The sequence below is a fragment of the Oryctolagus cuniculus genome, chromosome 8 (assembly GCF_051225735.1).
Source record: "Oryctolagus cuniculus isolate XC-2025 breed Fujian yellow rabbit chromosome 8, ASM5122573v1, whole genome shotgun sequence".
Classification (NCBI taxonomy): Eukaryota; Metazoa; Chordata; class Mammalia; order Lagomorpha; family Leporidae; genus Oryctolagus; species Oryctolagus cuniculus.
In genome coordinates, this window is record NC_142874.1 from 53,982,100 (window position 1) to 54,048,439 (window position 66,340).

Below are 66,340 nucleotides of genomic sequence, written 5' to 3' on the forward strand. Positions count from 1 at the left end.
CTCCTCACAACATGGCGAAGAGAGGACCCGGATTCGGTTTGCCTGATAGGACTTGTAAGAGCCTGTGGCAACTCTAGCAAGTAGAGCAGAGTGTGTGCCGCGGGACACCGAAGACAGGCGCGTATCAACGCTAAAAAATAAAAAGAAAGGGGGATCTGTGGGGAGCAATCCGGACTAGACTAAGTTACTCGAATTAAGACTTATTCTATGCATCTGCTCTCCCACAATATGGCGTTGGGAGAGAAGTAAATAGCTTCCGCACAGCTGCCTCCAGTTCAACCAATTAACTGTAGGACTTGCTCCTGATTGGAGAGCAGCGTACTCGGCGTGTGGGCAGCCGAGTTGGGATTGGCGGAGGAGGACTATAAAGGAGGAGAGAGACGGCATGCACCGGGGAACATCTATGGGGAACATCTAGCTGAAGGAACACCCGTGCAGCCCCCGAGAGACCCGGCCGGCGGTGTGCCGCTCCCCTGCGGAAGTGGGGAATGCGGCCAGGGGGAACTGCCCTTCCACGGAGGTGGAAGGGATAGTAGCCAACCCGGGAAGAACCAGCAGCAAACCCGGGGAGGGCCGAGCAGACGAAAGAACAGCGCAGGGTCCTGTGTCGTTCCTCCACGAAGAGGGGGAGCGACAAAAATGCCAGGCAGTCCCAACGTAGGAGCACACAGTTAACCAGATACAATAATGGTACCAGGCTGCACGTGCTGTGTTTCATCAGGTGGTAGTCTAGATCTTAGGTGATAAATAGTATAATAGTTCAAGGACAGAAATAGTCCTCTGAGGGGCTTAGTGGCTAAGATGCCCACGAACCTCATCAGAGTACTTGGGTTCAGTTCCAGCTCTGGCTCCTGACTGTAACTTTCTGCTAATGCAGATCCTGGGATGACTCAAGTAACTGGGTTCCTGTCACCCACATGGGAGACCTGGTTTGAGTTCCTGGATCCTGGCTTTGCCCTGGCCAAACCTTGGCCATTGCAGGCATTGGGGAATGAAACAGCAGGTGGGAGCTCTTTCTCCATTTCTCTCTCTCTCTCTCTCTCCCTGTCAAATCAATAAAATAAAAGTTCTTTCAGCAGGAACATCATTCCTACGTATATAGGGAAAGACCTTATTGAAATGACAGGAGTCAAGAAAGACAGGTAAAATTTTTAATAAGTATTAATAATTATAAAAGAATTTCTTGCATGGGCCAATTATCCTAGTATGTTTTGGACAGAAGAGTACGTTTTATTTAGTTCTGCACACCTAAAGTACAAAATCTAACCAACCAACAACAAAAGATTAATACACAGAGCTGGTAAAGAGAAAATTCTAGTTAAGTATAGTGGAATCACCAAAGATCTGGTATAGAGGCAAGAAAGATGAGTACCTTTTGGCATAGATGGATTTAGCATTTTATATAGAAGAATGAGAAAAATAAGTTAAAGTTAGGGCCGGTGCCATGGCTCACTTGGTTAATCCTCTGCCTGCGGCACTGGCATCCCATATAGGCACCAGGTTCTAGTCCCGGTTGCTCCTCTTCCAGTCCAGCTCTCTGCTGTGGCCTGGGAGGGCAGTGGAGGATGGCCCAAGTGCTTGGGCCCTGCACCCGCATGGGAGACCAGGAGGAAGCACCTGGCTCCTGGCTCTGGATCGGCATAGCGTGCCGGCCGTAGTGGCCATTTGCAGGGGTGAACCAATGGAAGGAAGACCTTTCTCTCTGTCTCTCTCTCACTAACTCTGTCAAATAAGAAAGAAAGAAAGAAAGAAAGAAAGAGAGAGAGAGTCAGATTATGGAGGTTCATGCATTGCTGAGAAGTTCCTTCCTTAGACACTGAAGAGCCCCTGAATGCTGTTGAGAAGGGGAGTACCATTGTGAAAGTTATATTGTGGAAAGCTTAATCTAGCAAAAGCAATAACCCAGGTATTACATGAATTACAGAAGAATCTGAGTTAATGAATCAAAAGCAGGCTATTTTACCGCGTGTGGAAGGGAATATTCAAGACCATTCTCCCCCTGTGCTGCAGAATGCAGCTGCTGGCTGCAGGGAGGGAGACGCTCTTGGCATCTCCCTATGAGGGCTGGGAAGCCGATGCACCTGCAGAGAAAGAAATTGGCATCTCTTCTGCAGAGGGAATCATGGCAGCCATGAATGAACATTTTGCTTCCAGAATGAGCCATCTTGTAATTGGACAAGGTCACCTACAAGGAGAAATCCAGGAGACATGATCTTCCCGCTACAATTTCAAAATAAAAAACAACAGGAAACCGGCTGTACCTATGTGTGTCTAGACTGAATTAAAACAAATAAGCATAAAGCAAACGGCCTCAGTATCATTCCATATCATAGAGTCTTTCAAATTCCAGTTCTAATTCTACCTGTACAAAAATATAATCATGCCTGCTTGTAATTACTTATGCATACATGAATACTAGTAAGTTAAACTTGCTCATCTATTTGCAAAGACAGTGTGATACATAGTAGCTTAGGAGTTGCTTCTTTCTCTGTGATTTTAAATGTGCAATGAGTTTCTTTCTAAAACACATATTTGCAGATGTCACTTTAAACACTATTTTCTGAGATTATATTTTTCATAGAAAACAGATGTCTGCAATTATCCCTTTTTTGACCTCTGAGACTTATCAAAGTCAAATAGGTAATCATCCAATCAGACGGGCTATCATTATCAGAAGAAAAGTAATTATAATCTGAATATGTTTGAACATGATTATTATAAGCTTTAAACTGTTACACTTTTGATTGGGGCAGAATTGGAAGACATTATCACTTCATAATTCAAATGATGTAACTTCACTTGTTTTTGTCATTTAGAATCTGGAGAGCTAAATTTATTTAACAATATAATTCTTTAAACATGAACAAATTATGCAATAATCTCTTTAAAACCATGAGAATGCTTCTCAAAATCTTGACAGTGAAATTAGGGGAGCTTTTTTTTTAAACTGGAGTAAATCCGAGCTCGGCGCTGAGCCCCACCAGAGCGGGAAGCTGTGGGCAGACATGTTCATTTGACAGACATTTTGTGATCTGCTTTGAAGAGACCAGCTGCCTTCCTGCCTACCTGTTGAGACCTGCACATTGCTGACCCAAAACCAAAGAACTAGGCCAACTACAGAAATGATGAGAAAGGAAAAGAAAAGAAAATGCGTATAAAAAAAATGTATCTTTCCAAAGATGTGTAAACAGAGAAGTGAAGTCGACTGAAAACCAGAACAAAGGGGCGGGTGTTTGGCCCACCGGTGAAGACAGTGGCTGAGACGTGCACCTCACATCTGAGGGCCTGGGTCCTGCGCCTGGCTCCAGCTCCTGTCTCTAGATTCCTTCCAATGCACACCAGCGGAGGCAGTGGTGATGGCTCAAGTAACTGGGCTCCTGCCACTCACCTGGGAGACCGGGCATGAGCTCCCGGCTCCTGGCTTCAACTCCATCCAGCAGCTCTGAGGGCCTTTGTGGAGTGAACCAGTGGAGGGGAGCTCTGTGTGTGTGTGTGTGTGTGTGTGTGTGTTCCTGTGTTTCTCTGACTTTCAAATAAGTACATTTTCTCAACAAATTTTACAGAAACTAGAACTGGGAACTTAAATTCCCGGGGTAGGGGTGGGGGTGGGGGTGGGGGTGGGGGTGGGGAGTGTTGAAAGGCAAATTCCCACTAGATATTGAGTAAAAACATCATTTCCTTCTGAAAATCTTTTTATAAAAAATCTGATTACACAAGCCCTCCATCCAGATGTCTGATTAGGGGTCTGCTTGACTGGGCAAGGTGTCCTATTTTTCTCCATTTTTTCCCAAGGCCGGTTTCTCACTGCACGAGCAAGCCAGCGTTCCCTCTGCAGGGGAAGGCAGTCAGGAGAGAGCAGGCGCTCCCGGGCTGCTGCTGGGCCTGAGTCCACACTGAACCAGCAAATGCACATCCAGGAGGGCCAGCAGCTCTGAAGTGTGGGGTGTCTGCGCTCCCTGAACACGGCACGGGCTGACGGTCAGAAACAGCAAGAGAAAGGAGTCTTCACGGAATTCGAAGCGCAGTGGATGGCTATTTTTCTCGTAGGCACAGCATTTCTTAGAACAATAGTTTAAGAGGTGCCAGTCAACTTATTGTTGTAGATCAGCAGAACGGAGAGCCAGAGCCTCTCTCTCTCCCCAGCCCCAATTAGAGCAGATCTTTGGTAAAAGCTAAGCTTGCACTTAACACCACTTCCCTTATTAAAAACACCACCTTTCCTCCTGGTTCATCTCCTTGACTTGATTTCTCTCTCTCCCCTGCTTGCTCTGAGTCTGTATCCCGATGCCTCCACTCAGCAGGATCTATAAGTGCCTCCCAGGGACAAGCATTTGCAGGTGCAGCAATGAGCAACGCAGACAAATACCTCTGCCCGCCTAGGGCTTGCATTCTAGCTAAACTCTTGCCAAGCCTGGATGTTTAAATGCTCACTGACGGAGACATTGAGGAGTTACGGTGTGCCCCTTTATCACCGAGGGAACCAGCATGTCCAGGGGTTTAGGGCCAGTTAAACTCTCCGGAGATGTGGGCTGCCCCAAAGGGTGCAAACAGTGATGTCAGATGTGACTCCCCCCAGAGAAGTCAGAAATTTGCAGGCAAAGCCATAGGAGGGTTGACTGGGTGCTGCCTCCTGGGACTTCACCACATAGGCAGGTGCCCATTCACCCCACCCTCCCACAGCTGGGCTGCACAGAAACCTCCACTTTGCAGAGACCATGTGCTCAACACTGTCTTAGCCCCTCCCTGGCAAAGATCCCGTTTCATCAACATGACTCACAGTTTATGACCCCCAATCACTTAGCACAGAGCTTGGCACGGCGTGAACCCTCAGAAACAGCTAAACAAATGGATGGCAGTCAACTTCACTTGCTTACACCTTGGATGCTCTGTTCAGTCCAGGTGGAAAGCCCCTTCTTGGTGTGCAGCCTGCTGGTCACAGATTCTCAGCCCAATTCATCTCACACAATGTCAAATTGGACATTTCCACATTTCCAACTTGATTCTGACTCTAAATTCCATCTAACCCAGGCGTTTAGATTATGGCTCTTCTTCCCAATGGAGGTGTTTTGCTTTGATTTGTTTTGGGCTTTTTAGCTGTTCAGTCCATTGTACCACCGGATGGTGCATCTGTGTGCTGGTTCTAGTAGAGTTGGTGGCATCCAGCTGTCTCTTCCTTGTCTTCTCTCCCTCAAATCTACTTTTTTTTTTTTTTTTGACAGGCAGAGTTAGACAGTGAGAGAGAGAGACAGAGAGAAAGGTCTTCCTTCCGTTGGTTCACCCCCACAAATGGCTGCTACGGACAGCACAGCGCCGATCCAAAGCCAGGAGCCAGGTGCTTATCCTGGTCTCCCATGTGGGTGCAGGGCCCAAGGACTTGGGCCATCCTCCACTGCCCTCCTGGGTCACAGCAGAGAGCTGGACTGGAAGAGGGGCAACCGGGACAGAATCCAGTGCCCCGACCGGGACTAGAACCCGGGGTGCCAGCGCCGCAGGTGGAGGATTAGCCTAGTGAGCCTCAGTGCCGGCCCCCTCAAATCTACTTTTAAGGAAATAAGGCCCCCAGTTTGCAGTAGGTGGTTGCACCAGACCCTGCACATTGCTGCCTGGGAGGCTTGTGGTCACATCACCTCTCAGCTTTTCAGAATCTCTTTCTCCTCAGTTTTGCCAGGGGCTCCTGTCTAACACTCAAGACCCACCCAGCTTACAAGGGAAGCCACTGTCATCTCTGAGCGGGACGGGGTGGGGGGCATCAGCTGGCTGCTAACACTTTTTCCACCAAGCCTTCTTTGATCAAGACAAATGATCTTTTCTCCCTTATATTACTTACTGTAATCATTTTACATAGAAATGAATTCAACATTCTCTTTGTACTGTCAATTCTCTTTTTATATAGTTAGAGATGTCCACGTGTACACTTAAATTAGATGGACAGCAGCACAGCACATTGGTTAGGGCATGGTTTGAGGCCCAAGCAGGCCAAGGTTTAATCCTGGGTCTTCCCCTTGGTGAGACTATGGTTTGTGGCAGGTTACTCTTTGAATTTTAGCCTTGCTGTCTGATAAACAAGGAAATTATATCCATCTATACAAAGAAACCTCAAAACATTCATAGAAAATGGAACTAAAAGATGATTATTTTCATGCAAAAAATTTGTTTAAATCATATATACCAGAGTCTTCAAAAAGTTAATGGAAATTGTATTCTATGAAAAAATTGTTCATGGATTTCAAAATTTTTTGCATCAAAATAAATGTGTCTCCTTTTAATTTCTTTTCTTTATTTGAAAGAAAAGAAGGGCTGCCCTCTCCTCGGCACCATAGCCGCCCTCAGACCCCTGGTGAAGCCCAAGATCGTCAAAAAGAGGACCAAGAAGTTCATCCTCCACCAGTCGGACCGCTATGTCAAGATTAAGCGTAACTGGCGGAAACCCAGAGGCATTGACAACAGGGTGCGGAGAAGATTCAAGGGCCAGATCTTGATGCCCAACATTGGCTACGGGAGCAACAAGAAGACCAAGCACATGCTGCCCAGCGGCTTCCGGAAGTTCCTGGTCCACAACGTCAAGGAGCTGGAGGTGCTGCTGATGTGCAACAAATCCTACTGTGCAGAGATTGCTCACAACGTCTCCTCCAAGAACCGCAAAGCCATTGTGGAGAGAGCGGCCCAGCTGGCCATCAGGGTCACCAACCCCAACGCCAGGCTGCGCAGTGAAGAAAATGAGTAGGCGGCTCGGGTGTGCATTTTATTTGTGTTTAAATAAAACCTTGAAAACCGGAAAAAAAAAAAAAAAAGAAAGAAAGAAAGAAAAGAAAAGAAAAGAAAAGAAAGGAAGAAAGAGAAGAAGAAAGAAAGAGAAAAAGAAAGAAAGAGGAAGGGAGGAAGGGAGGGAGGGAGGAAAGAAGAAGAAAAGGAGCTCCCCAAATGCCCGCAGTGGCTGCGTCCGGACCAGACTGAACCAGGAATTGTTAACAGAAAGCAGGGCTGCCATCTGGGTGCTAGGAACCCAATCACTTGAGCCCTCACTGCTGCCTTCCCAGGGTCTGTATCAATAGGAAGCTGGAGTCAGGAGCTGGAGCCAGGAAGCATGCTCAACTGAGGATAATTTTAGACCCTCCAGAGACACTTGACAACGACTGGTGATATTTTTGGTTGTAGCAACTGGGGAAGCAGGTGCTGCTGGCACCTAGTGGGCAGAAGCCAGGGATGCTGCTAAACACCCCATGACGCGTAGGGCAGGAGCCCTGCAACAAAGAATGACCTTGCTCCAAATGTCAGGACTGGGAAACCCTGGGTTACAGTGAGGATTCCGAGGTTGGGCGAGGTGAAGTGTTACTACGAGGGGTGGTTCTTGGACCACGCTGAGCCTCAGAATCACCTGGAGGGCTTGTTCACACACACCGCTGGGCCTCTTCCCAGAGCTTCTACTTCAGCAGCTCTGGGATAGGGTCCAGGGATTTGCATTTCTAACGATTTCCAAGGGGAGGCTGATGTTACCGCTTCCGTGACTTTGAGGCTCCTTGGCCTAAGTCATCACAATCATTCAATGCATACTATCCCATAATTATCATTTTATCAGATCTTTTAGGTCAGAGACAGGACGTTACACCTCATATCCCCTGCATCACTGCAATAGGCACTCAATAAAAGAAGCGGATGGCTGATGGACATGTGAGCAACACTGAGGGGTGAGCACCACTCGTTAAGGCACCTGTGTGACCAGATGAGGAACTGGTCTAGTTAGGAATACGTTCTCATCAGTCATTGCTGCATAACACATCACCCCCACACACAAGCTTAGAGGCTCAGGAAACAACCACCTTCCTAAATACATTTCGTGACTTTATGGGTCTTGGATTCGGCGGGGCTCGGCTTGCTGATCCGTTCCCCAGGACGTGGATGGAAGCCACCGCAGAGGCTCAGCTGGCAGAAGGGCTGATCCCTTCCCGTCAGTACCTTGCAGGCTGCTGGGACTGCCCACTGAGGCTCCTCCATGTCGCCTCTCCAGGACAGTGGCTTCAGGGGACTCAGCGTCTGGAATGGCAGCCTGGGCTCTGTGAAAGAATGTTCTTGTTGGCCGGCACCGCGGTTCACTAGGCTAATCCTCCGCCAGCGGAGCCGGCACCCTGGGTTCTAGTCCCGGTCAGGGCACCGGTTCTGTCCTGGTTGCTCCTCTTCCAGTCCAGCTCTTTGCTCTGGCCTGGGAAGGCAGTGGAGGGTGGCCCAAGTGCTTGGGCCCTACACCCGCATGGAAGACCAGGAGGAAGCACCTGGCTCCTGGCTTCGGATGGGCGCAGCGCAGGCCGTAGCAGCCATTTGGGGGGTGAACCAACAGAAGGAAGACCTTTCTCTCTCTCTCTCTCTCTAACTCTGCGTGTCAAAAAAGGAAGGAAGGAAGGAAGGAAGGAAGGAAGGAAGGAAGGAAGGAAGGAAGGAAGGAAGGAAGGAAACGAACGTTCTTGTTAGCAACAGGAAGGCCACGTGGCTGTGATGCAGCCGCAGCAGTCTGTTTTGCTACTTCTGCCTCCGCTGTATCAGTTGAAAGGATCACAAGCTTCTCCCTCCCGATCCCCAGACTCATAGCTGGGAGACTGGGATTCCCCACTTCAATGAGAGGAGGATCAAAGAATTTGTTAGCCCGTTCCTAAACTATCACACCGTGTTTGGTTGCAGCCCTGCTTCTAGTGAAGGGAGTAGACACAGGGAGCAAACGACCCTGGGACTTTATCATCTCACTCTGTTATTCTGTTCTGAACTTCGGATGTTGAATCCTTTTCCCCAATATATCATTGCCAGCCAGGCAGCTCCTCCACCGATGTCTTCATCTCGCGGCTGCAAGTTGGAATAAGTGTCCATATACCTGCCACAATTGCCTTGTGCAGTGAAACCACAATGAAATGCCCTTCCATACTGCAGGTTCATTACACGGCATGAAAAATCACATCCCCCAAGGACACGGCCCAGATGGATTTCTCTCTCCCTTTGCAATCTACAGCGTGTGTGATACAGGTGTGCTTCCTGCCCTACCTACAGCCCGGCAAGAGGGGCCTGCACAGCCAGCTTCCAACAGGGTTCCCTGTCGCCTCTGAGAGAAGCCCCGGCCCTCGGATAGGTACCTTCCCTCCTGTCTCCAGTGCTGTGCTCCCTCTCGATTCTGTGCTCCTTACCTGACTCCACAACGTCAGCAGGGGCTAAATGATGACCTCAGCTCAGCAGCCGCGATTACTGTGGGCTATGTTGTGAGTGAGTCTCCAAAAGGGAAAGTGAAGTCACAAAATCACGCATTCCACGCTCTTCCAGGAGAACCAAGAAGCTCTCGGAAAGCTTTCATTTTTTTAAAATGTCATTATAATGTTAAAGCTTTGTTTCCATCACTTCTATCATCATTTCTTTTTAAAGATTTATTTATTTATTTGATAGGCAGAGTTACAGAGAAACAGAGGCAGACAGAGACAAAGGGAGGTCTTCCATCTGCTGGTTCACTTCCCAGATGGTCGCAATGACCAGAGCTGTGCCAATCCAAAGCCAAGAGCCAGGAGCTTCTTCCCAGACTCCCACACGGGATCAGGGACCCAAGGACTTGGGCCATCTTCTACTGCTTTCCCAGGCCATAGCAGAGAGCTGGAGTGGAAATGGAACAGCCTGGGCTTGAACTGGCACCCATATGGGATGCCGGTTTCACCTGCTACGCCTCAGCACCGGCCCCTATCATCATTTCTTAGCAGAGGTCCAAGTGGCTTGGTAGGGGTAAGGGGGGAAAAAGATCATAATGATTCATGTGTCCTAGTGGGAATTTGATGTGGTGGAAATACTAAAGGAATATTAAATTGGAGGCGCTCATGACATCATTCTGTGTTCTATTTGAAGGCAGACACAGGTATAGACAGTAAATTGGCAGTAGGAATGCCAATGGTCATTCAGGGGCTCACGGGCCTCCACCAGAGCCCTTTGGTCACTGCTAACATCAGGTGACAGAAGGTTCTCCTCTCCCTGGTGTCCTTGGGGCCTCTATTTTAGTGAATCCTTTACCTTGCCCCTCCGCAGTCAATTCTGCCCTGAGAGTCTCTCCCTTCAGGCTACAGCTCAAACAAACCACACACTCAGCTGCTCCAAGGCCTCTTGTTTCCAACAAGCCTTACCTATAACCTCTCCCAGGGCCAACTTCACACTTGATCTTAGCCAAAAGGCCGAGAAGCGATCCCCCAGGGCCAACTTAGCAGCGCTCCCTGCCCCAGCCCCAGAGCTGAGCAGCTCCGGAGGCCAGTGTGTTAGTCAGGAAACAGAAACCAGAGAAGCTGACACACAAGGACTTTGAATGGGGGACAAATGACACCAGAGATGGAGGAGCTGGGGGCAGTGAGGAATACAGACACTGAGAAGGCAGGAAGCTGGCACTTGGGCAGGACAGGGCAAATAGAGGAGGGGATTTGCAAAGCTCAAGGACAAGGCACAATGCCATCACGGGGAGGCTAGAGCCACAGTGGACCTGCCTGCCAACCAAGAGGGTGGGAGATGTGACGCAGCTGGGGCGGGGAGGGGAAGCCGTGACTGTTTCTTCCTCCCTAACCCATCACCCCAGCCTTTCATCAGTGTCTCCCATGATGCTTTTCTGGTCTTGGCAAGTCAATGCACAGGTCAGACCCCTTTGATTCAGAACAGGGCAGAGAGAAGGCAAGGAACAGATTTGGGGGTTGGCGTCGTGGGGTAATGGATTAAGCCACTGCCTGTGACATTGGCATCCTGTTAGGATGCCGGTTCAAGTCCCAGCTGCTCCACTTCCAGTCCAACTCCTTGCTAATGTGTCTGGGAAAGCACCTGAGGATGGCTCTATTGCTTGGGCCCCTGCATCCACATAGGACACCTGGAAGAAGCCCCTGGCTCCTGGCTTTGGCCCAGCCCTGGCTGTTGCGGTTATTTGAGGATTGAATCAATAGATGGATGATCTTGGTGTCTCTCTCTCTCTCTCTCTCTCTCTCTCTCTCTCCCCCCTTCTCTCTGTAACTCTTCCTTTCAAAGAAGTTACTAAATCTTAGGGAAAAAAAAAACAGATTTGAAGAAAACAGAGCTGGGGTGTGCACAGCCAGGGACCCCATGAAGCTGTTGTCATTCTGATCTCTGTGGCCTCTCCAGGATCCTATGCACAGAGATCCTCCAGCCCAAGGTCATTGTCAGCTGCACAAAGGCCTCAGCCACTGGTGACCATTCTGACAACAGCGATGCGAACTTGTCCAGTGAGAGCCCTTGTCACAGCACCCTGCCCTGGCCAAATCTCCAGCCGCCCGCCAGGGATTTCTCTCCCTGCTTACTTATCTCCTGGCACCTTCCAGCTCACTGGGCCACCCCCTGCCTCTCCAGAGTCTTTTCCAGTTTCACTTGGTCACAGAGCCATTTTTATAAGCTGACCTGGAGCTCCAGTGGGTATGGCCTATATTTAGAATCAAAGAATCTTGTTTGCCACCATGGAGACATTCTTGCCTTCTCTCTCCTCCAGAAGAAGGTATTATTTTGTTCTCATGTAGGGCTCCATTCAATGCAGGAAGGCAGTTTAGACTTCATCTCCTTGCATGAGAGTAGAAATGAAAGCTATGTTAGGGCATGAGTTTGGCCTAGCAGTTAAGATACCCACATTCTACATTGGAGTGTCTGGATTCAGTTCCTAGCCTTGATGCCCGACTCTTGCTCCCTGTTAATGCGGCCCTTGGGAGGCAGCAGGTTACAGCTCCCGCAGCTGGCTCCCTGCCACCCATTTGGGAGACCTGGACTGAGTTTCTGACTTGCAGCTTCAGTCCAAGGGAGAGGGTCATTGCAAGCATTTGGGGAGTGAGCCAGCGTATGGAGTGTTAGTGCTCTCTGTGTTATAAATTAGAAAGAAAGAAAGAAAGAAAGAAAGAAAGAAAGAAAGAAAGAAAGAAAGAATGAAAGAAAGAAAGAAAGAAAGAAAGAAAGAAAGAAAGAAAGAAAGAAAGAGAAAGGGAGAAAGGGAGAAAGGGAGAAAGGGAGAAAGGGAGAAAGGGAGAAAGGGAGAGAGAAGAGAAGAGAAGAGAAGAGAAGAGAAGAGAAGAGAAGAGAAGAGAAGAGAAGAGAAGAGAAGAGAAGAGAAGAGAAGAGAAGAGAAGAAAGAAAGGAAAGAAGGAAGGAAGGAAGGAAGGAAGGAAGGAAGGAAGGAAGGAAGGAAGGAAGGAAGGAAGGAAATACAACCAGCCCCAGACAGACAGAGACTTTTGCAATCTCTTCAGTCCTAATTAATAGTTTTTCTCCAAGATTTCTTCTCTTTTCTCTCTCTACCTCTCTCCTTTCCTTCCTGTTTTTGCTTTCCTGGACACAGAAAAACTTGGGGCAGCAAAACATTTCTGCATAAAACTTAATAACAAATGACACCTGGAAAAATTCAGCTCTCTACTTAACCAAATAAGGATTTCAGCAAAATAAAGGTTTGGCTCTATTTTATCTAGATTTTTGCCAAAGTCTAGCACCCTCATCATAAACATATTCTAATACATCAGTGGAACAAAGCTGAACTCAGGACCCACGCGTGTGTTAGGGACACATGTTTATTCCCCCCTACCACTCCCCAATTCACATTTTAGAATTCTAAGGCCTCCTATGATGGTATTAGGAGCTAGGGTCTTTGGTGGATAGCGGGCTATGAGGGTACAGCCCTCATAAATGGGATCCGTGTCCTTATGAAGAGAGACCCCCACAGAGCTCTCTTGCCTTCTCTGCTGTAACAAAGAGGCAGCATCTGTTCACGCACCAGAAAGGGGACCTCAGCAGAACCCCACTGCCTTGTACATTGAGCCTCTAGAGCCACAAGGAATCAGTTGTGGTTTATGAGCCATTGAATCTCGGGTATTTTTCAAATGTATTCATTTATTTATATTTATTTGAAAGAGTGAAAGAGAGAGATCTTCCATCCCCAAATGCCTGCCACAGGCAGCTCCATCTGGGTCTCCCATGTTGGTGGCAGGGACCTAAGCCGCTGAGACATCATCTGCTGCCTTGCAGAGGGTACCTCAACAGGAAGCTGGGTGAGAAGCAAAGGTGGGACTCGATCCCGGGCACTCAGTGCACCAGAACCCATCCCCCATCTCTGGCATCTCCCTTACAGCAGCAGGAGCTGAGGGACTCACTCCACTTGCTGTCTTCCTGACAACACCATCATGCTCTCACATGTTCCCCACTACACGGATTTTCTCCACCTGCTCTTTCTCTCTTTGCCCAAAGGGACCTGCAATCGACTCAGAGACAGAACTTCAGAGGTAAGTGTTCTAGGTCTACCTGGCAGGGAGTGGGTGCCTTGAGACCAGGTGGGCTGGGGAGATGGCCTTGGACAAAGCAGGGACGCCACAGCCACAGGCAGCAGAGGGGTAGGAGGAGAGCTCTGGTGGTACCTGCCTGGCTGACTCAATTTTTACAAAAAGCCTTGAAAAAGAGGCTTTTCTAGAGTGATCAAGGCCTTGGGGAAGAGAGAGAAGAGTTTACATGTGCATAAGAATCTTTCCTCTTGAAGCTAAGTATTCCACTTGACCAATGGCTGCATCTTCATTATACACTGGACTTCACAACCCTGGGGGGCAGGTGCAGGCCACAGACCATGGTGCTCTGACAAATAAGCATTTACACTCCTAGCTACAAGACAACAGATGCAGATATATTTTTCTTAAAGATTTAGTTATTGGGGCCAGCACTGTGGTGTAGCAGGTAAAGTCGCCATCTGCTGTGCTGGCATCCCATATGGGCGCTGGTTTAAGTCCTGGCTGCCCCACTTCCGGTCCAGCTCTCTGCTATTGCCTGGGAAAGCAGTAGAAGATGGCCCAAGTCCTTGGGCCCCTGCACCTGTGTGGGAGACCTGGAAGAAGCTCCTGGCTCCTGGCTTTGGATTGGCTCAGCTCTGGTCATTGCAGCCATCTGGGGAGTGAACAAGTGAATGAAAGATCTCTGTCTGTCTCTCTGTCTCTGTCTCTCTCTCTTCCTCTCTGTAACTCTGCTTTACAAATAAAACAAACAAAAAAAGAGATTTATTTATTTATTTGAAAGTCAGAGTTACAGAGAGAGACAGAGGGAGACAGAAATCTTCCATCTGCTGGTTCATTCCCTGGCCAGTGGCCAGTGCTGGGCCACACTGAAGCCAGGAGCTGGGAGCTTCATCCAGTCTCCCACATGGGTAGCAGGGGTCCAAACACTTGGGCCACCTTCCACTGCTGTTCAGGCCATTAGCAGGGAGCTGGGAGCTAGACAGGAAGTGGAGCAGCCAGAACATGAACTTGCACTGATAAGGGATGTCAGTGGCACAAGTGGCGACTTTACCCACTACACCACAACACCAACCCCCAGAGGCAGACTTAGACCAAGTGAAATACCCTCTCTTCGGGTTTCAGTTTCCTTGACTCGGAGACCCATTTCTGGGAACTACAGCTGTTATGATCACAACAAAGAAAACGAAAACATGATTTTTAAGCCTATCCGAGTTAACACCTCCTTTTTATACCAAGTGTTTTATAATGTCCTTTAATATCCTAAAATTAATAAGCATAGCTTATCCTTGTATTTCAAGAAAGAAATCAAGGGCATGCTCAAACAGATATAAAAGAGAGACACAATACTGTTTATAATAAAATAATATCATTTCAATATGTAAATGTCCAGGCAAGACTACAATAAAAGTCGGCATCAAACTGAGAGGCTTTGCACACGGGGAAGGGCCCTGCAAACCCCAGAGTTACAAATGCAGCCCACACAGGTGAATCTTTTGCCACTGGGGAGGCGATTTTCCCAAATGATGAACAGTTCCTGACAACACTTTGAATGAAATAGAGTGTAACCTCCTTGATTTACACGGGCCTACAAAATTCAGTGTATATTAAAACAATGCACAAAGACCTCATGGAAACTTCAGAAACTGGGGGTGGGTGTTCGCCCTACTGGTTAAGACACCGGCATCCCTCCCCGCCCAGAGTACCTGGGTTCTATCTATGGCTCCGGCTCCTGATTCCCGTTTCCTGCCAATGCTCACCCTGTGAAGCAGCAGTGATAGCTCAAGTACTTAGGTTCCCGTCACCCACATGGGAGACCAGGCTGCGTTTCCTGTTCCCGGCTTTAATCTAGCCCAGCCCTGGCTGTTACAGGCAGTTGAATATATCAGTGGATGAGAGCATGCTCTCTCTCTCAATCTTTACTATCTCCAAAACAAATGCATAAATAAAATGTTTATACAGCTCTCTGCTGTGGCCAGGGAGTGCAGTGGAGGATGGCCCAAGTGCTTGGGCCCTGCACCCCATGGGAGACCAGGATAAGTACCTGGCTCCTGCCATCGAATCAGCGCAGGGCGCCGGCTGCAACACGCTGGCTGCGGCGGCCATTGGAGGGTGAACCAACGGCAAAGGAAGACCTTTCTCTCTGTCTCTCTCTCTCACTGTCCACTCTGCCTGTCAATAAATAAATAAATAAATAAATAAAATTAAAATAAAATGTTTATAAGAAACTGAACTACACTCAGTTCCAATGACATTAGTCAGGTCTTCTGCCTTAAGTAATGTCCAGAAGAGCACCCCAAATTCATGTGGCTCACAAAATAAAGCTTTTGCTGTTTTTGTCCTCCAACCCCTAAGTGGCAATAGCACCCCCTTATCCTTGTAACACCCAACCCCTCCAAAACGGAAGTCCATCCAAGTTCCCAAAATTCCCTCAAGGTCATTGATAACCAAGCTCTAAATTTTTGATCAGCTAGCCTTTTCTTTTCCTAAGTGCTAGGAACCATTCCAAGAGCTTTATAGGCATGAAGGAACAAGTACAATAATTGTTTGCTTATCACACACGAGGAAACTGCTGTACCAACAGCTTGGGTAAGGTCACAGAAAAAGGTCCCGGGCAAGGGGGCAGGGCAAGTAGTCCTGGACCCACACTAACCATGACCTGGCCCTTCCTTTGCCTGCTTCTTCATTTGTGATGTTTTATACGTGTTTCCTACTGGCAGCTCGGAGCCCTGACAACATGAAAAAGACCTCCAGAAAATCAGAGAGAAGTCTGTTTACTTATTCCGCTCTGTTTCTCTTCTTAAGCACCAGGTCAGCGGCCCACACCACAGGCCCCCAAAGTGGCCTCAGAGCTCAGCTGTCTGCTCACCTGTTTGACCCCGTCTCAGCTTGCTTTGCACCCAGGGGTTGCCGACCCCTTTCACCCACTCTTGCAATATGATAACTAAGCCGCGGGGAAAGAGGCATAATTTACTGCCTGCCCCCTGCTTTTCCAATTATCCCATTTGAGCCTTGCTAATCTTCTCCTCACCTCTCCTCACCTCTCGGAGTGCTTCCGTTTGCTCTGTCAGACCACTGAGTCTGGCGATCATAACCTGCTTTTAGTCCCCATGTCATCACAAACAAAGGCCAGCCCGCCAAACGGGTGTCACAGAAGCCATCCGCCCACCTCTCCCATCTGCAATGCAGAGTCCCTTCCTCCTTCCCTGGCTTTAACTCAGCATCAGCAAATTCAGGTTGGGCTCCTGTGCAAGTTGGTCGTGGGCTCTGTCACACTGATGCCCTGAATGAAGTTATGGAAGGAGGCAAGGTCCCATTTTCCTTGGTGGGGTAAAAATCATTGCCAAGGAAATCAACCCAAAGACACAAAGTCTTTGAAAATCTGCTGCTCTGGACCTCTGCCACGGAGGACAGCCAGCTGTATTCGACATTCTAAAGAAACACCACTGTATCCCAACAGGATGCCCATGCACTTGACTGCAACTGGCATGCGCCTGAATAGTCACTCGGAGGGGATTTTCCAGTCAACACCTGGACACCGTTCTCTCAAGGCTCTCCGTCCCCCTGTTTCCTCTGCTCCTATCCAAGTAGCCACTGGTTCAACACTCAACCTCTGAAGCAAAAGCACAGCATACAAGACCCATGGGGCAGATTCTTGGAGCTTACAGTTTTAATCCAACAAGCCAAAGAAGGAGAGTCTTCGATATTTGATTACCGGAAACCCTGAGGGTAAATCTGGCCTCCCAAAGAATATATTTGATCTTAAGCAAGTCACAGTCAGAATCCATGATGTCTTCTTTGGTCATCAACAGACACTGGTGCCCATTAAAAGGTACTCTGGGGGCTGACGCAGTGGTGCAGTGGATAAAGCCACTTCCTGCAGTGCCAGCATCCCATATGGGTGCCGGTTCGAGTCCTGGCTGCTCCTCTTCCAAACCAGCGCTCTACTATGGCCTGGGAAAGCAGGAGAAGAAGGCCCAAGTCCTTGGGCCCCTGCAACTGCATGGGAGACCTGGAAGAAACTCCTGGCTCCTGGCTTCAGATCTGCCCAGCTCCAGCCATTGTGGCTATTTGAGGGAGTGAACCAGTGAATGGAAGACCTCTCTCTTTCTCTGCCTCTGTCTCTCTGTAACTCTGCCTTTCGAATAAGTAAATACTTTAAAAAAAAAAAAAAAAAAAAGGTACTCTGGCATTAGGCTGCCATGAAGTCTAGAAGAGATGTTGGTAAAGCTACAAAACAATTTTTATGCAAAGGAAAACAATAAATAGATTTTATTAATTGAATCAGGAAATAAAATATTTTCATTCATCTTTCAGATGTTACAAGCTCAACCTCTCAGCGATTAAATTACTCTTTAATAAGAAAATCTGGTATTTCTGGGTCACCTCTTATGTTTGGATGCCTTTCTTTTTCTGCCTGATAGACTCTTGACAATAGCACCCAGCCATGTGATTTCACATGTCACCAAGCCTCTTGCCTTCCCAAGCACTGGTTATACATTTTCTCTTTTATTGAAAAAAAAAAGTATTGATTTTTATTTGAAATGCAGACACAGAGAAGCAAACAGAGATCTTCCATCTACTAGCCCACTCCTAAAATGCCTGCCACAGCCAGTTTGGATGAGGCTGAAGACAAGAGATTGGATCTCCCACACGGGTGGCAGGGACCACGACTACTGGAGTTGTCACCTACTGCTTGAGCTTCCCACGGTGTTCAGTAGCAAGAGGCTCAAGTCAGAAGTGGAGGTGTGCTTGAATCAGGCACTCTGAAGCGGAACGTGGGTGCCCCACATGGTGTCTTAACTGCTGCGCCAAACGCTCTCTTCATGATTACACATTTTCTAACTACCCATGGGCCAGCACCACCAGCTCATCCCTCAACATGTCCAAGTGACATATCCAAACCTGAACTCACCTCCCCCAGGCACAATCCACCTCACCTTCCATTCTTCCCACTGCCCTAGTCCCTTCATCCCAATCCTGGATGGAGAGGACTCTGTAGTCGACTTTATGACACCGTATTTAAGTACATGATGTATCAACACCAGACTCTAATTTCTTAAGATTAGGTCCTGTGTTTGATTCATTTTCATATCCATCACATCATTTGGCCTGTGTACATGGAGTACCTACCAAGTAGTATTTCATGAATGTAGAGGACACCCAGCCTTCAGTGTTCTGGCAGGGAAATCAGGGGGCACCCAGAGACTGGGGAAGAACTGTAGCATTATTATGGCAAAGACCAAGGCATGGGGAAATGATCGCTGTCCTCACCAAATGCCTTACAGAGCGCTAGTCATCCCTTGTGTTAATAATACCCAGCTGACTGACTAATGCACTTGGCTTTTGGAAAGCTGTTGGAAGGAGTGGGGGTGATGGCATTTTATTTACACTAGCACCATATTCCCAAAGGTAGGAGCCAGAGCAAAGGGACATGTTAACTATACCTCCTGCTTCGAGTCATTTGCAACAGATTCCAAGTGTCTGCTCTGGCTGAGCTGCCACAGGCATATATAAAGTCATAAAGTCTACAAACTTTGGATAACACTGGAGAGGTCATCACCCTGTTAACACAGCTTTGCATGTTCCTTCTATTCAAAGAGACTTTTAAAAGTTTGTGGAAAACAGAATTAAAAGATAAGCTTATTTCAAGACAAATTTTGAAATCTATGTATTTGAGGGGGTCTTCAAAAGTTCATAAAAATATGTATTATAAAAAAACACATGGATTTCAGAAGTTTTTGCATCAGTCTAAAATTATGTTTTAATTCCATTTCTTCCATGAATTTTTGAAGTACCCTCTACTAGCATTATGATCTTCCTAAGAATAGAGATCTATCTACCTTATTATTTAACTCATTCATCTTTATAACTAGGATGCCTCACACATTGGTGTTCAAAAAATACGTGTTAAACGTCAAGTTCAACTGAATTTAGAGCTTAATGTAGATGAAGTTGAAAAAATACTCATGTAAGGATATACAATTATAAGAAAAACCATTAATCAGCTGTTTTTTAATTTTGTGGAAAACGGACCTAGAATTAATCATCTTTTTTAGGGGCCAGTGCTATGGTGTAGCATGTTAAGCTGCCGCCTGCAGTGCTACATCCCATATGGGTGCTGGTTCAAGTCCCAGTTGTGCCACTTCCTATCCAGCTCCCTGCTAATGTGCCAGGGAAAGCAGTGGAAGATGGTCCTGCATCCACGGGGGAGACCCAGAGGAAGCTCCTGGCTCCTGGCTTCAGATTGGCTCAGCCCCGGCCACCACTGTGGCCACTGGGGAGTGAACCAGCAGATGGAGGACATTTCTCTCCCCCGGCCCCGTAACTCTGTCTTCCAAATAAATATTTAAAAATATATTCTTTATTATTATTTACTTGAGAGGTAGAATCACACTGAGGAAGAGACAAAGGTCTGGCAAAGACCATTGTAGTAAATCATAATGTGGCACATTTGCCCTCAACTGAAAGTGTTCCTGGTTAGATGTAAATGTGTAAGCCACCTATGGATGATGGTGGCGATAGATAAACAGGTAGGTAAATAATAGATAGATATGATAGATGATAGGCAAACAGATAATAAATGATAGACCTAAGAGAGGAAAATGCAAGCTATTCTTGGAGCTGATTCAAAGAGAAAAGAGAAGGGAAAGCACCCCGAGGCGCTAGGGAGCGCTGTGCTCCAACTCAGACACCCTCTAAAGAGGCTCTGCTTGTACAATGAATGAATTTCTGATAAAGTTTGGAAATAAAGAACTTGGAATAATGAGGTCAAATGAGAGGTTGGCATGGAACTGACCTTCCAATCCAGAGAGAAGAGAAATGCCTGGGCTAAGGGCCGCCTGATTTTATGGATTGTGTCTTATTCAGAGTGAGCAGGCAGTGCATATCTTAACATAACCCTCGACTTCAGCTGTGGCGGCTGATGGGGATAGGGATTCCTCCTAGACAGTGGGAAACAGAAGCTGGCCTCAAAGAGAACCAAGCAGGGTTGATGAGGATGGACTTCTGGAAAACAGAGTCAAGATGAAACCTTAGTTAGGAGCAAAAGCTGGGGGAAAGCAACTTATCAGTAAATGCCTCAGGGCAGCTCAAACGTAGGAATCAATTTCCACAACTGCGTCTGGGCTTTCAGGAGCTGTGTGGGCACAGAGGAGGACCGGTGGAGCTCAGGGCTGGGCAGAGGGTAGAGAACAGACCCCCAACAAACAGCACGGGCAGCAGACCTGTCTGTGGGGTGGGCGAGGCAGGGTGAGTGTCAGGGCAGTGAGTGAGAGGACCCCCATCTCCACCTGGAGTTTCTGCAAGCTCATCACCAGTTATGCCAGGACCTTGACCTTGCCCAGGGGGCAGAGGCTGATATGAGGAGTCAGAGGTGTGGAAACAACACTGCACATGGATTCCTCAGGCAGCTGTTGGGTCTGCGGGAACAGCAGCCTGCCACGTGGAAGGAGGGAAACAGAAACGCCAGTGACCACGACGCCCGCTGGTACTTACTAGTACTAGGCAAGTGCCAGGCTCCCGGCCGGTTGATGCTCTCTGCACATCCTATCGCTTTCAATCCCCACGACGGACTACAGAGGGTCTACGATCTCCTAAAGAGGAGACTGAGACTGGAAGGTTCAATCACTGACCCACCTGTATTCACACAGCCTGGACTGCACAGCGCTGCCAGGCATCTGAGACGACTCTCCCCCATCTTGGAGTCTGAGAAAGAATTTCGGAGGAGGAACAAAGGCATAGGGCTCTCCTCAGAGCCAGGCGCCTCTGCTGCAAACCTGCACACTCACAATCCGACGTCTAGAACCAAGCCTAAGCACAGCTCAGCAAACAGCCTTTCCCTCACCTTCCAGCAGACACACACTGATGCAGCACAGGCGAAAAAAATTAATTTGCTAAGCTCCAGAGGTAGCCATTGTCCCCATCACAGACAACAGCAGCTCCGTAATGATGAAAAGCACTATAATTTTAACCTTGTTATTGGACTAAGCACAATTTACACTCCCGATGAAAAAAAAAGGAAGAGATTTATGAGATGGAAGATGGAAAGATAAACTCTTGTCCCTTAGTGGCTATTAGAAACATTGCCAAAATACCATAAATGTGTGAGAGATGACATGATTATTTTGCATTTCCACTGGGCATTTCCTGCAGCGCAAGAATTTATAGGGGCAGAGCGCACAGAGAAGATGGTAGTGCTTGAGGGTGGGGGAGGGGAGCAAGCAGCCACGTGTCCAATCCCCCTCTGAGGAGAGTCCCCACCCAAGCCACTGACTGAGGGCAGGTGGCTTTAGGCAGAGAGAAGACACCCAGTGGCCTAGCGAGCAATGCTATGTCCTGTCTCCCCGCACCTGCTCAGACGGTAGGTTCCACATTGCATCAGGGTTTGGTGTCAGATTCTGGATCTGAGTCTTCCGGTTCAGCACAAAACCTGGAACATGAAAGAGCATCTAGGACAGTTTAGGAGGGCCAAGGAGGCCAAGCCAAAGGTCTTTCACCAACCACCACAAAGCCTCATAAATGCAAGCTTCCAGGCCGGCATTGTGGCCCAGCAGGTTAAGTCACCACCTGGGATGCTGGCATCCCTATGAGTTCTAGCTGGAGTCCCAGCTGCTCCACTTCTGATCCAGCCCCCTGCTAATATGCCTGGGAAGTACATAGGCCCTACCACTCATGTGGGAGACCCAGATGGAGTTCTAGGCTCCTGACTTCAGCAAGACCCAGCCCCAGTCATTGCAGCCAACTGGGGAATAATCAGTAGATGGAAGATTCTCTCTCTCTCTCTCTCTCTCTCTCTCTCTCTCTCCATTTCTCCCTCTAACTCAGCCTTTCAAATAAATAAATAAAATCTTCTTAAAAAAATGAAAATTTTGTTTGAATAACCACAGACTTGCAGTAAGTGAGTGACATTTAGCCCCCAAAGAGCCACAGTTGGTTTTACCACAGAGTGAGGGAACAGAGACCAGACCATGACGTTAACTGAAACCAACTGGAAATCATTCCTGCAGCTGGCCAGACGCCACTGGTTATCCTGGAAGGGACATCATCAACACTGGCATTTGAAGGTCTGCTCACAGGAAGTCAGGCCCAGCTCAGGGAAGCAGGTCTGGGCTGCAGGCCATGTAAATCCCCAGGGCTAAGGCAGGGGTGGGTCCAAAGCTCCCCTCCACCAGCAGCCAGAGCGGAAGCAGGAGGTACACTCGGGTCCTGACCACTGCAGAAGCTTGATGGCAGGCTTGGTTTGGAGAGGACACAGGCATTGGTGGCATCTGCACCATCACACTTGGTGACATTATCGTGTCTTCTTATGGAGCCAAGGACAGGGTGACGCACACTCCACAGGCCTGTAGCATGGAAACCAGTGGACCAGGTTAGGTTTCGGTTTCTGTGAGTGGAGTATCATCTCAATGGACGCATCGTTCTCTATTACAGACTAATAGAATTAGTTACAGAATACCTTCAGATCACTTGGCATGTCCTTAAAGGGAGGCGCTGTGCACACAGGCACTAGGAAAACTCTCGGGAAGTACTTCAGGTTAAGTGTTAGCAAAGGAAGTGCTGGATTTAAGTATCGTGACTCCTGGATCTCACCGAGAGAGCGCTTTAGTTGCTGTATTCCATATTTAAACGTAGGCTGCAAACCGAGAAACAGTTTTTACAACTCTAAATACACTTTCTACTACAGAGAATGGTGACTGAAGCAAAAGTAAAAATAGCTACTTGCATCACGGTTTGAGAAAATCTAAATCTGAAAATGATCATTTTTAGTTGCACACTACCAAATAAGGACATTGGGGAGGCCATGAGTTACCAGAATCCTAGCTTTTGCCAGATTCTAACAGGATGTGAGGGCACCCTTGCAGATGAGACTCAGATAGTCTCAAATTCACAGTCAGCTTTCCCCTGGCTGGGCAGCTTTAAGTTCCTACCTGAAAAATGGGCCGAATCACAACATCACAGAACTGTTACAGCACTGGCCCCAATTCATGCCTCCACTACTTTCAAACTTTCCGATTCATGGGCATAATTGCTCACCTCTGAGCAGTAGCCTAGGCTTTCCAAAGCCTCACACATACATTATTTCCTTTGATCTCACAGAATCCTCCAGGGAAGGCGTTTGTGTGTGCTTGTCACCTTAGAGAGCCATTGAACTGTGGGTCTTCTCGCAGACAGGATGAATCAGAGCCTGGGAGGGGAAGAAAGGACCAAACAAAGGAAAACTGCAAGATTTTGAGATCTAAGCTCCCTGTGAACACTTCGCATGGCCCCCTGCACAACTGCTCTTAAAGTGCCAAAACCCAACAGACAGGTTTTACACGGCTCACAATCCAAGTGTGTTTTCTTCTCCTCTTTGCTTTGAGGAGCCAGTTTAAAGGGAGTTTGGGAGTGTTCTGGCCTTTTGTTTTGAAATCTCCTCTGCTTGTTGTCTAGTTGTCTGCAGACTGGGAGATTGGTCTATTTGCTTTCAACAGACTGAACAACTTTTAAAACAAGCAGGCTGCTATGACAGGTTGACTTCTTTGGGATGTGCAAAGATATTTACTGAGCTTCTCTTCTAAGACTCGAAAATTCTGTCTCCGTGTGACACAGGGAGAGAGTGTAGCGTGCAGTGCCGTCTCTGGTAGCATGCTTTGGAAGGTGGCGTGAGAAAAACGTTTCTGTTCTACCGCACAATCAGCTGTCTGCCTCTCCTCCAAGGATTTCTCGGGAGACTTAGAAGGAATGCTATCAGTCAATTCCCAAGGGCAAACCACCTTTGCCAAGAGACCACTGGGCATGGCTTCCAAAGATGGAAGACACTCACTCCTTCTTCTGCCTCCCGTGGCCAGGTTAACTGGGGTCAGAGGGGAGCACGTGCCCTCCATCCCGGGAAGAACGCTTTTGGGATAGTTGTGGATCATTGCAATAGTTTTCTCAGGTGAACTCATCCTAGCAAGATAATGAGACAAATGAGTGAGGAGGACATCCACGTGGCTGTGTCCTTGGCTGCAGAGTTGAGATGGGGTGGAAAGTGGAGTGACCCCCATTCCCAGCCAGCCAGGAAGCTCCTGCCTCCGTCTCCTGTCCATCTTCACACAAGGCAACCCTCCCCGTGTGTGGAGCTATGCCCTGCCAGGAAAGGCCATGGCCGTGAGCTAGCCAGGGAGTGCTGGGCGTCAGGCCATCCACAGCAGGGTCTAGGGCCCAGGGATTAGGACACAAGAGTTCCTACCTCTTTCATCTGTGAAACACTGTGGGCTTGGAGTAAGCGTCCTCCAAGGTCCCTAACAGCTTCTCAAAATTAGGATCCTTTTAATGCAGAATGTAGGGAGGTGGGGAAGCAAAATGCGATTATCCCCCGGTTAGCTGTGGAAGACCAGACCTTGGGGATGGCACGGAAAATAATCCGCAAGGAACGCTTGCTTTCGGCGGGCTGGGGAAGCCGGCAGAGAGGCAGACTTGTGCACAACGTGAGTGCAGACGGACGAGGCGGTGTAAAATGGGGCACACACAAGACAGCTCGCAGGCTGCCAAAGCAACGCCGTGCCCTCTTCCGCGCCACCATCTCTCTCTGTGATAACGCAGCACCTCGTGCGCACAATTAAATGTCAGCCGCAGAAAACATTTCCTTTGGCTTTGTTGTTCCAGAACGGGATTCTTTTGTCCTCAATATAATGGATATGCAGAAACAATGATAGAACAGGGATTTTTTTTTTTTCTAAAGCGATGACAAACACACTGCTGCTTCCTCCCTTCCTCTCTCCCTCCTCCTTATCCCCACCCCCTAAAATAAATCATTGTTCAAAAAAAAAAAAAAAAAAAAAAAACCAACCATTGTCTATTGTCCGCGGAGACAGGCTCTGCCCGGGAACAGCTCCGGGGGCGCCGCAGCGGCCGCCCGCAGCCGGTAGGTGGCGCACGAAGGCAGCTCAGGCGGGAGCGCAGGCCGCCCCCGCACCGCCTCCCGCCTCCTCCGCGCGCGCTAATTGCTGGGTGCTCCGCGGGGACTTCGGGCACCGGGGAAGAAAGCGGGCAAGGGCGGTGAGGGAGCTAAGTCCCACCACACAAAGCCAGCCCCGCGTTCCCGCCCCGCTTCTCCCTTCTCGGCCCCGGCGCCCCGGATTGCCCATGACAGACTCCAGGCGTTGGAGAGCCCAGGCCCGCGCCACATTCGTGTCTTGCCCACAGGCCAGCTCCCGAGTGGGCCAAGCTCCAGACCTCGAGGCTCCCCGAGCTGGGGCCAGGGCCTGGCGGGCGTCACCTGCGCGCGAGCCCCCCTATGGGAAGGAGGCTGCGCCGTCGTCCATGTGGGCCTGTGCGGGCCTCGGGCTCCTACCACCCCCAGCACTGTCTGTTAAGAGGCAGCTGGCCCTCACGTCAGAGGCCCGGGTTGGCGGGCTGAGGCTTGGTGACCTTGAGGGTGTTTCTAAACCCCTCCAGCTCGCGGCTGGCCAAGGCGGGCAGTAGTGCTTACCTCCTCAGAAGGCTGTGAGGATTTTTCCTAAGTGGTGCTTAACTTAGCAGGAGACCCGGCGTAGAGTAACTATTATTATTAACAACCCAGCTCTCCTTGGAGGAGGAGAGGGGTGGCAATTTGCAGCCCAGGCGACACATCTGGCATCCCTGTCGCCTAGAGCAGGAAAGAAGGGCCAGGGGATGGTCGCCAGAACGGTGGCTCCGAACTGGAGACCCCAGCTGTCCCCCTGTGACCCCTGTCCAGTCCCCTGCCTCCTGCCAGGGGCCGCGTGAGGCCCTCCTCCTCCCCTCTCTGCACACACCGTCGGGAGGTTGTTGCCGCTTCTCCACCCGAGAACCCTCCCTGAGAGAGCACCCAGCGGGTCCCCCTGCCCCCGGCTCCCACATTCTCTCCGTAGGAAGTGGGTGAGCCCCCGGCCTCCCTAGCCATCGATCAGTTCACTCTGTAGAGCGGGGCGGGGGCACGTGAGACCCGCTTCACCGGTTCCTGGGAGAGACTTTTGGAGGGGCCGGGTATAAACTGCTTGGCAGAGACTTACTCTTTCAGTAAATGTATACATTTAAATTATACAGGTGAAATGAGGTTATCTCCCGGAACATATTGGATGTTCCGTAGAATTTCCGCTGACACCTCGCAAAGGTGAACCCAGCGACTGTTAACAATTAGCCTCCAGGAAAAGCACAGGAGTCCAGCGAGGCCACCTGCTCCCAGGAGCCTCCCAGGTGTAACTCAGACACAGGCATAGGTTGGCTAACTCTCTTGCCCCAGCCGATGCCCATTTTAGAGCAGCCTTCCACCTGGAAGGTTCTCTCAGGGTAGACGTGGCTTTAAAGTTGCAGTGGAAGCCATGGTGTGTGCCTGGCTAACCAGTGGTTCTTAAGTGCTCCCCACGTGTACACTGCTATCCTCCTGGGCAGAGGTGTGGCCCCTGGGGCATAGCACTGAGACAGGTAGGGGGTCAGGAGCCACCCACCATTCTCTAGAAGGGTACTCAGTCGTTTCCATAAGCATCAGATCTGTGCGGCTCCTGGGAGTTCAGGCACTGGGCCACAGCAGGGCCAGCAGGCAGCTGTAGTTAGCCAGCCTCCAAGAGGCTCCCTGAGTCCCTTGGCTCCTGGGTACCACATCAAGAGAACCCTCAAGCAGCTCTGGGGAGAGTTCCATGAACACAGAACCTAGGCTTCCTGCCTTCCTTGGGCCATCCAGCAAGCAGACCCTGCAATGCCAGTCCAGCCGTCAGCTGCTGCAGCCCTGGATAAGATCTCGGACTCTGGAGAAACTCCAGGTCAAAATCATGCAGCGAAGCCGTCTCTCGATTCTTGACCCCCAGAAAACCCGTGTGACATTCAAAGCATACAAACCATTTCCGTCTCTTTGAGATATAGATGGTGTGCAGATGGCTGATACTGCAACACTCAGAGGAGCCGCGAAGTTTCCATCAACCACAGTGTGGCTGACAGCGTCCTGCCCCCTCACCTGGTCAGCTCTGTTGCTTCCATACACGTCCACGATCTTGCACCTCACCTGAAGACCCCACCTGCAACAGATCTAGGGGGAAACATTCAGCCAGCATCGCCCAGCAGCACTGACTTAATAAAAACCCTAACCTTTGTTTTCAAAAAGGGCTGAGGGAGCAGGTGTTCTGCCTAGAAGTTGAGACACCTGCCTTTGGAGAGTGAACTGGTACCTTGGAGTGCTCGCTCTTACCTCTTGCTCTCACTCTCAAATCATTTTTTTTTAAATTAAAGGAGGTTCATTGTAGGGCCCTGCCTCCCTCCCCACACCTCCTCCAGAGACAGTGCTGGCACTTGGCCCAGGTATAAAATGGACAGTGCATTTTGATGAGTGTGTCTGCTGTGATGGGCTGGTTTCAGCTGTCATGGCAGCTGTGTCAGATCTCTTAGCCTCGAGGTTAGAAGCCTGTTGCTAAAAACTCCAGTAGGTAGGTGGTGGAAACAGGTTATGGTGACCTGAAGGGACAGAGCCAGGTGGGTTGGTGGAAGTGGATTTGGTGGCCGGAAGGGACAGAGCCAGGCTAGCCATGGGTCAGGTATGAATGACAAATTGGTCAGCTCCCTTTGCTTCTTCCTGAAGCTTCTTTCCCTGGTCAGTCTCGGGACAGCTTACCTGTGAGCAGAAGTGTGTGGCTGAGTCCACGGCCCTAGAAGTGACTAACTCGTCTGCGCCAACTCTCTTCCTTGGAGGACTCACAAGTTTTCACTGATGGGCGCACTTAAGATCATGTGTTTAATCCAAGTACAGTGACTCAAAATGAATTAGTATTTAACAGTATTGGAATTTTGTGTTTTCATAGAATAGCTGCCAATGAGTGTAGTCAACTCATATTGGTAAGTGTAAACAAATCTACGGTAACTGAATGAGTGTTTATAGCATTGAGCTAGAGGTCCAGGGCTTGCTGCTTACTGTAGACCCTAGGATATACTCTATCCCCACCATTATAACCCCACCAGGTTATAATGGAGTTGGCTTAGCAGGCAATCTCAACCCCTTGAAAAGCATCCCAATCCTCTGAAATCCATTTCTTATTTTTGATGTGATACTAAGTTTCAGCTTTTTATTTTTTTCAGAAAGTTTTATTTCTGCTGTATTTTTAGACTCAAAAGTATTTATTTAAGGTGAACAAATGATACAGCATACACAACTGCTAGGACTGCTTTTTAATTGAGAACAAAAAGGAAATACCTAGGACAAGAATATGCAATTACCACATTTATTGTTTTCCGCGCAGTTTTGTCAAGTTTGTTTATCTTATTGTTAATGTGATGATACAGCAATCCTCGGGAAAGAATAACACTGTGTTAAAGAACAAATCTAGATAAAAATGGAAAATGGCGCTAGCCACAACCCACAAGGCCTTCTGTGGGACAAACTCTTGAGGAAAAACCGACTCACACACACTTCACGAGAGAATAAAGCACTGTCATTTTCCCTTTATAAAGTGCCAGAGTGTTCCTGAACAAAGGCCTCAAGGCATTATCAGCTCGTCATCTGTTTTTTGATGTGATTTCTATTTTCAGGACCCTGCTTTCCTCCCGTATTGTCTCTGATGCATCTGGTCCATGGGTGCCTTCTACTTTGGTCTATCTTGTTCACTGTTGCCCGTCTCTACCTGGAGAGATCCCTGTGCTGACCACTGCTCAGACCGGCAGGGACATTGTCCACCCACAGGGCCAGCAGAAATTCTCAAGGATCTGCGCACTCTAGATAAACAAGCTAAAGGTGTATGGAATCTGCAGAGTGATAAGACCATCCCAGGTGATCCAGAAAGGAATGGCTAGACAGCATATGTCCAAGTCTTGGGTATTGTTTAAAGAGCAAAGAAAACAAAAAACAACTTTGGCTGAGATTTCTGATGGCACAGTACACACGTCCTAATGTGACCTAATCAAAAGTAGCTATACAGTGCTTAAAAATTTGCGTAGCTCAATGAGCAACCTTACAAAGTAGAGAAAAGGAGAAACTGAGGGTATTTATTCTTTATTGAAAAAGGAGTAGGTTGTCTCTAAACATTCCACACAACCATCAAATCCTGAAGCTTTGGATGCTATACATGAATCTACTCTAATTTTAATATTCATTCAGCTAGACATTAAACAATTATTTAAGTACCAATTATGCACTAAGCACAAATTCATACTAATGACAAAAACAGACATGGATTACTTTTTACGGTATATAGACCATCATCCCACAAACAAGTGTGCATTCTTACAAACTGCATATGTTTGGGGAGAAAACCAAACAGATTCAGAGATAGAGAATATCATAGTGCTATTCTATAATAGAGGGGTCAGAAATGGTGTCTCTGAGCAGAAAACATTTATATCAAGATATGAACCTTTTTTTTAAATCTATGCAATATGTATGAGGGTGGGGTATAGATGGCATAGGCTAAGGCCCTGTGTAGGGAAAAGTGTGCTTTGTTTCAAGGGTAGAACACTAAACATTCCAGATTCTGCAGACTAGAGAACATGCTAGAATGAAAGCCAATCAGGGTTTGTTTGGGTCATCTAGTCTGGCCACCCAACCAGTTTTTAAATCCCTTTCATATTACTCTCTCTGAATAGCCAACCAGCTTGAGGCTGGGTCTTTCCACAGGGAGGAACGCACCACCTCTTGAAGCACCCATGGAAACATGGTCTCAACATATGAATTTGCTCCAGCTGAAGAAACTGGAGCCAGATCATGACTTACAGTCACAGCCCTGCACCTGAGGAAATTTCCAGGTTGAAACAGAAGAAGCTACTTGGTTCGCTGTGTTTATCATTCCTTATTCCATGAAGTGTCAAGGACAGACAGCAAGATATCAGGTTCGTCATTCTTTCTGAAAGACAAGCAGTAGGAATAAGATAGCTCTCAAAACCTTCCCCACTTTCCGCTTTTTTAAATTTTTATTTATTTATTTTTTGACAGGCAGAGTTAGACAGTGAGAGAGAGAAACAGAGAGAAAGGTCTTCCTTTTTCCGTTGGTTCACCCCCCAAGTGGCTGCTACGGCTGGCGTGTTGCGGCCGGCGCGCTGCACTGATCCGAAGCCAGGAGCCAGGTGCTTCCTCCTGGTCTCCCATGTGGGTGCAGGGCCCAAGGACCTGGGCCATCCTCCACTGCATTCCTGGACCACAGCAGAGAGCTGGACTGGAAGAGGAGCAACTGGGACAGAATCCGGTGCCCCAACCAGGACTAGAACCCGGGGTGTCGGTGCCGCAGGCGGAGGATTAGCCTAGTGAGCCGCAGCGCCGGCCCCCCACTTTCCTATGTAGCAAAATACAGCTCTGCTCCCTGGCAGACTAATGATTGCACAATACAGTCAGTTGTACACTTGCGAGACAGCTGTGTGTTCGGGCTGCCGTGGTGAGGTGGGAGTGACTTCCCTGTGGTACTTGTGGTTCCCTGTACAGAGGAAGTGTGCTGTATCTGCTAGGTTTACAAAAGGCTTTGATAATGTGAGTTGGCTCACACATGGCCGGTTGTTAATCCCACTAAAGAAGCTCAATGAGATCCCAAGAAGATTCTGCCAATTTTTTGCTGGTATTCCTCACACCCAGTGCACACCACTGACAGTTTAGGACTAGCTTCAGTACTTATCTGTTCTGGGGTAAAGAAACCTAAGTGTTCAGGTCTTAGGGAGGTATTTTCAACTTCAAAATCCATAGATCATGCTCTTTTAAAGCCATTTATGAATCTTCATAGTGATTGCTGATGCACTGTTCTTGAATCAACTTTCAAAGGATATTGACTCATCTTTAAGATTTCTAATATTGTAAAGGGTGTGAAAAGTCAAAAAGTGGACCAAGATTAAATGCTAACCCACACGATGAAAATTCTATTGGAAGCCAATAAATTTCACCACCACTGAAAAACAAGGAAAAAAAAACTTCATTGAATTTCACTTCTCAGTGGTCATGCTCTAAAAATACCAAAGTGTTGGAAAAATAAAATAATAACAAAAAGAAATCTGGGGCTGGCCAATGGCACGTGTGCCTATGTGGCACCTGCTTCTAGACCAAACGAAATAAAAATCTACAGAGCAGTATCACACACATAGCCAACTTCTTGAGCCAGTCCATGAGGATCACCTATTAGACCTGCTTCACGTTCAAGGATGAGACAGACTCACCAACTTGCCCTGGAACACAAGCAGCCCACAAAGGCTGAAGGGATGTCCCCTGGGCCGGCTAAACACCAACAGGATGGTTTTGGGTGGTTCTGCTTCCAGAAGTTGGCCACAGGACCCTTCTCAAGACTTACTCAAGCACTGCTTATCATGATGCCCGGCTCTCTCAGTCTGGCAGACAGGGCAACGGACAGTGCTGTCCAGCAGCAAAGAGAAGTGGAGCAGATCCTTCTGCTCAGAGGTATTCTAACTACATCTTTCTATGGACATATCGTCTTCGTCTCATTGTCATTCGTATCTACCTGGGGTTGGACAGGAGCCAAGAGAGGATGTAAAGCAAGATTTTGGCAAGATGGTGTGTGACAAAATAGAAAGAGGGAACACCAGGGAGTCTAGGAGAGCCATTCCATTCCCTTCTCTGCCCACTACTCTTGGGCAAGTCATTTAGCCTCGTCTTCAAAAGAGAGATTTGATATCTGACATGATTTCAAAGGCCCCTCCCACCATGAGGTCACTCTGAGGGGAGGACAGGAATGCTACACAAACTCAGGTGATTTTTCAGGTACTATGGGTTGATTTAGCTATGCTTAGTGTCTCCTAAATTTAAAGGTGACTTATGTAAGTGATGGTTTACAAACTAAGGTAAGTGATTAGGCTCAGAGAAAAAGAAATTGAGGCCAAAGAGAAATTAACCTCAGGACAAAGAAAAAGAGCTCTGATGAGAAAGAACCCATGTGCTCTGGGAACAGAGTGCTCCTGTCGAATTCCTCTGCACAGGACCCTGCAAGAGTGGGGTGAGAGTGGAGAGTGCTTGGTTCAGCTGCTGAAGACTCGATACCTAAACCCATAATGTGATTTATTGTCTCCAGCTGAGTACAAAGCCCAAAGGAAATTCTACAAAACAGGTCTTCTAGAGTCTACCCTGAGTGGGAAGAACATAGGACCAGGAGTCAAGAGACCCGAATTCCATGCCCGGATCTCTGGCTAACCAACTGGGTGACCCACACTTAATCTCCCTACCTTCTCTGGGCTGCAGCTTAATCATCTGTGCCATGAATTGGTAGGGCCACAGTTCTGCCAACTTGGAAAATCCGTGATTATGCTTAGAGCCCTGACATTTTAAGGATGCGTTTGCCAGAAGTCTGAAGTGTGAAAAATCACAGCGACTGAACCAGGTAACAATTCCCATGCACAACACACCTGTACACACATTTTCTGTTAATCCTGCTGAGGAGGGAGGCCACATCTCCTGTCTGATGCGACCCCACAGCCCCCATGTGATGTCCCATATGGATCCCACTGTTCAGTGGATTATCCTCGATGTACCTATAGAATTTTCTAGATTTTTTTCAAGAACAAAGCAATTCTTCAACTTCTCAGGTGGGTGGGTGGTAATAGTGGTGGAGTTGGGGTGTATGTGTGTGTGTTAAAGCACATTTCACCTCTGCTTCTATAAATGGTGACGTATAACACACTTTGTTGTCATTTGGGACAAGCTAGGTCATAGCAGGGAAAAATAACAATGACTTTCACAATCAGAAAACAAATCAGTGGCTAAAAACTTTTTTTTAATTAAAAAAAAACCCATCTGGGTTAATTGAGTTTATTGATCTATTTGACTTTAAGTCATCTTTCTCCACCACTTTTGCATTTCTAGGCCCATGATTTTATTTATTTATTTATTTATTTGAAAGGTAGAGTTACAGGGAGGGGGGAGCGAGAGAAATAAAGAAAGAGACAGAACTTCCATCCACTGGCTCACTCCTCAAATGGCTACAATGGCTGGAGCTGGGCCAAACAGAAGCCAGGAGCCTAGAACTCCATCTAGGTCTCACACATGGGTGGCTGGGGCCCAAGCACTTGGACCATCTTCTGCTGCCTTCCCAGGCATATTAGCAGGGAGCTGAATCAGAAGTGGAGCATCTGGGACTTGAAGAGGGATGCTGGTGTCACAGTTGGCTTCAACCTGCTGTACCCATGACACTGGCAACCACAGATTGTTTTGAAACTCATCCCCCTGCTCTGATTCCCGGAGGCTGCTCTGTGATAAATTACTCCCTGTATCCTTCCTGCTTTCTCCCCCATTTCTTTTTTTCTTTATTTTTAATTTTTTTTTATTTGACAGGTAGAGTTACAGACAGTGAGAGAGAGAGAGACAGAGAGAAAGGTCTTCCTTCCGTTGGTTCACCCCCCAAATGGCTGCCACGGCCGGCATTGCACCGATCCAAAGCCAGGAGCCAGGTGCTTCCTTCTGGTCTCCCATGTGGGTGCAGGGGCCCAAGCACTTGGGCCATCCTCCACTGCCTTCCTGGGCCACAGCAGAGAACTGGACTGGAAGAGGGGCAACCAGGACTAGAACTGGCGCCCATATGGGATGCCGGCGCCGCAGGTAGAGGATTAACCAAGTGAGCCACAGCGCCAGCCCCTCAGGGCACTCTCCCCCATTTCTTTTCACATTCCTCTCCATCAGCTAAGTTCTTTTCAAGAACTGGGGTCTGAATCCACTCAACAGCCTATTTGTAGGGCCCAGTGTCTATCAACAGAGAGTACTAGCTGAGTGTGCCCCAGACAGACCCATCCCTTTCTCAGACTGGCAGGGCCCTGAAGCTGTACCAGCTGCACCTCGAGTCCCACTGATGTCCAGATGAAAGTTAAGAGGCTGCAAAGCTTGCTCAGTCCACCCTCCACACTATGGCTGTCCTGTCTTGACCAGCACCCCAGCTATGACCCTGCACAAGAACATGGTCTTCCCTGCACTCAGCTTCCTGGTGACAGCCTGTCCCATTCCACTGACAGGGCAGGTGTTTGTTCTATCATGGGGGCTTTTATGGCTAAATTCATGGCTCATTGATTCAGTTGGCAGGTGCTTTGAGGGAGGAAAGAAATGACATGGCTTACAGTGTAGTTTCCATTTGAAAAACAAGGAAGTGGAAGGCTTTATCCACAGTCATTTTCCTCTAAAAGGAAATGCCCCAATGCTGCTTGCTCCAAGTCTAGCCTTCTGAAATACTGAGGCTAGGGAGGGTGTCTAAGATCATGAAAACTGCTAGTGGTAAGGAAAGGAGCCCAGAGAGAGAAGTTTAATAGCATGGTCAAGGTAAAAGGTTGGAGCTAGAGCTCCAAGACTAAAGCCTGGAGAGACCCATTTCCCACAGTCTCACCTACAGTGCCCCGCCCCTTGCTTGCTCTCTCTTCCTCCCCTTGATCATCTCCAAAAGGAGGTAGACCTAGGAAGTAAGAGTAAACCTCTGGGCTGGCACCGCGGCCAACAGGCTAATCCTCTGCCTGTGGCGCCGGCACACGGGGTTCTAGTCCCGGTCGGGGCGCCGGATTCTGTCCTGGTTGCTCCTCTTCCTGTCCAGCTCTCTGCTATGGCCAGGGAGTGCAGTGGAGGATGGCCCAGTCTTTGGGCCCTGCACCCACATGGGAGACCAGGAGAAGCACCTGGCTCCTAGCTTCGGATCAGCGTGGTGTGCCGGCCGCAGCAGCCATAGGGGGGTGAACCAATGGAAAAGGAAGACCTTTCTCTCTGTCTCTCTCTCTCTCTCACTGTCCACTCTGCCTGTTAAAAAAAAAAAAAAAAAGTAAACCTCTGGAAGAGAAAAAGAATTGTAACAGGTTCTTTTTTTTAAAAAGATTCATTTATTTATTCAAAAGTCAGAGTTACAGGGAGACAGAGAAAGATCTTCCATCCGCTGGTTCATTCCCCAAATGGCCACAATGGCCTGGGGCTGGGCCAGGCTGAAGTCAGGAACCAGGAGCTTCCTATGAGTCTGCCACATGGTGCAGGGCCCAAGCACTTGGGCCATCCTCCACTGCTTTCCCAGGCGCATTAGCAGGGAGCTGGCTCAGAAGTGCAGCAGCCAGGACTCAAGCTGGCGCCCATGTGGGATGCTGGCTATGCAGAGGCTTTACCAGCTATACCACAAAGCCAGTCCCCATGAGTTAAATATCTTTTAAAAACAAAACAGAACTATGTTTTAGAGAGAAAGTGTATGTGAGCAAAGTAAGCATGTACATGGCCTTCCCACACAGTGGGACATAACAGAATGACGGTTTTCCTGATCTGTTCCTTAGGAATCATTGTGGGACAAATGCTTCACTCCTCCACAGACACTGGGTCTTCTCTTCCCATTTCCTTGGGGCTTCTCCTGGCTCTCCCCACCCCACCCCTTTCCTTCCCTCCCCTCATTGCTTCTTCCATTATTAGTCATTCTAATAAACATTCCTAATAAACACAAAATCTATAAACCAATCCAAGATGCTACTTTTGGCTTCTGTGCTGCCTTTAGGAAAGACTGATACCTACATTAACTTTCTCATCTGTCCTGGAGAACCCCAGCTGAGAGCTCTAACATATTCTGCTGCAAGCTGCAATATAATGGACATATTTAGTGTACATTCTGTTGTTAAATGGAATCTGCATTCCTAAGTGAACTCAAATTGCTTAATTATTAATAAGTCCCCCAGGGACTGGTGACATTTGGGATGATTTTATCACACTGCAGATATTTAGCAACATGAATGGTGGAATCTAACTCAACCTCTTTCTTGTAAAATAAAATTCTCCTGATTTTATATGCTACATAGACTAGACTCCAAACATGCAGACCTGAATAGATGAAGAAGGAAGTCACTGAAGAATGGGAAGGGACTGATGCTGGGCTTACAGTGCAGGGAGGGTTGGGAAGAGGCACCAAAGAGCTGCCTCCTGGGAGCTGGGATTGGTTTGTGATGGGCTGCAAACCAGGTGCTTTCTTGAGGTGGAGACAAGGATAACCAGAGAGGGAGGTAAATGGAAAGATCCCAGGATGGGGAGACTGGGTCCAGGCTTCCAGTTCTGTACCAATTTTTCTGTGTGACTCTGAGCAAGTTACTGAAACACTCAGAGAAAGAATTTTCTCATACATGTATAGATGGAAAGCATAATTACACCTTCCTTAGCTTCCTTATAGAATCATGTGCAAGGTGTATGAAAGTACTTCCAACAATTAAAGTGCTATATAAAGAATATATCCTGGAGCTGGCGCTGTGTTGTAATAGGCTAAGCCTCTGCCTGTGGTAAGCATCCCATATGGGTGTCACTTTGAGTCCTGGATGCTCCTTGTCCAATCCAGCTCTCTGCTGTGGCCTGGGACAACTGTAGAAGGTGGCCCAAGTCCTTGGGCCCCTGTACCCATATGGGAGACCTGGAAGAAGCTCCTGGCTCCTGGCTTAGGATCGGACCAGCTCCGGCCATTTGGGGAGTGAATTAGCAGATGGAAGACCTTTCTCTCTGTCTCTCCCTCTCTGTCTGTAACTCTCTCTCTCTCAAATAAATAAATAAAATCTTTTAAAAAATATTTTCAAGGTGGTGAAGAAGGAAATCCTATACACTTGGTGCCAGGGTTGTTTTCAATACTGTTACAAACATGAAGTCAATTAGTCCTTGTGGAAACCCTGAGATAGGCCCTTGGCTCCCATTTCTGAGGAAAAGGAGGAGACCAAAGCTCAGAGCCTGTGGCTGCAGAGCTGCTGCAGAACCAGGCTACAGCCACACAGACAATGTGCAAAAGGGAATGGGTCACAACCTTAAGTTTTAAACAGAAATGTTCCATCAACCCAAGTATCTGTTGACTTGCACATGATGATATGCATTATCACAACATGTGAACACCAACATGAAATTTTAATTATTTTATCATCAGTCTATTTCTCTGCATGGGAAAAGAAAAATCTCTTCATGTTAAAAATAGATTTTTCGATACAGTAGATGTTTGGGAGGTTCTGTCATAAGGTTGAAGTGATCTTGACCCGTTAGTAGTGGATTGACCGATGATATTGAATTTGCCACTCATTGCTTACTTTTCCTGGAATTTCACTGTGAGAATGGCCTTGGATGGAGTGTACAACTCCAGTGGTGGCAGTTTTTTCTTTCTCCTCTATTCCTGTTCAGTATCCTGTGTCCCCCAAGGAAGGGGGTGGGGTCGTCTCATTTGCACACAGATGCTTTGCACACTGTGGGTCCTGGTTGACAGTGTGTGGCCTGGACATGAAGTTATTGATGGCTGTTTATAAGGCAGACAAATTGAAGCAGGGTTTGGAGGCAGGGACCAGAAGCCAACCCATCACCTGCTGCCCTGGTGACCTCCCCTCACCTCTTCAGGCTTCAGTTTCTCCATGTGTTGGTGGGAGGAGTGACACATGATACCTTGCCCTCGAGTGTGGTGGACATCTTTGTAAAGCACTCACAGGTGCCAGAAGGGCCTGAAAGCCTCCATGCTTCCTTTATGGGGTATAATACAACCTCACCTAATAGCTTAAAAATTACAGAACAGACGGTTTTTAAAACTAAAAAGATGAGGCTGGTGCTGTGGTGCAGTGGGTTGAGCTCTGCTTGCAATGTTGGTATCCCATATCAGAGTGCTGGCTCAAATCCTGGCTACTCCATTTCCAATCTAGCTCCCTGCTAATGCACCTGGGAAAGCAGCAAAAGATAGCCCAAGTACTTGGGCCCCTGCCAGCCATGTGGGAGACCCAGATGGAATTCCAGGCTCCTGGCTTCAGCCTGGTCCAGCTCTGGCTGTTACTACCACTTGGAGAGTGAACCAGTGCATGGCAGATCTCTCTTCTCCCTCTCTCTGTTGGCCTTTCAAATATATAAATAAGTCTTAAAAAATAGTGTCACAGCCTATTAAAGTAAGTTAATAAATAAATTTAAAAAGATGATCTTATACCTGAAAAAGGAATGACATTTCTTTTCCATCAAAAACCCATTCCAATTTTGTGGACCTAGTGAGTCATTTATATATAAGAAAATACACATGTTAGAAGGTGCACAGGTGGATGCTATTATTACAAATAGTTTACCTTTCTTCTATAAAATACGTTTCTAACATGTCTAACATTTTCCCCCTCTTGCTCCCACCAAACACACACAGTCTCTCACACACACACACACACACACACACACTTGCACTCATGGCAGAATGCAAAACAGTTGCCGTCTTCACCCTATTTCACAGATGAGAAAACCTAAGTGAGGAGACGTCGGTGAATTGCCAGCGCCATGCCGATAATTAGCGAGAGAGCGAGGGAAACCATCTAAACCTAAACCTCCTCTCTCAAAATCCAGAGCTTACCCTTTTCAACTTCATTTGTTATAAAGCTGAACACTTTTTATCGTCCCCCACCTCCCATTCTCGCGTTTCTCTTTTTCTCCGCTTGCTGAGCCAACTCAACCATGTGCACCTACCTTCCCACGGTCCTGCTTCAGAGAACAGTGTCTCGGCCCTGATGTTCTCAGGTGAGACCTCCGTTCAGCTTGTACCTCATCGCAGGCTCGCAGACAAACCTGCCAAAAACCACATCACGGAGTCCCTGGGCCCTGCAGGCTGCCGAGGGCAGGAGCCGATGGCGCGGTTCGCAGCAGCACGGGCTGAAATCGCCGCCTCGTGCTGCCATTCCGTGCTGCGATGGTGCCCTCTGTGCTTGTTAAGCGTCAGAAGGCGGGCCATGGATCCAACACCAAAAAAACTCTCTAGACGGGTATTTTTTCCTGGAGGGAGTTAAGCTGCAGAGATGTTTGGTGGCTGATGGAGAATGTATTACACGGTTCCCAAGCACTCAGCGACAACTCGCATTCTGGGCCCGACCTTGGCTCACCCCGGTCACTCTTACTATTCCTTCCTAGCCCGTGCCCCTCTGCCCAGGACCATGCAGGAGGCGCGATTTTACTGAGATTTGAAACAAAGAAGGCTGCGAAGGGAACACAATTCAACAAACAGCTGGTGGCAGCTGCAGGCCGCGGAGTGACTGCTGAAGCCCAGACAGAAAGAATAGGCCCCCTGGAAGAGGCTCCTGTCTGGCCCACACGAGCCTCTCATGCCAGGGCCTGCATGCTTGGAAACAGCCCTGTAAAACGAGCAGCTTGGGGGCTGGTGTTGTGGGCAAGCCGGCTAAGTTGTCCCTTGGGACTCCTGCATCCATCCGTTCCATCTCCTCTGCTTCCGATCCAGCTCCCTGCTAATGCACCTGGGGCTGCGAGCCAGCAGATGATGGCTCTAGCAGTGGGGTCCCTGCCACCCATGTGGCCGACCCTGTTGGAGTTCCTGGTTCCTGGCTTCAGTCTGGCTCTGCCCTGGCAGTTGCAGGCGTTTGGAGAGTGAACAGCTCTCCCGCTGTTGAACGGCCATGAGCCCTAGGCTGGAAGGCACAGGCGGGCAGCCGCCATGCAGGCAGCCCCAGGTGCCCTGGATCTTGCAATGGTCCTCCCAGCTGTGGACTGCTGGGGTGGACGCTCTGAGGGCGCTGTGTCATTCCCAAGCATGTCCGTCTCCCCTGTGCCTCCTGTATTGCGCCACATGCCCTCACCCACGCTAGAGCCCCGCCTGCAACCAGCCACTCCCTAGGAAGCCAGAAGGGCCAGATCTGGCCCGGGGCCAGGTTCTGAAGCCGCAGCACGGGGCAGAGAGAGGCGGTGGTGGGTGTGGCCGGGAGCCTTGTGTTACACATTCAAAGCCTAATTTTGGATCCCAGTCATCTTTGTAGCCAAGCCTGAAAGATCACCGCTGATGCAAAATGAACTCAGAGCTCTGAGGAGCGACCAGGGCAAGTCCTCAGCGCTCTTGCCCAGCGCTCCTGTCAAGCTGGGTTTGTTGGGGTCTTCCCCTGGTGCGTGCTTAGCTCTTAGGCAACACTGATCCTCTTTCAGCCCCATGCCGGCTGAGCGCTGTGTACAGCTCCCGAAGTGCCTCCACTCACCAGAAGCCGCTCCGGCCTGCCAGACATCAGTCCCTTGTGGTGGCACAACGCAGACAACAGGCCCGCCAGGGGAGGGAAGCTGCAGGTGAGGGCAGGCGGCTTCCCCTTTAACAATGGAAACAACTCGGACATGGCCCCCGGGAGCCACAGCCAGACAGACAGACAGAAGGGCCGCTCCCCACTCTGACAGGGCGGGTGGGCACGTCCTGGGCACAGGGACGGCCGCCACGCGCAGGCCGCAGCCTCCCTGGCAGGCGGCGGCGCGGGCTGCGTGCTCGCTCGCTCGCTCGCTCGCGCGCGCGGGGCTGGCCAGCCGGCAGCCCAGCAGCTGCTTGTAATTAGGCGCCGCCGCTTCAGAGGAAGTTGCTGGCTGCGGAGCGCGTGCTCGGCCTGGCTGCCGCGCCGAGGGGAACAATGGAGATAGAAAGTAGTGGCAGCCCGGGAAGGGGAGGAGCGGGCCGGGGTGAGGACGCGCGGCTGCGCTCCCAGGCTCCCCGCCCCCGTTCCTAGTCCGAGAACCCGGTCTGGGCGCCGCCGCCTGACCTCTGGGGCTACCCGGTACCTGCGGGACATTGGGTTTCCAGAAGTGCGGCTAGCTGACATCTTGAACGGCACGCTGCGGCCTCGTTTTATCTGACTGGACCGTCTCTGTGGAGCCGGCGGCCGCAGGGGAAAACAAAAGACTTCAGGATGCAAAAGGCACCGGCTCTTGGCGCCACACTCTTCAGTATCTTGCTAAGAAATGCGCCCCGGCTGGCTAGATCAGGAGGCAGAGAGAGAGAGAGAGAGAGAGAGAGAGAGAGAGAGAGAGAGAGAACTTTGCAGAAGTGGAATGTGGGTTAATTAACAAACTTCCCCCCACCCCCTGCATGGAGAAAGACTTAACTAATGTCTGGTTCCTTATACTTTCCAAGATTTCTTCTTCCAGGCTTCCTTATTAGAACCTAACAGGAAAATGAAAACAGAGGAAGGGGCTGGGTGACTGGGACTTGGGGGCCCCTGTCCCAGGAGGCCGCCCACGGCAACCCGAGTTTGGAGTCCCCACAAAGTATCCCGGGTTTTGGCCAGCTCAGGGAACATTTTGAAGACCTCCAATCAGACAAGTGGACGGGGCCTGAGGGTTCTGCGACCTCAGCGTGAGCCCGCTCCACTTGCACAACTGCTGATTTCTGTTGCTTTAGAAGGGCGGGTGTCTTACCTGTTACTGGGCACCCTGGATGTGTAAAAGTGACAGCCCCACACAATGACACATTATTGGCTTGGGCTGCTAAGTGAGGAGGCAATTTCATAACCTCTCCCCCTCGTCGTTGCCTGGCGCGAGATGACTGGAAATGCTATCAATCAGTAGGCACGAATGCAGGAGAGTGCCCGGCGTGGACGTGGGCATGGCAGTTTTGCTCCCTAATGATTAATGAAAATAAATGATGAGGTTCTTCTCTCCAGGACTGACTGCGGGCCTGCCGCAGAGACTGTGGTGACAGCTCAGAAGGATTCTTCCAGAAAGGTTCAAATAGGTACGGATTTTTCTTCCTTTTCCTTCTCTTCCCTCCAACCTAGGTCTTAGATTTTTCTAAGCACACCACTGACCCCTCCCCCACCCTGGCCCCCCACACAGTTAATTTCTAGAGCTGTGGGACTCAATACAGTTGCCACTAGCCACAGTGACAATTTAAGTAAACAAACATTAAATGAAAATTTTAGCTTAATTCTTCAGTCATACTAACCATATTTTTTTAAAATTTTTATCAATTTGTTTATTTTTATTTGAAAGGCAGACAGGCAGCGGCAGAATACAGAGAGAGACCTGCCCTCCAACGGTTCACTTCCCAAACGTCCTGTAACAGTCAGGACTGGGCCAGGAGCCCAGAACTCAATCCGGGTCTCCCACATGGATGGCAGAGAACCAGTTACTTGAACCATCATCTACTGCCTCCCAGGGTGTGAATTCTCAGGCTGCTGAAATCAGAAGCAGAAGCAGCACCTGAACCCCGGGCACTCTGATATGGAATGCGGGTGTCCCACCAGGTGTCTTAACCGCTGCACCAAGTGCTCACCCCAAGCTATATTTCAGTTGCTCAGTAGCCACCATATTAGACAACACAGAATTACAGAACATTTCCATCATTGCAGAAAATTCTATTAGATAGGGCCGGTGCTGTGGCTCACTTGGTTAATCCTCCACCTGCGGCGCCGGCATCCCATATGGGCGCCAGTTCTAGTCCCGGTTGCTCCTCTTCCAGTCCAGCTCTCTGCTGTGGCCCAGGAAGGCAGTGGAGGATGGCCCAAGTGTTTGGGCCCTGCACCCACATGGGAGACCAGGAGAAGCACCTGACTCCTGGCTTCAGATCAACACAGCACCAGCCGTGGCTGCCATTTGGGGAGTGAACCAAAGAAAGGAAGACCTTTCTCTCTGTCTCTCTCTCTCACTGTCTATAACCCTGTCAAATAAAAAAAAAAAATTCTATTAGATAGTCCAACCCAGCGTACCTATTAGCTCTTATATCTCAGATCTATTCATTTCAGAATCTTCTGCCTATAATTTTATAAAGGTGAAACTTTTTTCTTTAATTGCAACTTAAAACTAATTAGCTCCTTCCCAGCTCCTAAGAAAAAGGTTCTCCAGCTGCTTTGCTGGTAGAACCTAGCAAAACGGGGGTAGCATTGGAGACACTGAAAGGGTAAAAAAGTCAGCAGGACTAGTTTCAGGCTCTCTGATAATTTTCCTGGACAGTTCTGAATAATAGCTAGAAGAAAGTACTATGAAGTCAAGTGGTTTGGCCAGTAAGATACCAGGGCATCTCCATAAAAATTTGCACAATAAGTAGAGAGTAATAGCTCTTTTAGAATGACATGGTATACTGCACTACACGTTCCTGGAGGGAGGCTTTGATGTTAGAGGGAGATGCACAGAGCAGTGAAGCACTTTGATGCATCTGGAAGCACCTTCAAAGCTTCAGGGGGAGAGAGAACAGCTACTACCTCTACCCAATTGTCCGGGTCCTTTGTGTGTGTGCTGGTGGGGGCGGGGCTGGGCCACACAGAAATCAAACAAACAAAAAACCCAAAAATTGCCCTGGAAACGCTGCACCCAAAGTGGCTCCAACAAAATTAAACAAAGGATAGGATACTGAATGTAAGGCTTTGGCTAGGGAAAAAAAAAAGTCTCAAAACTTTTATTTCATTTTGTTTATTTTCTAGCATAAAATAGAATCTTGTTGGCTCATGGTATACACTGTGAAAATTTAAAATTTGTTATTTCGAGTTTCTTTTGCAAATCTCCCAATTCTGCTTTGTGCTCCTCTTTGGTAGGAGTAAGATCCACTATAAATCTTATGAACGAGTTGGACGGCAAGAATACAGTCCCCTCCTGAGCCTCCCACAGTTTAATCTGAGATGGAAGTATTCAAAGTGCAGGCCCTATGACCGCGTTGCTATTTACAAATTCTGAGGGACTTTTCTTCTGCTCCGTTGTATTGGGGGAGGGGGAGAGGAAGGGCTATCAGTGGGTAACAGAACATTCCTGGGAGCAGATAAACAGGATATTGCCAAAGTTGCTTTCTTGGTCACAGCTACTTTGTCACAAAGCAGCCATTATGTGTCACAGGCACAAATCGGAGCTAGCTATCCACTGGGATGACTTTCCCATTTTTCAAGCAATAAATGTGGCCCTTGGCCTTGCTGGACCATGCTGCTGGAGCAGGGAGAGAGAGAGAGCAGGAAAAGACAGGTGGAGTCCAGGCCAGCTGGAGAAGTTTCACAGGGAGGTGTTAAAGCTCTTAGAGATGGAGAGCTGAGCCCCTTCCTTTTGACACCTTCTGGGGAGTGGGAGGTAGAGAGGAAGGGAAGGAGGGTCGTTCTGCCCTGTGCATGTTCCAGAAGCATCCCCGAGGCTGCTCTCCTAATCAGTGAGGCAGGGAGACAATCCCGAAGAATCCTCTAGCCTGGACCCAGTAAAACTTGGTCCCGTTTCACCCTTCGTTCACGCCTTGGGCTCCAGGCCCCAGTGGCGTTTCTGCCAGGGTGGTTGGCAGGGTTGAGAGTCAGTACACCTCCTGTGGCAGTGGAGGGCTACAGATCCTCTGGCTGTGGCTGTCCGTTCTCTTTTCAAACTGGAGGCACCCTCATCTGAGCAGGGAGTCGTGCAAACAGGGAAGGGAGGGGGGGAGCAGGAGAGTCGCTGGCAGAGGCGGGCTCAGAACAAGCAAGCAAGGACCAAATGATACCACGATCCTTGATGAGCCAATCCTCTAAAAACAAAGCGGCTTCATCACGAAGCGGGCTGTTTTCTGCTTTGCGTCTTCATAAATCACATGCAGCATGTTGGCGTGAGTCACATGGCTCATCGGCAAGGCTCCTGCTAAGCCGCACAGCTGCACGGGACAAAAATACCTCGGTGAATAGAAGCATGTTTGTCCTGCAGGGTTTATGGCAGAAAGAGGAAATCAGCCAAAGTCAGGGGTTCCCCAGCCTCTCATTTCTGAGTCTCACAATCCTTGGCTGTCTCCTCTGTCTCTTTAGCTGGCCAGTCCCTTAACCTGCCTCCCAGCCTCCTTGCCTTCATCAGGAAAAAGAGGAGCCATCCCCTCAGGGTCATTTTCCTGTCCTGATTGTCTGGTGCATTGACAAGTGAGTTTTAGTCAAGGTGGAGCTGCAATCAGGTAACCTTACATGGTCGTTTACTTCCAATGGAGTCATGCAAGGTACCCCCTCTTACTCAGGGGTTTGCAAATGAATGGGGAGATAGAGAACTCAGTGCAATCACCTATGTGTCTCCCTGGACCTTGGTCTTGTCCCTGTTGCCTTTAGGTGCCTCTTGGGAGGAGATCACAGGTGTCCTGTCTCTTCTCTAGTGTGTGTTCTTTCGCAGATGGGTCTAGGCCAGCTCCCGGCTTGAAGCCTGGGACTGCTGGGGTGACTGACTCGGGCTGAGTCCATTCTGCTGTAGTCTAGGCTACCCCAAAGGCGCCCTCTTCAAAGTTCTTCCCCACTTCCATGGAGGATCCCAGGTTAGCCCTGTGATTCTTCTTTGTCCCTCCCCCAACCATCTCTCTCAGAACTTCCAGATACTTATACTCTAGCAGCCTACTTGATGTTACTTTGGTTAATATTTAATACTTTCACTCTGTACCACTTCTTCTCTGTCCTCCTCGGATAGGTCCTTATGACTTCTGTGTTATTGCCTCAGCGAGTAATGAAGTTTCTGACACTAACGTCTGCCATTAGAATGCATTTGCCTCATTAATGGAGGTATTACTGTCTATGTGGGTCACTTAATATCTGGAAGGTGGCATATCTCATTTACCTTCAGATTAGGCTATCGTTTAATATGTATTTAGGGCTTTGCTTTTAAGAGATGTATTTCTTTAATTAAATACATATTTTGAGTCCTGACATCTGACATGTTTTGCTTATATATATAAAATGTTTATATAATTTGCCTATCTAAATTCAGTGAAGTATAAAATATGCTAATGGGTGACAGTAAATCACTCTACCAATATAAACTTCAATTTTTTTGTGGCTGGACAAGAAACTACTCAAGACTTTTCCAACTTTGCAGGCACTACGGCTTTGGGATTTGTTTCCCTGAATTCACAGGATCCGATTGTGGCCTGCAAAGATGCTTCAGAACAGTTTTCCAGCCATATTTCTGCCTCGGAGCTTGAGGTGTGAAAAACAAGGAGACAGGTAGGACACAGACGTTTTCCGTGATGGTCGTTTCTCTTTGAACTATCCTGCTGTCTTCCCTGATCCTTCCTGATGTGGAGAAAGGGAGTGAGCTTAATTGCAGAGGGAACTGGATTTGAATCTATTAGCTTCTAACCTTGAACAGTTGAGTAACCTTTCTAAGCCTCACCTCTATCATCTTTCGAAAGTGGATGGTGAGACAGATTTCCTATGTTGGTTGTGAAACAAAGGTGCTTAGTCCAATTTCTGTCTATAATGCTATTCAATAAATGTCAACCCTCTTCCTATTCCTATCTTCACTTAGCTATCAGTCGCAGATAACCACATTTGGAAGGTAATATGAGGAAGTATTTCAGTTCTGGCCCCATCACCATGTAAGGTAATTAAGCTAAATGTCAATTAGAATGGGCATCTGGAAAGTGACATTGGTCTCACACATTCTGGATGTCAAAGCACCAAGCCACTGGCCAAGGTTCTTCTGCCTTTTCATCAGCCAGTGGCCATGTGGAGTCGGTTCTGTGGGGAAATGGACAGTAAGAATCCAGCCAGGCTGGAGGCTGGAGGAAGACCACATGAGACACACACCTACCTGCCACTGCCAACTCCACTGTAGGTATGGTTTGAAGGCCACGGAGAATTGTCACTGCCCACACAAATGTCCATTGCATGTCTGCTGAAAGACCACTGCTGGAGGTTTACTCCTCTGTTTAAGAGCTTATCACAGACAAGCACACAACTCAACCTAGCTTTTGTAAATAATCTGGGGATTTATTTGCCCAGGCACTTGGGGAATTTAGGAAGATGACACTGATTTCAAGTGCATCTGGGGCACATGTCTACCCACTAAGGCTGGGACAGGCTGTAGTTGCATATGATCCTGAACCTACTCCTTGCAGTAAAGAACAGAGTCAGTCCTGCCTAAACTCCATGAACAGAGAGTAGGGGTGGGGAAATTTGCCAACATAAAAAGATTAGTTTCTGGGAGGACAAGTGCAATGGATGTGCACCATGAGCTTACTCATAGGAAAGACAATATTGTGGGTGTGTTAACAAGTAAATCCATATTTGCAGCTGGTATATCAGTCAGGGTCTAGTTAGGAGGCAGAAGCCATCCAGGTTAGTCATAACTGGGTACAAAATTGTTAACTGGATCATTGTGGTATTTGACTTAACGTGTAGACTTGAAGGGCTGAGAGATGCTCAGATCACTGGAGAACATTTTTCTGAGTATGTCTGTGAAGATGATTCCAGAAGAGATTTGGAATGAGTAGACTGGGTACAGAGTGTGGCTCTCACAGTGTGCCTAGACATCCTGTACTCCACCAAGGGCCAGAATAGAACAAAAACATTCACCTTTCCCGCAGGAGCTGACTCCTGCCTTCTCCTGCCCTGGGGCATCAGCGCTCCTGAGTCTTGGACCTGCTGATAACCACTGGCTTTTCTAGGCCTCCAGCTTTCAGTGGGCAGATCATGGGACTCCTTGGCCTGCAAAATTGCAATGACCCAATCCCCCATAATAAATCTCTTTCCATACATTTTCCTATGAGTCTATCCTATTGGCTCTGTTTCCCTGGAGAGCCCTGACTAATACAGTAACTAAAAGTGTAAAAAGAGGATATTAAGATGCCAGAGACCACAACTGCAGGAAGCAGCTCTCTAACCCTTGGAGCTGGGGAAGAAGGAAAGCGAATGGAACTGTTAACATCTAGAAGCTTAGGGGAGATGCCCCATGGGACTAAAACTCGGGCTTCCAGGCAAAGGCACTGCTCTCCGAGGGTGCCTGCAACTCAAGGGGCATAGAAGGCTGCTTCTGCAGGGCTTGGGCAAGTGAAACACTGGATTCACTCCCTGCTGTGGAAAGAACTGCTGCTTCTCAGGCAAGAAGTGTGGCTGGGGGCTCTCACAGCAGGGGAGGCAGGGAGCAAATGGCAAGGAGTTAGTCCCTTCTCCTCCTCCTGCCTTGCAGACTCCCGGTGTTTTCAGAGCCTCTCTGGGGAGCTGCTGGCAAAGGGGAAAGGAGGCTTGCAGAGTGCCAGGTCCTGCATCCTAAGCCGAGCGTACTGGAGTAGGGCTAGACTGAGATGTGATAACTGTAACTCGCAGGTAACGCAGTTCACCTGCATTGGTTGCTTCCCTAAAGACTAGAAGATAATAAATGTGCTAAAGAAATGGAAGTTTGCATGGCATTGAATAGCATGTGACTATGCATTTCTCCTGTCATCAAAGTTCCCTGTGCTTTGGGCAGATCAGACTTGAGATCAGGGGAGCTGTTCTAGGGGCGACCTGAAATAAACAGATGGCATCCCAAGGAAAGTGTTTCATTAATGTGGATGATCCTTTCAGGCATCCGTGCTACCTGGAGGCCAAGCTGTGCCATTTCTATCTAGGCTGTAGGTAGTCAGTGTTTTGCTCATGACTGGGCCACGGTGGTCAAAGTTCAGTTGATTTTTCTGATGGCTAAGCATAAAGAACCTTGCCGGGGGAAAGAAATGATATGTTTATTTATTTGAGTTTTTTTTTTTTTTTGTCCTTTTCCTAAGGTAAAGTTCTTCACTTGGTCAAATTTCTCAATAACTATCCCTTGAGATCAGCTCATGAAGACCTGAAGTTTCAGATAAATTTCATTTCTGTCGTGTTTCTAACTATACTAGTATGACCATTTTGACATCAAAGCAAGATTTGTATGTGTATGTGTATGTGTATGTGTGTGTCATAAATCCAAGTGGAAAACGTATATTCTATAAGAAATGTGAGAACATCAAGTACAAGTTGTTGAACTTTAGCAGAACAATGATTAAGCAATACCATCCTCTTTGTTTCAACAAATTGTGAGGGATCAACTTTCAAAAAAAAGAGAAAAGCAGAAGTATTAAAGTACTATTAAACCACAAATTCATTTTGGTTTATTGTTAGCAAAAGGCTGTCAGCAAAACTAATTCTCTGTCTATTCATAAATGACTAATAAATAACAATTGTTCCAAATAAGAATAAACTCTGTAGGGAAAATATGGATATAGAAATAAGTCATCATAAATGGCTTTAAGCATGATAAAAATTATAAGAATACTCCAATTTATTTAAACTAAGTGCTTTATAGTTTTCAAAACGTGCTCACATCTATCATCCCATTCAATCGTCACAGAAATGTTAGGAGGCAGGTGAGATTTATCACCCAACTTTTCATACACGTGCACACACACACACACACACACCCCTCAGGCTGAGAGACCCATGTTGTTTGTTTAAGTTGTAAATGGTGGAGCTGGACTCAGGAACCAGGCTTTCTAAATCCATGTCAACCTCTACTCATTCATTGCTGCTTCTGTAACTTCATGGTCAGCTTTCATACAATGTAAAGGACTGTAGCCGGCTCTGTCCTACATATATAAAGTAGTAAGACCTATCCTTTCAGTCAGTCCACTTGAAATGTAACTTACAAATAATTGAGAGGCAAGACTAGGATCATCATCGTCGTCGTCATCATCATCATCATCATCATCACTATCATCATAATGGTGAGGCAGACCTTGTAGCACAGCAGACTAAGCCTGTGCTGCCTGTGCTGCCTGTGCTGTGACACCAGCATCCCACACATCAGAGTTCTGGTTCAAGTTCTGCCTACTCTGTCTCCCAGCCAGCTTCCTGCTAATGCATCCTCAGAGACAGCAGGTGATGGTCCAAGTACTTGGGCCTCGGCAACTCATGTGGGGGATCCAGATGGAGTTCCAGGCTCCTGGGTTTGGCCTGGCTCAGCCCTGGCTGTTGTGAGCATTTTAGGAGTGAACTAGCAAAAGGAAGATATTTCTCTCCTTCTCTCTCTCTCTTTCTCTCTCTCTCTCCCTCCCTCCCTCCCTCCCTCTTTTGCTCTGCCTTTCAAGTAGATGAAAATAAATATTTAAAATAAATAACAGCTAGCATTTAATGGTTGCTACTACTTGCCAAACTCTCTTCCTTATGCAACCACTAAAACTACCTGTGATTTATTTTAGCTCCATTTTAGAGATGAGACAATAGAGGTTCATGTAAGCTTCCAAGGTCACGTAGCCAATAAGTTGCTGAGCAAGGATGCAATGGAGGTTAGCCTCATCTTGAACCTGTCCTCACCCTGCTCATCATGCAAGCCCAGGCACTACTACCACTGAACCAGTTACAAGTGCTGACCCATCCCAGTCTCCCAGACCTGCCTGAACATAGAGCATTTGAATAAACACAAGGCTTCAGCCCAACACTCTGTATATACATCGTCACCTGGGAAAGATATCACTTTAGCTTCGCTTTCTTTTTTTTGTTTTTAATTTTTTTTTTTTTTTTTTTGACAAGCAGAGTGGACAGAGAGAGAGAGAGAGAGACAGAGAGAAAGGTCTTCCTTTTTCCGTTAGTTCACCCCACAATGGCCACTGCGGCTGGCGCACCGTGCTGATCTGAAGCCAGGAGCCAGGTGCTTCTCCTGGTCTCCCATGGGGTGCAGGGCCCAAGGACCTGGGCCATCCTCCTCTGCACTCCCTGGCCACAGCAGAGGGCTGGACTAGAAGAGGGTCAACCGGGACAGAATCCGGTGCCCCGACTGGGACTAGTACCCAGGGTGCCGGCGCTACAGGTGGAGGAGAGGATTAGCCTATTGAGCCGTGGCGCCGGCCTCTTCGCTTTGCTTTCTGACCTCTCTTAAGGCCCTCCTGGGTGGACTTCCTCTGCCACCAGGGGAGATCAGGCTCAGGGCCATCTCGGTGGTCATTATGCTCTGATTGACCTACATCACAGCTTCCCACTAAAAGGATGGACCACTGGTTGGGAAAGTGGGCCTTTCCTTCTTGCCTTGTTTGATATCCTAGAATGAAAGAGGCCATGTAAATTCCAGTTATTACCCAATTAATTGTAGTGGATAATGTTTTTCATTTTGCAAGCCTGAAGGCAGAAACCAGAATCCAATGTTGGCCTAAGAGGTAGTGGATTTTTTAAAATATTCACGCACAGTACAGCAAATTTCCCCACAAATAGTCTGGTTGTTCCTAGTAGCTTTGTGTCATCTTTAAAACACACCGGAGGCATTAATCCATATTATGGACGTGGAACTTCCTTTTTTTCTCCTTCAAGTCTAACTTATTTTCAAGTTGTAAAATATTAAGGTGCCTGAAACCATTAAACTTCTTCTTCTTCTTTTTTTTAGCACATTTAACTAAAGAGTAGATTTTTTCCCGCAAGATTTTTATAAGGGCTTTGCTCTTGGGCTGATACTTGTTAGGTGGAGTTCTTTTTCCTGACCAGCTTTTAATTTCCTGAAAATTGGAGCTTATGATATGTAGAAGGCGCCAACAAATCCTAATCTGGGATAATGAGGTGGATGGGTAAATGAGTGGATGGCTACTACTTGGAGATTATAATGTGCAGGAGTTCTTTTCCTCCCAATTAAGTGTAGATGTGATTATCTGAACACGCAGAAGTAGTCCTTTAGTAATTGTGCTAGACTAACAGTCTAAATTTATTTTATGTAATATTCTTTTTAATAACAATGTCTATTAAAGACATCTGTTGAAAGTCTGTAACGCTTATTTCATGGGTAGACAGCATGAGAGTGTGCTTTCAGAATTCTGTTTTCAGTTTAACATTATGGGCTGTTAAGGAGACGGTTTACGGCTGCAACATTATTAGGTGGAATTTGACTGAAATTGAAATCAGGCCCAAGATTTTACTTATCTGTAATATTATGAGGGGCTTTTAAAAACATTAAAAAGCTTAAATAAACATGTATATTAGTATAATTTAGTGTTTTACCTACAGTTTTCAAGGTCATTCCAAACACTTCCTAATCTAGATTTCAAATTCCGAGGTTAACCTATCTGTCAGACTGCGTGGCTTTTAAAAATCAGAGATTCATTATGTCAGGTCAATACTGTGACTGTGAGAGAGAGGGGGATATGTATTTGCTGGATTATTTGACTGTAAATGAAAAACAAAAAGCCACATGGCCTGCACCCTTTGTTAGGACTTGCCATGACAGCTGAGCCTCATGAATGGTGGCAGAATGGGGAGGCCCATGGTCCCCAGCCCAGGAGTGGCCTGGGGAGAGGCCACACTACTGACACCATTGCCACCTGGAAATGAATCACTCTAGCCACCGGCTGGGCTTAGCATCCCTGCAATTTTATTTTAAAATCTCAACGATCCAGATTAAAAGAAAGCAATAAAACACATCAAATTTTCCCTCGTGCACTTAGAAGAACCCCCACTCTCCATGTCTGTGGCCTTGACACTTCTTTTGGCATCGCTATTAGTGACACGAGGAATAATTCACCACTGTCAGGGAATTTGGCTGTTTCATCACCTACATAAGGGACCTGCATAACTCCGTGGTGATTGCTGTCTCGGTGAGTTATGTGGCTCCTTCATGCACTTTTTGATTGAACAGTGATAACTCAAATAATGCATCATCCTGTGCTCCTCTCTGCAAGGAAACTGCTATTTTTTCTTACACAGCAGTCAAAGGAAGACCTTATAGAGGCATTTAAAGTGACATCGCCATCCTAATCCCAATTTATTACAATCAGGAGGAAGCAATTGCTGGGCCAGATTAAATATAATAGCGGGAAATCTCAGCACCAACACTCTGTGTTCTTTAGTGCTCATGCTAATTGGTCACCACGCTCTTAGGAAACACGGATGAACCAATATCCCCAATGTCACTGATAAAATTTACTTACTAATGTCATGTGACTCATTCAGCATGCGCTGTTGCATGTCCACTAGATGCCTGGGCTGGGCACTAGTGATTAGAAGTAAGCCAAATAGAAACGACCACTGTCTCCAGTGGCTTATAGACTCTCGGGAAGACAGATTTGAGTATTTGCAAGTGGGATGAGTAATAAGAAGGAAACATACAGGATTCTCTGGAAACTTGTCAGTGGGAAACTAGCCTAGTTGGAAGAACCCCATAAAAGTCAAAAAGACCCCATAAAAGCAATGCTGCTGAAACTGAGACTGGAGGAGTAGAGGCACCTTTATGCAAAGGAAACAGCAGGAGCAGTGTCCCTCAGACAGGCAGAGACATGGGGCAAACGTGAGAAACAGAAAAGTGCGCTGTGGGTAGGGCATAGACTGGGAAGGGGAAGCTGCTGTCACATGGGGTGTCCAGATGGTCAAGGGAACAGCAAACCAAGAAAACCCAGAAAACGTATCCTTGTCAATAGGGTTCTATTGTACCATGATTCTAAGGACATGTGGAATCTTAAAAAAAAAATTATGATGAGAAATATCCTATGTACTGAGGAGTTTGTGTATGTATGAGGGTGTGTGGGGGGTATATATACATATATAGAGTGTACACATACATATTTACATACATATGTGTGCATATATATGCATGAGTATATATAATATATAGAGAGAATATATGCATAAGCAAGGTTTTCATTAAGTTGAGGGAAAATACATATTATGCAAAAAAGTGTATATGATTTTAAATATTTTAGACCAAAATAAAGTTATCTTTTATTTTCCATGAACTTTTTTCTTTTTTTTTTTCTGGACAGGCAGAGTTAGACAGTGAGAAAGAGGGACAGAGAGAAAGGTCTTCCTTCCGTTGGTTCACTCCCCAAATGGCCACTACGGCCGGCGCACTGCGCCGAGCCGAAGTCAGGAGCCAGGTGCTTCTTCCTAGTCTCCCATGTGGGTGCAGAACCCAGGCACTTGGGCCATCCTCCACTGCCTTCCCGGGCCACAGCAGAGAGCTGGACTGGAAGAGGGGCAACCGGGACAGGACTGGTGCCCCAACCGGGACTAGAACCCAGTGTGCCGGTGCCACAGGCGGAGGATTAGCCTAGTGAGCCGCAGAGCTGGCCTATTTTCCATGAACTTTTTGAAGTGCCCTGATATACTGAAGAATGTGTGTGTACAAAGGTACATCAGAAAGTTTGTGGAAAGGTGTGAGCACATGGCACAGTAGTTAAGATGCCACTCAGGACACCCATATTCTATATCAAGGTGCCTGGTTTCAAATCCTGACTCCACTGCCAATTCCAGCTTCCTGCTAATGTGCCTGGGAGGCAGCAAGTGATAGCTCAAGTACTTGGGTCCCTGCTACCCGCATGGAGGATTCAGATTGAATTTCTGGCTCCTGACCTTGGCCTAACCCAGCCCTGGCTACTGCTGTATTGTTGGTCTTTGGGGAATGAACCAGTGGATGAAAACTCTCACCTGCTCTCTCTCTCTCTCTCTCTCTCTGCCTTTCAAATAAAATTAAAATAAAAAGTAAGCAATAAGAAAAATAAAATTAAAAGGCACTTTATTTTGATGAAAAATTTTTTGAAATTGTATTACTCATGTATACATGTGTGTTGTATATGTATATAACATATACTCACATAGTTTGAATAACTATATTCTCATTAAACAAATGTATCTAAATTGTAATTCAAATGAAAATAAGATGATCATACTTGTACCCACCACTCAGGTTAAGAAATATACCACTATAACTTATTTATTTTTATTTTTTAAAAAGAATTATTTATTTTATTTGAAAGTCAACATTACATAGAAGAAGGAGAGGCACAGAGAGAGAGAGAGAGAGAGAGAGTTCTTCTATCTGCTGGATCACTCCCCAATTGGCTGCAACAGCTAGAGCTGTGCCCATCCGATGGCAGGAACCAGGAACTTCCTCTGGGTCTCCCATACAGGTGCAGGGGCCCAAGCACTTAGACCATCATCTACTGCTTTCCCAGACCATAGCAGAGAGCTGGATCAGAAGTGGAGCAGCTGGGACTTGAACTGGCACCCATATGGGATGCCAGCACTGCAGGTGGCGGCCTTACCCTCTATGCCACAGTGATGGCCCCAGCCACTGTAACTTTTAATGCATACTTCATACCTTTCTCAACATAGTTTATCTCCCTCATTTTTATTTATAATTTTACAGATAAGTATATATCATTAACTTTTGGTTTATGTATTTCTCTGAATTTTATATAAATGGAATTATATTCTACACACATATACCCTTTTAAGAATTTCTTTTCTACACTAAACGTGTTGAAATTCATCCCTGTTGATGTCTTAACATTTCCATTTCATGCCATTGTAACAAAACTTCAGTTTCCAACTAAACTTCAATTCATGGTAAAAGAGATAAAATACTATGAATTTTGAACATCTAAGAAGCAATCCCCAAATTTCTTTTCATTCATCATTATCTCTGAACCCCTTTTTTAAAAATAGTGTTTATTTGTTTAAAAGGCAGAGTTACAGAGAGAGAGAGAGATCTTCCATCCACTGGTTCATTCCCCTGATGGCTGCAAATAGGGCAGGGCCAGATGGAAGCCAGGAGCCTGGAACTCCACCCAGGTCTCCCACATGGGTATGGGGGGCTCAAGTACTCGGGCCACCTTCTGCTGCTTTCCCAGCCATGTTAGCAGGGAGCTGGATCTGAAGTGCGATGCTGGCATCACACAACAACTTTACCCACAGAGGCACAGGGCCTGGCCCTTCTGAACTTCCTCTCCCTACTTTATGCTAGTAGCAAAAAAGCTGACAATGAACAATAAATTGCCAGAAAATACATTATATTTGCAAAAGACTTTAAATTTTCTGTTGAACAAGCCTATCATTGCATTTTTAAACCTCAGCACAATCATAGGAGTTAGGCATACCCCAACTTTCCAGTTTGACAGGTAACAGAACTGAGGTACAGAGAGATAGGTGCCAGGGGCTCCTATATGAGGCACCAAATCCCCTGCTTTTTCCTCACCTCTGAATCACAAAGTTTTGGGCAAAGAGAAACGCGAACAGGAAGAGGCGAAAGGTGTGAAGACTTTGTGAACAGTTTTTCCCAATACTGCATCGTTCCATTTTAACATCCCGGTTTGAGTGCAAACACAAATACCTTCTGATTTAAGCTCCAAGATTTAAATATACTTTTTTTTTTTTTTTTTTGAGAAAAAGCGACATCACAATTTGCCACATTGGCTATATGGAATCCACGTTCAGAATCTTCCATCTAAGAAGGAAGGAAGGCAATGCACAAGCATGCTTGGTGATGAGATGGACTTGCCACCCCCACCCCCCAAAAAAAAATCCCTGGCCTTTCAAAGTGTTCAAAGTTCCTTCACATGCTGTTTCCATTTATTTCTTAAAACCCTGCAGCCTTCCCCAGTAGCGTTGGCTGCACGGTGAACCTAGACTTGGCAGGAGTTCAATGACTGTTGTCAGAAGCAGCATCCTAGCCGGCGCCGTGGCTCAATAGGCTAATCCTCCACCTTGCGGCGCCGGCACACCGGGTTCTAGTCCCGGTTGGGGCGCCGGATTCTGTCCCGGTTGCCCCTCTTCCAGGCCAGCTCTCTGCTATGGCCAGGGAGTGCAGTGGAGGATGGCCCAGGTGCTTGGGCCCTGCACCCCATGGGAGACCAGGAAAAGCACCTGGCTCCTGGCTCCTGCCAGGATCAGCGCGGTGCGCCGGCTGCAGCGGCGGCCATTGGAGGGTGAACCAGCGGCAAAGGAAGACCTTTCTCTCTCTGTCTCTCTCTCACTGTCCACTCTGCCTGTCAAAAAAAAAAAAAAAAAAAAAAAAAAAAAGAAAAGAAGCAGCATCCTGATGAGGACAAAGATCTTCCTCCAGGAGCACTCTCCTCCGTGATAGTGTGCTCTGCATATGCTGAGAGCGAGCTCATCTGGGTCACTGCCTGGGACTGTCCCCGGGGTCCTAAGTCTAAGTAGACTCCTGAGTGCACTTTGAGCCAGCTCCAGAGCAGAAATGATTTGCACTGGGCTCCTCTGTGCAGAAGGTAAAATTGTCAGGCTGGTTCTTCAGTCCCAGGGCCATGTCATAACTGGGCAGGTCTTAGGGACCTTGGAGATGATGTGAAATACCAAGTTAAAATTGTGATTCCGAGGTGCATGCCAGCTTCTAAATTTGTGCCTGTATTTTTCTCATCACTCTTTTCTCCCGTTTTCTATGTTTTCAAATATTTTTATCTACAAAACAAGCCACCTGTAAAGCACCGAGGTCTGAGGGTGTCGATTTTGTGCAAATGAAGGCCTTATTGGGCTTTCACATTGCAAGAGCTCATGGACCTCCATAATATTCCCAAGGACTATAAAGTGTCTGCAGCACAGGTGTCTGAGGTCCAGGACAGTATTTGGGTTCACTGCTTGAATTGCTGCAGAAAAACCCAGGAGAGCCCTGACCATACTGATCTGCAATTTCGCAAAGATAAGTTCGATTGAAGAGAGCTGCAAGGCTGGAGAGTGAATTCCCAGGTACTTTAGCTACTGAATGAGCCTGGACAGCTGTTCTTGATCTGAATCTTAGGACAGCTTCATTGTTCTCTCTTCATTCTCAAACACAAATCATGAGAGACATTACATGCTAACGTGATATTTGCCCGTTGGGAATTTACAAAGGTCTTGCATACCCTTAAATGCCAGGAGTCTGCTCTGATTATCCATAACATTCTTTATTAGACTGAAAGTAAAACACAGATTACATTATAATACTTGTGCATATATGAGAGAATTCAAAAAACTTTATGGGAAATGGAATAAAAAGGTAAATTTAGGGGTAGGAAGTTGGCCTCGTGGTGAAGATGCCCGTCTCCTACATCAGAGTACCAGGGTTTGAGTTCCAGCTCTGGTTTCCAATTCTAGTTTTCTATTGATGCAGATCCTGGGAGGCAGCAAGTGATGGCTCAAGTAGCTGGTCCCTGACACTACATGGGAGACCTGGAGTGAAGTCTCAGCTCCAAGCTTTGGCTTGGCCCAACCCTGGCCATTGCAGGCATTTGGGGTGTGAACCAGGGTGTCTTGGAGCTCTCTCTCACTCTCCCTTCCTATATCCTTGTCTCTTAAATAATAATTTAAAAGCTAGAAAAATAACCTTTAATAAAAGTTTGTTTTGGTGCATTGTTTTTGAAATCTTTGCAGTTTTTTCATAATACACACTTTCCTTGAACTTTTTGAAAACCTTGAGTGTGTGTGCTTGTATATACAGGAGGGGGTCTCAAGAAGCTCATAGAAAATATATATTATGAAAAAACTATGCATGGATTTTAATATTTGCACCAAAAGAAACATCTTTTAATTCTATTTTCCATGAACTTTTTTGGAAGTACCTGGATATTTGTGTGTAGCATATGAAAAAGATTGCAATTTCAGATTAAAAGAAGTTGTATTTGCTTATATGATTAAAACAGTGTTTCCCAACTGTATTTGCTTTCATCCAGGGTGGGGGAGGGTGGAAAATTTTGACAATTAATAAAGATATTTTGGGTTATTACAACTGGCTGGAGGGGAGTGGTGAGTGGAACTGGAGAATACCACTGAATCTTCTAAGGAGAGACACTGCTGTGAGCATGTGCCCAGGACAGCCCCCTACAACAAACAGCTTTCCAGTACAAAATGTCAATAGTACTAAGGTTGAAAAACCTAGAATTAGAATGTGATTTTTGTCTATTGTTACAAAAGTGTATGGCTATTTCATAATATACCCTAATTACATAATGTTGTTATATTTAGGCTTTCTTTTTCTCTCTCTCTAGTAAGCTTTGTCCTCCAAAAATCAAACCATTATCATCCTTACATTCAGGAGAATTTCCTTTGTGATTAAATTTATACCCTCAGCTTTCATCAAGGACTGATTAAGCAAAAGCTAAATATGAATTCTCTGCTTCTTTGGTAAATCTACAGTTGAAGATAAAGTTCACAATGTTACTAAATTCACCTTTCAAAAATACAAAAGAAATACCTTTTAGACCCCAAGGCCACAAGAAGTTCATTACCCTTGGTGAATAGCTAGTTAGCTAGCTAGATTGATTGATACAAACAGATTTTCTTTTTTAAAAAATATTTTATTTATTTATTTGAGAGGTACAGTTACAGACAGAGAGAGAGATAGAAAGGTCTTCCACCTGCTGGTTCACTCCCCCAAATGGCCACAACGGCAGGAACTGGGCCAATGGGAAGCCAGGAGCCAGGAGCTTCTTCTGGGTCTCCCATGTGGTTGCTGGGGCCCAAGCACTTGGGCCATCTTCTACTGCTTTCCCAGGCAAATTAGCAGGGAGCTGGATCAGAAGTGCAGCAGCCAGGACTCAAACTGACGTCCATCTGGGATGCCGTCGCCACAGGTGGAGGCTTAGCCTACTACACCACAGCGCTGGCCCCACAGATTTTCTTTTGAATTAGTTTCTCCCTTTACCTTGGCTGCTAGGAAGCAGTGCTAAGTTTTTGTGCCCATCTTCCTCATCCTCTCACTTTTCTCTTTGTTTTTTGGTTCTTCCTATCTCCTTATGTCTTGCTCACTACTCTATCTGCACCTTACATAATACTCTTTGAATTAATTAACCCACCTTCTCATCCTGTCTCCATTTCCTTCTACCTCAGTTAGTCTTTGTATTTCTCTCCAGAGTTCTTCTTTCCTTATGGTTTATATTCCATATTTATCTCTTTCATAATTTTAAATGTAGCTAATTTATTGTTTCTTTCAGATTGTTGCATTACCTTAGGCTCCTGTTTGATGTTTTCTTGATTTTTCAAAGATTTATTTATTTATTTGAAAGTCAGAGTTACACAGAGAGAGGAGAGGCAGAGAGAGAGAGAGAGAGAGAGAGAGAGAGGTCTTCCATCCTCTGGTTCACTCCCCAAATGGCCGCAATGGCCAGAGCTGAGCTGATCTGAAGCCAGAATCCAGGAGCCTCTTCCAGGTCTCCTACACGAGTGCAGGGGCCCAAGGACATGGGCCATCTTCCACTGCTTTTCCAGGCCATGGCAGAGAGCTGGATCGGAAGAGGAGCAGCCAAGACTTGAATGGCCCCCATATGGGATGCCGGCACTGCAGGTGGCAGCTTTACCCGCTGCGCCACAGTGCTGGCCCCTGCCTTTTTTTTTTTTTTTTTTACAGTAGATGGCTGCCTTGTATGATTTGTAACTTTTGTTCATGAGCTTACCTTTAATAGCGATTATTATTTAATTGCTCTTATTACTCTCCCCTGATAGAATCCCTTACATCCTTGCTGAAAGATGAGTATATATGTATGTATGTATACATATATAGATATTCTTCATGAAAAAGTTAATAGTATTTTAAAGTATGCATATATGCTACATTTTACAGTAAGATTTCACAAAAATAGTATGGAACATTATTTGAAATTTCCTTGCATCATCATGTGAATAACAGTGGCATAAACCTATTCTCATATAGCTAGGTGTTGTTAAACAGAATACAATCAGCCTTCTAAATCTGTGGGTTCTACATCTGTGGATTCAACAAACTGTAGGTTGAAAATATGCAGCAAAATAAAATTGCTCTGTACTGAACATGTACAGACTTATTTGCTTATCATTATTCCCTAAACAGTACAATACAACAGTTATATAGTGTTTGCATTATTTATATATTATAGGTAATCTGTGGATGATTTAATGTATATGAGAGGATTTTTGTATATTATATGCAAATACAACACCATTTGATATAAGGGACTGGGTATCCACAGGTTTGGTACCTTCAGGGGGCCCCAGACCCTATCCTGGTAGACACTGAGAGATGATCATATGTAGCATGTTAAAATATGAAAGATGAATCTATGATTTAAAAAAAAAATCCAGGGAGCCAGTGTTGTGGCACAGTGTGTTAAGCCGCTGCCAGCAATGCTGGCATCTTGTTTGTTACCAGTTCAAGTCTCAGCTGTTCCACTTCCTATCCAGCTCCCTGCTAAAGAAGCAGAAGATAGACCAAGTACTTGGGCCCTGCCACCAATGTAGAAGACTGGAATGGAGTTCCAGGCTCCTGACTTCCCTCTGACCCAGCCACAGCCATTGTGACCATCTACGGAGTGAACCAGACAGATGGAATGTCTCTCCCCACCCCTCTCTCCCTCTTTCTCTGTAACTCTGTCTTTCAAATAAATAAATCTTTTTTTAAAAAAAAATTCTGGCCTGGAAGTAACATACATGACTTGCCTTCATATTCCTGTGGCAGCCATTCTAATAGACTTGCTTCGGGACTGTAAGTGTGCAAAGGGCACTGCAGTTCTCCCTGGGCCACTGTTTCTCTACTATCAGAAGAGTATGAACTGTGGTGGTCAGCTAGCCAGCTCTGCTAGAGTGGACCTGACCTAACATGGTCCCTTCCCCATTCTCCTCTCGTCTTCCCAGAACTGAGACTGTAATATGCATCAGTGCCTCCCTTGTCCAGTCTCTCACCCAGGCTCATGCTTCCCTAATGATGGCATTGGGGTTGGAAGAAAACCTGTGTCAGTGCAGTCAGTCCTCCTCTCATCATGGAGCAGGCACACTGACAAGTTATGCACAGTACACGCAGGTCCACAAGAAAGCTAACTGTGAAGGCAAAGACTCCACCTGTCTTATTCAGCACTATCTGCAGTACCTAAAGACTACCTTGCACAAAATTAGGTGTTCATGGATATTTGCTGAATAAATGAATGGTCAAATGGAAGAAAGAGTTTCTCTCTGCCCTTTTCATCTGTTCCTCCTAGCCTTTGCGTCTCACTGGAGATGCACCTGTTCCATCTACAGTGATGCCATTGGTCCTTCCATTCTGTGGAACCTCTTGGTCCTGCTGCATTGTGCTGCTATTGTCTCGTATCCTCTGGAACAACCCTCCATTGATTGGTTGTATTCATCAGTGTCCAGACCCTCTAGCTTTCAATGGAGAATCCTTTATTTTACTGTAGTGATGCTCAGTAAGTTAAAGTATGAATCACCATGTTGCTGAATAGCCTGCAAATGGCCATTCACATTCTCTGATAAGTCCCAGGAGAAGCCTGGAGTGCTGGTGGGGTTCTTCCCACATCTGGCACATTGCCCCATGCTGCAGACTCACGTCTGCTGGTCTTCCATCCACGAGGCAGAGAACGTTCTGCACTGTTCCCAGTTACAGTTCAGCACCTGCAGCATGGCGAGACCAATTGTCTGTCCCTGTCAACTCAAATTATCAGGGAAGAGACGCTTCGGCCTAGCCTGGGTCAGGATGTCACCCTTGGATCCGTTCAATCTGGTCAGGGGACAGTGTTGGGGTTTAAAATGGTCACTGCTACTGTAGCCACTTGTTCATTTAACAAATATATTTTTTAGGCTGGTGGCGTTGCGGCTCACTAGGCTAATCCTCTGCCTTGCGGCACCGGCACACCGGGTTCTAGTCCCGGTCGGGGTGCCGGATTCTGTCCCGGTTGCCCCTCTTCCAGGCCAGCTCTCTGCTGTGGCCTGGGAGTGCAGTGGAGGATGGCCCAAGTACTTGGGCCCTGCACCCCATGGGAGACTAGGATAAGTACCTGGCTCCTGCCATCGGATCAGCGCGGTGCGCCGGCCGCAGCGCGCCGGCCGCAGCGGCCATTGGAGGGTGAACCAACGGCAAAGGAAGACCTTTCTCTCTGTCTCTCTCTCTCACTCACTGTCCACTCTGCCTGTCAAAAAATAAAAATTAAAAAAATATATATTTTTAAAGATGTATTTATTTATTTGAAAGTCAGAGTTACACAGAGAGAGGCAGAGAGAGAGAGAGAGAGAGAGAGAGGCCTTCCATCTGCTGGTTCACTCTCCAGATGGCCTGAATGGCCAGAGCTGTGCCGATCTGAAGCCAGGAGCTTCTTCCGGATCTCCCAGAAGGGTGCAGGGGTCCAAGGACTTGGCCATCTTCTGCTTTCCCAGGCCATAGCAGAGAACTGGATCGGAAGAGGAGCAGCTGGGACTAGAACCGGCACCCATATGGGATGCCAGTGCTTCAGGCCGGGGTGTTAACCCACTACACCACAGCGCCAGCCCCCATTTAACAAATATTTTGAGCATCTTCCATATATACAAAACACACTATGTTGAGCAGTGAAGATGATGGTGAAAGATTTAGTCTTGATGTGTATAGAACTTATATTCCAGTAGGGAAGCTAGATAATAAACATATAATTCATTATCAAATCTGTGAACTTTAGATGATGATAAGGTCACGTAGTGGCCATGAAAATGTGCTGCTCAGCCCTGCCTACTGCAGGGAGCATAACTGACATCCCCCGCTGCTGCTCCTCCAGCTCCCCTGCCACCAGGGACCCGCCCTTCCCTGGTACGCAGGTGCATCCAGAGGTGACCTTCAGTGGGTCGTACCCTTGCCAACCTCTTCTCTCTTGACTGCAGACATAACTTGTGACTTCTTAATAACCAATAGAAAATAGACAAGGTGAAGGGATGTTGCAGATGTCATTGGGCTCCCAAATGAGTGAATCAAAAGAGACACAGTCCTAGTGGGCCAGATGGCAGGTGAAGTTCCTTTGAGGAGGGACTTGGCTCCTCCCTGGGGTCAGAGTTTCCCCAGATGTCCATGAAGAAGGGATCTCCTGGGTTGTGAGAGGCACAGAGGGTAAAGGGCTGTGGGGCCCTCTTGGATCTGAGAGTAGCCTCTGGCAGTGAACAAGCAAGAATGTGGAAACCTAAGTCATAGAACCCCAGGGAACTGAATTACGCCAACAACTGCATGAGCTTGGAAGAGCACCCTGAGCCCTAGCTCCTGGCTGATGTCAATGCCTCTGAGAGCCTAGTGAGGAGCCCCAGCTAAACCGTGCCCAGGCTCCTTACCCCCAGAAACTGTGATATAATAAGTGAGTATTGTTGTAGGCCCCCACTATTGTGGCAATTTATTATGCAGCAATAGAAAACTAGCTCCGCCAGTAAGAGCTAGAACTTTCCTCACGGTGCCTCATTCCCAACAACAAATGATCCCTCGGGAGCTGCTTACCTCTTCTCTGATTGCCAGGCTTAAAACTGGGGTTCCATATCAGCAGGTGAGTCTGGGCCATCCTGACACAAGAAGAAAGAGATTATACACTGAAGACATATAAGGTAAAAGAATTAACTAGAAAGTTCCAGCAGAACCCAGAACACCCTTGAAATTAGCTATTGAGGGTACCTGACCAATAGGGCCAAATGTAACAGCATAAACAAGAGTGAATTGCCTTAGGGGCATTTGCTCAGGATTCTGGATTAACATCCTAGCAAGTTCCAGAAAGCAGGGTGACTCCTAGAAGCCTAGAGAAAATGCTAGATAATACTTACCAAAGTACAATACTTCAGATACCTGGCAGATGGTAGAGCATGGTGAAATGATGGATGTGTTATGAGTCTTGGGGACCACCAGATGCTTATGTTGGGTGGGAGGTCCCAGAGGCCGTAACAGTAATTATCAAGATCTATCTAGCTACTGTTGCTTGTGGTTGTCAACCCTCAGCAACAGTGACCAATGGCAAGCTGCCACATGGCACTATTCCTGAGAACCCCTAGCTGCTTGGTGACATACCAACCACATTGGGCTTCTGCCATCTTGAAGGGCCAGCTATCTGTGCCCCTTACAATAGATTCTTCTTCTGGGTATAAATGTGTCTTTTCTGCACATAGAGCCTCAGCTAGCATTAACTGGGAGCCTATGCAGACATTATGTCCCTTACAACATAACATCTAGCCAGGGGACTCATCTCAGAGCCAAAGAGCTATGGGAGTGGGCTCATACCCTTGAGAGTCACAGCATGGGTTCATGTCGCATACTGCACCATCTGGCTTCATGGAGCTCCAGCACCACCTTGTACTACCACAGTGTTGCCTGCTGAGAGGCAACGCTCTGAAAAGAATGGGAGTCCTATACATTACATCAGAGAGCCCTCTCTGTGGTGCTGGGTCTCCAACAAGAAGAGTGCATGGACCCAGAACAAAGGACCAGCAGCAGGAGTGACACCACTTCCCACGGCTCCCAGTGACCACTGGGGAAGGAACTTCAGCTCTGTCATCTCCAGTGTTGGATGTCCTAGTCCCTTAGTGCTGGCAGGGGCACATCAAGAGTCCATTGAATAATGAGATATGATGGTTGCCAGGGCAGTTTGGACCCCTACTATCCAGAGACCAGCAGGCAAAAGGAGAAGTCAGGGTAGTGGCAGGGATAATTGACCCAGCGCAACAGGAGGAGGTAAAACTGTTTTTAGACAATGTTTTTAGAACTGTTTTAGACAATAAGGACAGGAGAAATAGAAGTATGTGTGGAGCCTCAGTGACCCATTTGGGTGCGTCCTGATACTCTCATCTCCTTTGGTCACTGAAAAGGGTATGGTAGCTCAAAGCTCGGACTCCTTAGGATTGAAGGTTTAGTCACATCAGTATGTGGATGGACCACCAAGGTCTGCTGAGGAAACACTTGAGGATGTAAAAATTGAGAGTGGATGGTGGACGCAGGGCAAGAATGGGTATCAGTAGTAGCCCCGAGACCACCTGCACAGATGAGGACTGGAGTTTGTACCACAACTTCCCCTTTTCTACATTTCCCCTCTGGGAGGGAGACCCACAGGGACATGGAGGGGCTACTACATGAGCTGCATGGATCTAACTGGAACAAGGAGTAGCCTGGTGCCTTTGTCAGTTGGGCCATGTGTTGGAATCTTAATCTTCAATATGACAGTATTAGGAGGTAGAGCCCAGCGGGAGGCATTTGGGTCTTGAGGGCTCTGCCTTCATGAATGGTTTCATGCCATTCATGAAATGGCTTTGGGCTGGGCCTGGCATTGTGGCCCAGAGGGTTAAGTCACTGGCACTCTATACCAGAGTGCTGGTTCAAGTCCTGTTTGCTCCACTTCTGATCCCACATTCCTGCTGATGTGCCTAGGAAGGCAGCAGAAGATGGCCCAAGTACTTGGACCCCTGCCACCTGTGTGGGAGGCCCAGATAAATTCCTGGTTCCTGCCTTAGCCTGGCGCAGATGTGGCTGTTGTTGCCATTTGGGAAGTGAACCAGTAAATGGAAGATCTCTCTCTCTCTCTCTCTCTCTCTCTCTCTCTCTCATGTGTGTGTGTGTGTGTTGCCTTTCAAATATATGAATAATTTTTTAAGAAAGCAGGTGGGAAAAGCCACAGGCTGCAACTTTAATCTCTTGCTCTCTCTCTCTCTTCTACCAGCACAGTAAGGAGGCCCTTGACAGATGCAGGCTGCTCAATCTTGCACTCCCCAGCCTGCAGGACCATGAGCCAACACACTTCTGTGCATTGTGAATTTTCTGTGCTGGGGTAATTTGTGCTGGCTCTGATTCAGGCTGCCTCAACATAATCCCATAAACTGGGTGACTCAAACCCCAGCATCCACAGTTCCAGAGGCTGGAAAGTCCGATGTCAAGGTGCTGGCAGACATGGTGTCTGGTGAAAACCCCCTTCATGGTTTGCAGAAGGCCAGCTCCTTGCTGGGGTCTCACGTGCTGGAGAGAGATCGCACACTGGCCTCTGCCTCTTCTTAGTGCCTCAGTGGGTACCAATCCCATCAGGCAAGCTCTACCCTCCTGTCCTCATGTAAACCTAGTCTCTTCCCTAAGGCTCAACCTCCTTATAACACCTCAGTAGGGACCAGTGTGCTTCAATACAAACATTCAGAGGGCACCCAAACATTCAGTCCATAGCACTTGACAGCCATGAAAACGCACATCTTGGACAACTGGCGACAGGGAGCACGTGTGACCAAGGGTCCTCAGCTATGCCCTTGTGGGCCCATCCTAGTGTTAATGAAGCCAGTGACTGAGCGTGGCCCTGGTCCTAGGGAAGGCCCACTGCTGCAGG

The 66,340-nt window shown here is 47.4% G+C and overlaps 1 protein-coding gene, 2 long non-coding RNA genes and 1 pseudogene across 4 annotated transcripts; 2 read left to right on the plus strand and 2 right to left on the minus strand.

Moving 5' to 3' along the window:
- The first annotated feature begins 2,011 nt into the window (after positions 1-2,011).
- LOC149125018 (large ribosomal subunit protein eL32 pseudogene) lies at positions 2,012-6,798 on the plus strand (annotated as a pseudogene). Its single transcript, XR_016211482.1, has 2 exons — positions 2,012-2,180; positions 6,288-6,798. The product of XR_016211482.1 is annotated as a large ribosomal subunit protein eL32 pseudogene (transcript).
- A 15,359-nt stretch (positions 6,799-22,157) lies between these two features.
- Positions 22,158-27,293, minus strand: LOC149125019 (uncharacterized). The gene is made up of 5 exons (XR_016212548.1): positions 27,069-27,293; positions 25,705-25,860; positions 23,286-23,436; positions 22,708-22,884; positions 22,158-22,594 (listed from the first exon to the last, which is right to left on the minus strand). It is a non-coding gene; the product is annotated as an uncharacterized LOC149125019 (long non-coding RNA).
- A 1,900-nt stretch (positions 27,294-29,193) lies between these two features.
- Positions 29,194-40,835, minus strand: LOC127483147 (uncharacterized). Its single transcript, XM_051819479.3, has 2 exons — positions 40,083-40,835; positions 29,194-30,052 (listed from the first exon to the last, which is right to left on the minus strand). Exons 1-2 carry the CDS (start codon positions 40,683-40,685, stop codon positions 30,044-30,046), a joined length of 612 nt encoding a protein of 203 aa, XP_051675439.3. The 5' UTR covers positions 40,686-40,835; the 3' UTR covers positions 29,194-30,043.
- LOC127483150 (uncharacterized) lies at positions 39,874-60,682 on the plus strand. The gene is made up of 4 exons (XR_007909100.3): positions 39,874-40,167; positions 41,526-41,596; positions 45,643-45,770; positions 60,459-60,682. It is a non-coding gene; the product is annotated as an uncharacterized LOC127483150 (long non-coding RNA).
- The last annotated feature ends 5,658 nt before the right edge of the window (positions 60,683-66,340 follow it).

Bases quoted from the DNA above. Each gene is read 5' to 3' on its own strand.
- LOC127483147 (XM_051819479.3), bottom strand. From the start codon at position 40,685: ATGTCAGCTAGCCGCACTTCTGGAAACCCAATGTCCCGCAGGTACCGG.